Source organism: Triticum aestivum, chromosome 2D (assembly GCF_018294505.1).
Source record: "Triticum aestivum cultivar Chinese Spring chromosome 2D, IWGSC CS RefSeq v2.1, whole genome shotgun sequence".
NCBI lineage: Eukaryota > Viridiplantae > Streptophyta > Magnoliopsida > Poales > Poaceae > Triticum > Triticum aestivum.
Genome location: NC_057799.1, coordinates 8,646,856 through 8,718,944, shown reverse-complemented (window position 1 = coordinate 8,718,944; position 72,089 = coordinate 8,646,856). Strand labels below are relative to the sequence as shown.

The 72,089-nt window shown below is 42.2% G+C and overlaps 3 protein-coding genes across 24 annotated transcripts; 1 reads left to right on the top strand and 2 right to left on the bottom strand.

Moving 5' to 3' along the window:
* The first annotated feature begins 35,295 nt into the window (after positions 1 to 35,295).
* Positions 35,296 to 42,504, top strand: LOC123051016 (meiosis-specific protein PAIR3). The gene is made up of 11 exons (XM_044473750.1): positions 35,296 to 35,607; positions 36,480 to 36,557; positions 36,672 to 38,483; positions 38,602 to 38,749; positions 39,671 to 39,811; positions 39,887 to 39,950; positions 40,027 to 40,176; positions 40,313 to 40,371; positions 41,139 to 41,273; positions 41,807 to 41,898; positions 41,982 to 42,504. The coding sequence occupies exons 2-11, from the start codon at positions 36,525 to 36,527 to the stop codon at positions 42,048 to 42,050; spliced, it is 2,703 nt and encodes a 900-aa protein (XP_044329685.1). The 5' UTR covers positions 35,296 to 35,607; positions 36,480 to 36,524; the 3' UTR covers positions 42,051 to 42,504.
* Positions 42,505 to 50,101: 7,597 nt separating this feature from the next.
* On the bottom strand, positions 50,102 to 51,271 carry LOC123048196 (uncharacterized). Its single transcript, XM_044471347.1, has one exon. It carries the CDS (start codon positions 51,157 to 51,159, stop codon positions 50,368 to 50,370), a length of 792 nt encoding a protein of 263 aa, XP_044327282.1. The 5' UTR covers positions 51,160 to 51,271; the 3' UTR covers positions 50,102 to 50,367.
* Positions 51,272 to 55,271: 4,000 nt separating this feature from the next.
* LOC123051015 (uncharacterized) lies at positions 55,272 to 60,697 on the bottom strand. 22 transcript variants are annotated; one of them, XR_006423896.1, is made up of 7 exons: positions 60,450 to 60,696; positions 59,538 to 59,660; positions 59,075 to 59,125; positions 57,695 to 58,932; positions 56,819 to 56,885; positions 56,080 to 56,482; positions 55,622 to 55,924 (listed from the first exon to the last, which is right to left on the bottom strand). XR_006423896.1 is itself a non-coding variant. In XM_044473747.1 (6 exons), the coding sequence occupies exons 2-6, from the start codon at positions 59,658 to 59,660 to the stop codon at positions 55,597 to 55,599; spliced, it is 273 nt and encodes a 90-aa protein (XP_044329682.1). In that variant the 5' UTR covers positions 60,450 to 60,697; the 3' UTR covers positions 55,272 to 55,596. The 22 variants fall into 22 exon arrangements, 3 of the variants coding, with proteins under 3 accessions (XP_044329682.1, XP_044329681.1, XP_044329683.1); XM_044473747.1 differs by lacking the exons at positions 56,080 to 56,482; positions 59,075 to 59,125 and adding an exon at positions 55,272 to 55,602 and having other exon boundaries at positions 55,848 to 55,924; positions 57,695 to 57,742; positions 59,586 to 59,660; positions 60,450 to 60,697; XR_006423891.1 differs by adding an exon at positions 55,372 to 55,602 and having other exon boundaries at positions 55,796 to 55,924; positions 57,695 to 59,660; positions 60,450 to 60,695.
* Between the last annotated feature and the right edge of the window lie 11,392 nt (positions 60,698 to 72,089).

The window sequence follows — 72,089 nt, the reverse complement described above, 5'->3', positions numbered from 1 at the left end:
CGGACCAGGACAGTTGCATTTCTAACGAAAAGAACCAACTTATCTTAATGGGAAATTTTAGCAGGACATGTAAAGAAGTGCCATTGATTCATATTACTGGAGGCATTACATTGAAAACAACATTGGTTTAACGTGTCCTTACTTTTAACAGTGCGACTGCTACATTTTACCAGTGGCATTACATAAGAGTGGCTCGGGGCAACAAACATCAGAACAGGATATCTGGGTTGGTCCCATTTTTGTTCGGTATAGCCACCTTATACTGTGTGAGGCTAGCAAATCTAGTGCTGGACTTACTCTGTTGACTTGTCCCCCAGTCCCCACTTTCTTTCCTTTTTCAACCAATAGATCGGGTTTATATTGAGTTTGTACTGCGTTTCCCTTTATTTCCCTATTAGACCTAGAGACCAGTTGGATAGCCAATCTCTGCTACTTTTTCGCCCCCATTATTTCCTCTTTCGACCAAGTCCTAGATTCAGGTAACAAATCCTCCCCCACCCCACCCCCTTTCTTCCTTGTTTGAACCAAGTAGTACTAGATTCGAGTGCATGAACTAGTTTTACCTCTTAAACATAAAAAAATTAGGTGGTTTTCGAACAGCCGATCGATCCTATCTACGAGGGGGCCTGAGAAATAGTAAAAGATACAAATGCAGCGACGTCAGGAGCTCGGGAAGTAAAGCAAGGCCGGTTTCGAAGGAAGTTATACCTGATGGTCGCCGGGATGTCGCTAGGTGGGCGGCGGGAGGCCGGATCTGCCCACACTACGGCAGCGAGGAAGAAGGGGTCGGAGGCCCTCCCTCGCCAGCGGTGCTTGGGAGAGAACGGCAAGGCAGGCTGATCGGGACGCGCCCAGCAGTGGGTAAGAGCCGTCGCGAAGGACGACCGCGTGAACGTTGCACCTTCTCACCTTCCCCGACGGAGAGGATCCGGCTGGATCTGTGATCAGCGGTGAGCAGAGAGAGAGAGAGAGAGTGTGGCCACCGCTGTCGTGTTTAGATCTGGAGAGGCCGAGACAGTGTGAAGAGAGCAACACTAGCAAGCAAGCGCGGAGGCTCCTGCCTATATAGTGGAGTAGTACTAGTTTTCTTTTGTCTACCGGAGCCGGCTTGACCTCGTCAATGACTGTCGAGAAGTCTTCATGCACGTGGCCCGGAGGCGCAGTTGTCGTCATTTTGATCTGAAGCACTGGATTATAACATATAACACGAAAAAATGCCACATGACAAGAAATCATAACCTCACTGCCCAAAGGAGACAACATGAATCTCGACGGAAAAACTAGACGAGGAACAAAGCTCAAATTAAAGATAAACTCGTAGAAAAGGGGTCCGTCGATAGATGTCCTAATTAACATAGCCGGCTTGACCTAGATGGCAGCCGAGTAGTCACTGTTCGTGCATGTGCCCCCAATGACTAGCCCAACTCAGTTGTCGCTGTTTAACCCTCGCAGTGATCCGAAGCACATGACACCTAATTTTGCGAGATGACAAGAAACCTTTTTTTAGATTTCTCACCACAACTACAGCCATGTACAACACAGCCTGCACGATATGTACACGATAGCCAATCCAGGCATGTCTGCTGGAGTCTGGTCACATGCATGGACGAACTGATCTTCCGTGTCTTGCAGGGATCGTCCAGGCACCAACGTAGTACAACACTTCTCTAGTACTATCGCTCGTCTCCCTCTTCTATTAAGTCACCCGACTTGCGGGGCCGGGGAGTGTGCCTATGGTCAGTTCTCAATTGTCGTCCCACATGTGTGTGCAAACGCAATATGACGCGCGTTCCATTCGGAGAGCAGCGTGCCAGACCGACCGACCGTCTGGGGTGCGACGCGAACGCGACGGGCGTGCTGTATACTCCGTACATGTGTACCGCCGTTTTCTAGACGCTTTGCTCCATGGCGCGGGCGCAATCCATGGATACAAAATTAGTATACTGTATACTATTTAAAAGTCGAGGGCGGGGCTTTTCCTGCGCGGTAGGCGGCGGGGCAGTTCCGCCTAGTCGGTTCGACAGAGACGCGAGAAGACGAGGGAGTAGGCTGCTGCAAACGTAGGGCTGTGTGATTTGACAGCGAGTTACTGCTGGACAGGTGGGGCCCCGTGATTTGACTTGCCATTATCATTTTAACTGCGGCGCTACGACCGGCGTGAGTCTCCCGATTCCTGACCACCTCCATACAGGTGCCTCTCCCAATGCTCCACCATGTAGTAGAGGCTGGCTCTTGCATGAGAGCCCACTTCTCCACTTTTTCCTTGCCTCTCTTTCCTCCACATATGCAAAAATGCCATGTAAAGCGCACTATTGTACTTACTTTTACTTGCTCCTACAGGTGCTTAAGCTTGCCACATAGGCATAAAGTCTGATGTGGCAAGTTAATCAAGAAGAGAGAGACTAGTTTGGTGACCCAAGGAAGAAACGGTGCTAAGCGCGTGTACCTAGGTGAAAAGACAATTTTGAGTCTATAGCTAATTAAATGAAGCAAACTTAGCAACACCATTTCATTGGAAGAGGTCACTCCTTGGCAAATGCAATAAATACTAGTACTCCCTGTGTCCCATAATATAAGAACGTTTTTGGCACTACACTAGTGTCAAAAACGTTCTTATATTATGGGACGGAGGGAGTACGAAGAAAGAGATAGAGAGGAGTAAAAAAATACACTTATAGCCAACCTTGTTGTAGTATGAGTGACTAAGTGATGACTATGTATGACATGCCAACATCAGATAGCCTAACGCACCGTGTTAAATCTCCAAGGGCGCGACCGCGCGAGCGACGCGACGGTCGTGGTAGGCGCGACCATGATACGGGCTGCTGGCAGCCCTTGGATCTGAGATCAAACGGTCGCATGCTAAGTTGCTGAAAATTTGCAGAATAACCCTCCAGGATAGGATATTCACCCATAGGTCTAGAATCACGCCATGCAACCGTTCGATCTCAGATCCAAGGGCTCTCGGAAGCCCGTATCATGGGAGAATGGAAAGCCACTACCCTGCCGTTCGCACGCTGGCAGTTCGCTCCTACTCGTCCCCGCACGTCCTTCAATACTATGGCGGTTCGCTCCTAGTCGTCCCGTCCATTCACATTACGGCAGTTCCACTAATCCTAACCCTCCTCCCAAATCCATGGCGTCCCAAATCTCCACGATCGGCGGTGAGTACAAGGTTAGAACCATCACCGGCGATGAGTTCGACGTCATCTACACCCGTTCTTCCGCGACGGTGAAAGGATGCCTTTCTCGCTTCAGACGCATGTTCGAAGACTCAGATGATGAGTGGGTCGCTGGGCTAGATGTTGAGTACACCACAGTCCTAGGACGAGAGAAGGATCTAAAGGACGAAGAGAGGAAGAAGCCCGCCGTGATCCAGGTTTGCGTGCATGACTTATGCTTGGTCTACCACATATGCCATGCCGACGTTGAGTGCCAGGATTTTAAGGACTTCCTCGAGAGCAACCTAGTCAAATTCGTTACTGTAGACTTTGGTAACGACAAAGAAGTCCTGCGTCGGATAGGCCTCGTTGTAGGCAACACCTTCGACCTCCAGAAGAATCGGCTGGTGTCCTCTCGTCAGCCTTCAATGCTGACCCTGGCAGGAGCCATGGTTCATCCTTCGTACGGTAAACTGGAGAAACCTCCATGCACGTTTCATCGTCATGCATGGCAGCGGAATGTACTAGATATAGACCACATCCACTACGCTGCAATGGATGGCTACCTTTGCTTCAATATCTACAAGGGTTGGATGAAGAGCAACAGCCAAGTGTGCGGTTCAAGCAAAGAAGTATCGGCCAAGAGGAAGAGGGACAAGGATGAAGTCGAGGACGTGGACGAGGACTCCGAGTAAGGTGGCAGTGTCGTTGCTCATGGTGGTTCTAATGCAGTGTCTGCCGGAATAGTTGCAAAGTTTAATTTCAGGTGTGCTTAATTTAATTTGAGGGGTGTGTTGTGCTGAGCCCCCAGCAGAACTATGTTATGTTTCTTCTCGTTACTTTAACTCTTCAGTACGTACATACTAGTATTTCTTACATTTCATCTTTTAGTTGGTATAGTACTACCACTCGTTTCTTCACATTATATACGTACAATATATATGGCCAACATCATATAGCCAGCAGTTTAGTTGTCAAAGAATTTCAGGGTGCTTAGTTTTGTCAAAGAATTTCAGGATGCTTAGAGGGTGCTTGGATCCAAGGGACTTATTTAGTCTGACTAAAAATAGTCTCTTTAAGAGGCTAAAGTTCCAAGCACCCCTGACTAAAGAGGGGCTAAAACTAGTCTTGAGACTAAAATTTTTTAGTTAGGGGTACCCCTACTAAAATGTGGATTAGTCCTCTCTCTACGCATTTAACTCCTCTCCTTTAACACAGGCGAGTTCTGGATTGGAGGGTTTGGAGGATAATAAATGCTCATTAACTTGATTTTAGCCTTTTTAGTATTTGGATCCAAGCATGGGTGAGGCTAGCATGTTTTAGTCCCAATACTTTTAGTCATGGGACTAAAACGTATCCAAGCACCCTCTTAGTTTTATTTGAGGGGTGAGTTGTGCTGGACACCATTATTGTGACTAGCCTTTTTAATAGTACTATATGCATAATTTGGCGACGAGCGCTCTCTATATGTACCACCTTTTTTTTAATTTCAAGTTTTGCTCCATGGCGCAATCCATCGATACTACTGCTGTACAAAAGTATACATTTTTTAAAAGGCTAGAGGGCGGGGCAGTCTAGCTTGGTCGGTTTCACGAGAGGCGAGGGCCTTTGTGATTTGACGGCTCATTACTGCTGGAAGGCGGGGCCTTGTGATTTGACTGCTCGTATAAATGCGCCGACGACCTGATCGAGGAGGAGCAAAGAACCGTGCGGTATACTCAAGTTTTCCACTGGAGTAGTACTGCGACGGAGGAGCACGAAACACGGCAGCCCAGTGCCATATGGCGATAAAAAATGATCTAATTTGCTAGTCATCTCATTGTTAGCATTGTTCTATTCATTCCCTCAAAAAAAACCATTGTTCTATTCATGCCTCACAGAGAACGTGACACGTGCGGCGAAACACCCGAAGCAAAAGATGAAACACGGGAGCAAAAGAAGAAGGAAGATTATCACCCCAAATGATCTAATTCGCCGCGGAGTCGTAACTACTTCTTCATCGCCTCCACGACCTCCATCTCCTTGCGCGTCTCCTTCGCCATCTTCTTCATTCTGTCCATGACGCGGGATTTCTCGACGCGAGCCTTCATCATCTGTTCCACGGCCGCATTACGTACCTTGACAGTAGCCGGGTGCTCGATGCGGAGCTTCGCCAACTCCTCCTTCTGTTCCATGACGAGGGCCTGCAGCATCTTCATCGAGGAACTACGTACTATTCTCATGCAGCTTCTTCCAGCCGGCGTTCTTCTCCTTCAACAGGTCGATCTCGTGGCAGAGCTTCACCTTGTCCTCTTGAAGTCGCAGGATTTCGCCGGTCGCCTTCTTCTCTGAGGCAATGCTCTTCTTCAGCAGCAGCACCAAGCCGGCGGTCAACTCCCCCTGCTGATTGAGCTCAGCGGGCATGTCGTCGAGGCTCTCCTTCAGCAACTCCATCAAGCCTTGGATGAACTCCTTCTGCTTATTGAGATGATCGGGCATGCCGTCGAGGGATAACGACTCTAGCTCCACCGGCTCGGCATGTTTGCCTCCGCGGCTAGGGCGCTCCTCGGAGCCATCGCCTGCCCGTGAGAGATCTTTCGAGGTCTCTGCGTGGCGGCGAGCCCTCTCTTTTTTTTCCGCAGCCTTGGTTGCCGCTCCCTTGTTACGAGTAGTTCTCGACCTAGAGCTCTGCTCACCGGCCATGGCAACGACGGACAAAGAAGAAGCACTTATGAGGAGGAAAGGTAGAGTAATTTTCGGTTAGGTAGTTCCCCTTTTTATAACCTAAGTACTAGCACTAGTACTAATACCTGCATAGTGGGAACACATTCAGTTTGGTACGTACTAGTAGGTGTGAGCAGGCTTTCGAATGTGATGGGAACAAGGTAAAGATTAATTGATGGTTTTGGTCTCGAGGCCCGAAACGGCTCCCGATGAGTTTAGCGGAACATAAATTTCAAGTACTACACTGCTCAAATGCGTAAATATTATGTTACTGTCAAAAATTGGCACAAAATACGAAGGAGACCAATGGAAGTACTACTAGCAACCCACGATTTAACTACTCGCATGCGCGCAGTGAAGTAATAATGTCTTTCTTCCGCCCTCACGTCCACTCAATTTGCATGCGCTGTATTAATTGACCATCAATGAAGTGAACGACTTTACACGCGTCAAATTATCACATGGGATGGATCTTGGTACAAAATTGCGACCGCCCGTGTACCCACGTGTGCGTGCGAGGGAATGAGTGCGTGCGTGGCGTGCGTGCACATCTTCGCTTTGTGCATGTACCGCCAGTATGGCTCAGGGAGGACGAGTACATTCTTCTGGAACCAGCAGCACGTCACTGTGATCAATCTACGCAAGGAGGTCGCGACAACGCCTCCACATGTGCCACGTGGCTTCATGAACTGTAAGAGAGACACTGTGTAGCGTGCCATTGGTATTCTAATTTACGTGTTTTGCACATACTCGAAGTACTAGTAAGGTACACGTGCATTGCACGCATCAGATTTTGCAACCAAATTATGAATAAATACCACACTATAGCATCTAAGCTCTGAGTCATATATGCCCGATGTAGCCCTTCGTTTAATTCTTATAGTTCATCTCATTCAAAATCAATTAGTTTTTATAAAAAAGCTAAGAACGCGGGAATAGGAAAAACATGGGATTATAGTGGAATGTCGTCTTGAATCCTACAGGATTGTACGAGCGTTTGATTGTGCATAGAAAAAAGCAGAATTCTTTCAAAGAGGTTTGAGTGGATGGGATGTTTCCTATGAAATCTAGTGCAAATGAATCATATGGAAAAATTCCTATGGTTTACAATCCTACAAATCAAACAACCAAGATAGGAAAAATTCCTAATGATTAGAATCCTCCAAAATTCCTTTGAGAATCCTTTGAATCAAAGAAGCCCTTAATCTATTTTATGATTCATGGAATTGTGCGTTGTAAAGCATAAAGTAAAAACAAATAATGGCAATTCAACTAGAAAAAAGTTTGGGCAGTTATGATACGGAAGATTCTAGAACAAAAGGGAACCACTGTTGTTTTGAGGTTTGTGCATTATGCTTAAGTTCAACCATGGAGTCTGCTAGATTGTACATGTGGCAAAATCCGGTGGGGGGCTAGAAGATGGTGCGAGGGGCCGAGTGGAGGGAGACTATGAAGGAATGCACAAGTGCGAGATCGATATTTAGAGAGAGGGGGCGAACACGTGCGCTATTGCGCGCAGTGGCGGAGCCATGAAAAATAAATGAGCTAGGGGGCCAAGCATTGCTAATCCTTTACGAGGAGGGTCAATTCATGAACTTAAACCATTTTTAGCAGCAATTGTCTAATGATCACATTCATATTAGCCTCAATATATAGTGATGTTAGGGGGGAGGGGGGCAGGGCCCTTACTGCCCCTGTCTTCGCCATTGTGCACGCGTCTGAGAGATGAAGCGGAAGGCATGGATGATGAGAGGGGGACGTTGGATATATAATTAATGTGGGTGTATTAGCTATATATGTTAATCCTATATAGAGAGGTATAGATTGATCGATGTGGACGTGGGAAAGAGGGTGAGACCTCACTGGATATATCGATTGATCGGTTTGTGTGGAAAACTATGAAAGACCTAGCTATATACACACATACATATAAGAACATCGATCGTTGCGCATGCACGCGTGAGAGATAAAGAATGCCCGATATGATGGAGAGGGGGATGTGTGTGGGTGTGTGCCTTCATGGGAGACCGACCTGAAGAAAAAGATTGCATGCGTGCGATGGATAATGCCGACTGGTAGTGTGTGTGCATGCATGCACGAGAGAAAGTTAGTGGTACAATTATAAAGAGAAGACTAGTGTGTGGGTGTAAAAGAATAGGTGAGGTCATAATCAATGTAAAGTTGAATTCAAATATTTGAATAAGAGATCCTGATGTTTGAAACCCATGCATTCATGAATATAACGGAGATCTGCGCGGTGTGGTTTAGAAACGAGCATGTTGTAATGTATACACATTGAACAAGGTCAGACTGATTTGAATTTGAGATGCCGATGGCAGACATCATTTGGCCACGTCGCATCCGTGCATGGACACACTATTTTAATTGGAGATGATGGGCGGCTTTCGCATCACATATCTATATCTATACCCCTATATATATTATATTTTATATTTTTTTACATTGTGTGCGGGTAACTTAACTTTGAAAGATGGTCGTTGGATGAGGCGAATCCGATGGTCCAAAGATGGCAAATTTGAGCACTACTGGCCGTTGGATATCATCTAGATTCCACCAGATTTCGCCACATGTATAATCTAGAAGACTCCATGGTTGAACTTAAGCATAATGCACAAACATCAAAACACAATCACTTCTTATTTGTTCTAGAATCTTCTGTATCATAATTGCCCAAATGTTTTTCTACATGATTTGCCATTATTTGTTTTTTACTTTATGTCTTACGACGCACAATTCCATGAATCTTAAAATAGATTAGCTTTCTTATAAAAACTAGATGATTTTGAATGAAATGAACTATAAGAATTAAACGAACATCTGCATCATGCATATATGACTCAAAGCTTGCATGCTATAATGTGGTATTTATTCATAATTTGGTTGCCAAATCTCATGCGTGCAATGCACGTGTACCTTACTCTAGTCTAAATGGTGTTTGTGTGTGTGTTGTGCGTGTTGAGGTGCAAATTGTCTTTTTTTTGGGTACACCTTAAGCTTGTTCTTCCGAAATTTCAAGCCGCGCCTTGTTATGCCAAAAATTCAAGCTAGCGTCTCTGTCTATCGTGCTGCGAAACTCCCGCCTCTTCAACCCGCGCCTTGTTAGCCCGAAATATTTAAGATATATCTTTGTCTCGTTGTGCTCCGACAACTCCCGCCTCTTCAACCCGCGCCTTGTTAGCTCGAAATATTTAAGATATATCTCTGTCTCGTTGTGCTCCGACAACTCCCTCCATCTCAACCCGCGCCTTGCTATTCCGAAATTACAACGCGCGCGAAAACTCCCACCTCCTGTGAAATCCCGACACACAAAATTCCTGTGGTACCCCTGAACCAAAAGAACCGCCTCAAATCGGTGGGGGTACTTTCGTAACTTACCCCACATTTCGGACAAGAGCGTCTCTAAGCCATGGTTCCCCATTGCTATCCCATTCGTACACCGAGGCCGCGAAAACCCGCGACGAAACCCCACACCCTGCTCCGTCCGCCACCCAGCCGGAGCCTCTTCCCCGTCGACGTCGTCCACAGCAACACCTCGACGTCCCTCATCCACCGTACCGGATGAGGATCCGTCGTCGATCTCATCGTCCCGCCGGTTCAGCCACCCCGTCCTCCACCTCCAAGGAGCTGCCCCGACGTTCCCCTCGTCTTTCGCGCCACCTCCATTCCCACACCGCCGTCTTCACCTGCACCACCGGAAGAGCATCATCATCACCGTTTCCTCGGATGAAGCTGCGGCCTAATCGGCGCCACCAAAGAGGTTGTACACTAATCGCCGCATTTTCTTCTTGATTCGATCTCACGGTGCTGCCGGCGCTCGGTCCCGAGCCGACACGGCGCGGCTCCATCCATGGCGGCGTCGTCGGCCACTTCCTCCACGTCGTCGCTCCCTCGGCGGCGACGTCCACATCAGTAGGAGCTGCTGCTGCTTTAGCTCTCGCTCGCGCTGCTGCTCTGCTCTTGCTCTCGGTCCCCTGCCTGGTCTGCTCTTGCTATTGCTCTTGCTCGCGCTGCTGCTCTCGCTCTTGCTCTTGCTTGCGATGCTGCTCCGATTTAGCTACACTTCAGTCGACTGAATCGACTTTTGGGTCAGTCGATTTTCAGGGGGGGGGCTCGCCGGGGTGAAGGAAGAACCAAACGCAGCAGGGAGGGGGCTCGCCGGAGAGGTACCCCACTATCTATCTTAGGGTTCAGGATGGGGGCGGTGGTCGCCGGCGGTGGTGGGGCGTTGGCGGGGCGGTGGCGTGGGGATCGCCGGAGAAAAATCTCGGCACGGGGGGCCTAGAGGGATGGCCGGGGCGGCGGCAGACCGGCAGTGGGGAGTGTTTGCGGGGCGGGCGGGGTGGCGCACCGCCAGTCGCGGGCGGCGGGGGGCTGCTGTTTGCCCGGTGGTGGCTGGCGGCTCAGGGGGGTGGAGGTTGAAGATGAACCGCAGGCCCTTGATTTCGTATCCAACGACTGCAAAATCGACTGACCAGAGATGAAAAAGTCAGTCGACCGACGAGTAGCCTCACCTTGCTAGTGCGTTCAGTTTCGACAGCAAAATTCAGTTTCGACAGCAAAATTCAGTTTCGACAGTTAAATTCAGTTTCGATAGTTAAGTTCAGAGATGAGCGGCTGATGTATTTTACATCTAGCACTTTGTGGTTATGTATTTTATGTCATGTATTGGAGATGCTATTAGAATTCCACTCAGGTTAACGTTGTTTGTTGTCTCTCTTGTCCTGCTTCAGCCTCGGCGTCGTACAACTCACCGGAGCTGCTCCAACGACGAAACCCTCCATCACAGGGGAGCAGTACCTCGGGCTCCATCTCCAGACGCCTAAGATCTTCTTCCCCTCCTCCGACAGCCAAGTCAACCGGAGCATCCTCACCGGCCAACCCAATCACGCTGAGATCGACATGGCTTCGCCAAAGAGGTTGTACACTTGTTGCATCTCTTTTTTACTCTACATGTTATATATATTGTCCACTGAGCACTCGTAGTAACGGGAAATACGATTATTTTATCCTACTATATGACAAGCAGTGAGGTACCAGGCAACTTAGCTATCCGTGATGGACTCTCTTGAACGCCATCATTATTTATCTCTACGCGTTTGAGCTGTGCATTTGTCGATGGGCCTGGGAGTTGAGCTAGTATGGCAGTGGCCTGGGTCCAAAGTAATAGAAGTAGCACAAAAACATTTTTTTAGTGTAGGATTTTCCTTGCTCAAGCCTGCCTACTAGAATCGCCAGTGCTTGAAAGGAAAAGTGAATGAAAGACATCGGAATTGGAAAGTTTCCTATGGTACTACTTTTCATGAATTTGGTGCAAAGGAATGGAGCAAAGGAAAACTGTAGGATTTGTTCCTTTAGTGTCTCCTTGGAAGAAAAACCGTAGGAATTCTAATTTCCACTTCTCCTCCTTTTCATATTCCTATTCATCAAGCACAAGACTAAGAGATAGTAGCATAATAGAATTATAACCGTACATTTTCTTGTGGTTTGACTTAATCTCACCATGCTTTTTTGCATCCTGTGATCTTCCAATTGTTGTGAATCAAACACCCAGATTGGCAGAAATCCTGTGTTTTTAAATTCTCTGTTTTGCACGTGCATTCCTATCCTATTCCTGTCTATTTCCTATCCCTGCATTGTTAGAATCCTCAAATTCAAACAAGCCCTTACTCAATTACTTCTGTTACAGATATGTGTCAAAGAAAACCTTGTGTGGTTTGTCCTGCTCCTGCGGCGCTGTGTTCCACCCCAGCTCAGCTGCTCCAACGACGGAAGGGTTCACCACAGCAGGGATCCGCTCTCCAGACTGTCTTTCGCCGCCTCAAATCTTCTTCCCCGCCGCCGGCAGCCACGGCAACTGCATTACCATCACCAACTGAGCAGATGACCTTGAGGACTACACGGGTCCGCAAGAGAGGTCGCACTCTTCCGTGTCTGCTTACGTTATACGTCGCTTAATATGATGACATGCTACATTATCGTCGTGTTCACCTATTAGACTCCGAGTCAGGTCCAAACTAATGCTGAAACTTGAGTTTTTAAATGGTTGTGGGGTACATATTGGGGCAGCAATCCGTACTATCTATCTACTATCTGGTTAATCTCCGGTGTCTACTATGAGTTTCATGTTGGGTGCAACCAAACATTAAAGGAGCCATTATCTGTATTTTTTAACTAAAGCTATTATCTGCCTGCTATCATTGGTTTTGGGTCTATCCACAGTTTGCTACCATCACTCTGGATTTGTGCATGCACTCCTTACATAATCTCACTATGTTTTATTCCTATGCATGCCATTTATTGTACACAATGGAATTGATCATGTAGAGCAAAAGAGACGAGCCTTGCGTGGCAATAAAATTTCATGCAGACGTCGTTCCATGGTGGGCGCAAAGGCAGCCCCCCTCCACCCATTTCGGATCGTAATCAAGAGGAAGATAACTGTTCTGAGGGGGATTCAGAAGGAGAAGACCACTCCTATTTACCCCATGAGGTCTTCGCTCTAACTTGGCATGCTGATGTTGGTAATATCATGCATATGGTGCCTTGCATTGCTTACTGTATACATTAAAGATGTCATCTGCTTAGTTTAGACATGCTTTGTGTCAATGCCATCTGTTTAGTTTCTTTATCGTATATGTGAATCATGCAATGCCATCTTGTCTAGCCAGGCATCATATATGTGAATTTTGCAATGCCACCCTGGTTAGCCAGTCATCTTTTATGTGAATTATATCATGCCATCATTTTTTTATTACGTGTTAAATTTGTCAACAATTTTAGTACATTCAATTACTCTTCCTGTGCATCAGCCATTCGGCACGGTCATGGAAAAATCCGGAGTGGAAACAAGGTCTTCAGAGCAGACAATGCTATCTGACGAAGCGCATGTCTTGCTGGTTACCGATAGCTCCTCAGAGGAGGATTCAGAGACAGATGACCAGTCATATCCCCCCCCCCCCGAGGTGCATGCCCTAACTTGGCAGGGTTATGTTGCTCATATCGTGCGTATGGTATCTTGCATTGCTATGTCATTTGCTTAGTTTAGACATGCTTTGTGTGAATGCCACCTGTTTAGTGTCTAATTACCATATATGTGAATTATGCAATGCCATCTTGTTGCAAGACATTATATATGTGAATTATGCAATGTTATCTTGTTGCAAGGCATTATGTATGTGAATTATGCAATGCCATGCTGTTTAGGCAAGCGTCATATATGTGAATTATATCATGCCGTCCTTTTTTTGTATTTCTCATTGCTTTTGTCGACAATGTTTGTATATTCAACTGCTCTTCCTGTGCATCAGCCATTTGAATTGGTGATGGAGAAATCTGGAGTGAAAACAAGGTCTTCAGAGCAGACAATGCTACCTGCTGAAGCAGATATCTTGCTGGTTACAGATAGCTCTTCAGAGGAGGATTCAGAGGCAGATGACCAGTCCTATTATCCCCCTGAGGTGTATGCTCAAACTTGGCAGGGTTATATTACTCATATAATGCATATGTTGTATTGCAATGCTTAGTTTTTACATCATATGCACAATATTGAATGCCATCTCCTTAGTTGACACATCATATATGCGATTGCCCTCTGCTCACTTCCTTAGTATATAAATCATATATTTGAATTATGTCATGCCATGATGTTTACATAGACAGCATGTATCTGAATTATGGCATGCCAACCCATTTTCTAAAGACATAATATAGTTATATCATCTCATCCTGTTTACATAGTCATCATATTTTAAATTATGTCATTCTATCCGTGAATTATATCATGCCATCATGTTTACATAGTCATCATATTTTGAAGTATGTCATTCTATCCTGTTTAGTTAGCCATCATACATGTGAAATTATGTCATGCTATCCTGTTTAATTAGCCATCATATATGTGAAATTATGTCCTGCTATTCTGTTTGCTTAGACAACATAAATGTGAATTATTTCATGCCCTGTTTTCTTCCCTACTATCCATTGCACCTGTCTATCTTACAATGTCTGTACATTCAATTACTTTTCTTGTTTATCGGCCATTTCAATTGGAGGGAGTGATGGCAGTATCTGTGGGAGTAAAAACACGGTCTTCAGAAAAGATCGTGCTACCTGTCGATGCAGATAGAACCACGGTTGTACTTGCCCAAGAACCAGCCCCACCACACATAACCCACACTCATGCAGATTGTACCCCTACCCAGTTGGACAGAGAACCAGCTACACCCCTTCTAACCCCAATCCCAGCAGATAGACACCCAGTTCCCGTTGACACAGCACCGTCTCCACCACAGAGCACCCAAACACGAGCAGTTAGTAAGGCAACTGCAGTGCCCAAATCACGAGGACCACCACTCCGAACCCGAAGTCAACGCTTAAAGCAGAAGAAGAATTGTTCTCAGGTCAGGTTCCGTAGCTATGGTTCATACTACTTTGCTCTTGCATCACTGTATTTACTGATACCAACTAATTTCAAATTTGAAGGATGCAATTGAAACTCCAATGGCGCAACAGGTATGTTTTAAACCTGTTTCTTCAACGTGTTTGGCTGTTTGCTGTTGTAACTTGCTCTATGTTGATTTCAGCTTCAATTGAATAAAAAATTATGTTCTCATGCCATGCACATTACAAGTGTTGTTATTGCTGTGTAGTTTCCCACACTTATATTCTGTCTATGCTGCTTTGTCTTAAATAGATATGATTCGAACTGTATCTATCTTGATTTGGCAACATAAACTAGAATGATATAGACCATACAGTGACCATACTATATAGATATATGTTCGTTTCATGCTGTTATCCTGTCCACCTTACTACTGAACTGGTTTACCAAAATGAGTTTCATATACTACATTGTAAACCTGAGATGTGTTTGTTTGTTTCTATTTTAGAACGCGGATAAAATATTGGAGAAGAGTACCCTGTTATGCAATGGTAAAGGAAGTAATGCAGATAAGGTTCAAGATAGTGAGACATCCCTGTTGGTCTCCAAGAAAGCTGATAAAAACTATATTGAAGACACTGAGACAACCCCAAAGTCCTGTCTTGATGTAGTGTTCGAGTTACTGGCTACCACTGCTGGCACCAGCTCTTCGAACTCGTTGCCTGAATCAGTTCGGCTTCTTGAGTCTCAACTTGAAGTTGAAATACATCAATCAGATGTTATCCGACAGGAAGCCGAAGGACTGAGGAAGTCCCTGCATAATTCAGATGCATACTTTCTGGTGCAACAGCAAGCGTTGGAGGACTTAAGCACCAAACAAGAGAAATTTAATAAGCTTGCTAAGCATCTTGCCAGCATTATGGGTACCCAGGATATTGTTTCTTGAGCTCTTCTGAAGTGGTTTCAGTTCTGGACTTGTTTTGCTGTGGCGTTTATATGCTGCTGTGTTCCCTATATTTGCACTGGTGGCGAACTTTGATGCCCAGTGGATGTAATATGTGTAATAGCCGTGATAGCCTAGTGTAAGTTGCTTGCTTATTTATTTCCTTGTTGTCTTGTTTATTTGTTTGCTTATAGTCAGTGCAGTTCTTTTTCTGCGGTTTGCTAGTGGGTGCAATAACCTATTTTTTAAAACTAGGCCACAATAACCATGGGCTAATATTTACTGTAGTGACACTGGGCCTCCTACGGGCCGTAGAAACAGTGGGCCTTCTACAGGCTGTATAAACAGTGGGCCTTCTACGGGCCGTAGAAACAGTGGGCCTTCTACGGGCCGTAGAAACAATGGGCCTTCTATGGGCCGTATCATCAATGGGCCTTATACGAGCAGTATGATCGATTGGCCAAACATGGGCCAAACAGACCGCATTCTGGCCATAAACGGGCTAGAGTTGGAATCGTCCCTTCATGGGCCGACCATAACGGGCCATCGTTAATTGGCCGTATTTGATGACGCTATGAAAACGGCCCAACGTATTAACGGACCACAAACGGGCCGACTGTAACGACGGGCTGAATTTGGCCCACAAGCAGAAAATGACAGTAACGGGCCGTAAGTAAACGAATGCTGGAAAATAGCCCAAGAATAAATGGGCTCTGAGAAGGCCGAAAGATAACATGGGCTGGAAACGGCCCAACGGAATAACGGGCCGTTAATGGGTATAAAGTGATACACTGTTCATTACGGGCCAGTTTCACCACGGGCCGTTAATGGGTGTAAAGTAATACACTGTTCATTACGGGCCAGTTTCAGCACGGGCCGTTAATAGGCCAAGAGTTACATAGGGCCTCATATGGGCCGAAAGACGTCATGGGCCATACATGGGCCAAAAGTGAAAACGGGCTGGAATCATATTGGATGGCCCAGATGACGCTTCTGGGCCTAATTCGAATAGGGCGTAATGGGCCTTGGGTTAGAGGGCTGTAAATGGGCTATAAGCGAACAGGCCGTTAACAGGCTTTCCATGGGCTGGCGCGCCGGCCCGCCAGCTTTTGACCAAGTCAAACGGGCCGGCCTTTTCACAGGAATGGGCCACTGTTGGGCCGTGCCACGTCTCGACGTATCATAGGCGCCTTTTGTCCAATGAGTGGATGACATCTGTCCCAGCGATGAGCCGACACGTGTTTCCTCCAGCCAATGATGATTTTACACGTGGAAAATCCCCATTGGTCGGGGCTGTTAACGGGTTATCGGATCCAAAATCTGACCCGATAGCTTAACGGCGTTCCGTTACGGTGGATGCCACGTGTCGGTCACCCTTGACGAAAACACTTCTGTGACGCGCGATTTATCGTCATGGAAGTGGACACTTCCGTGATGATAATTTTGGTAATGTCATGGAACACTTCTACGACAGCACAGGTATGACTATCTTGATTCTGTCATAAATTTGTCATGGATGTACATGCATGACAAAAAACGCGACCTACTGTGACAAACACGTATCATCACGGAAGTGTATTTTTTTTGTAGTGATGGCTTCCTCTCTCTCTTTTGATTCTCAATACAATGGTCTCTTGGAGATCCATATGATGTAACTCTTATTGCGGTGTGTTTGTTGGGATTGGATGAACTTTGAGTTTATGATCAAATCTACCTTTTTATCCATGAAAGTTGTTTGAGTCTTCTTGATCTCTTATATGCATGATTGCTTATAGCCTCGTATTTCTTCTCCGATATTTGGGTTCGTTTGGCCAACTTGATCTATTTATCTTGCAATGGGAAGAGGTGCTTTGTGATGGGTTCGATCTTACGGTGCTTGATCCCAGTGACAGAAGGGGAACTGACACGTATGCATCGTTGCCATTAAGGATAACAAGATGGGGTCTATTTCTACATAAATAGATCTTGTCTACATCATGTCATCGTTCTTATTGCATTACTCCGTTTCTCCATGAACTTAATACACTAGATGCATGCTAGATAGCGGTTGATGTGTGCAGTAATAGTAGTAGATGCAGGCAGGGGTCAGTCTACTAATCTTGGACGTGATGCCTATATAATGATCATTGCCTGGATATCGTCATGATTATTTAAAGTTCTATCAATTTCCCAACAGTAATTCGTTTACCCACCGTTTGCTATTTTCTCGAGAGAAGCCACTAGTGAAATCTACGGCCCCCGGGTCTCTTCTTATTATATTTGCCTTCGCGATCTATTTTCCTTTACTTTTTGTTTTTAGATCTATTAAACCAAAAATACAAAAATACCTTGCTGCACTTTATTTTATTTGGCGTTCGATCTATCAAATTATTACAAATCTCTCATGTCCGTTTGCCAATTTCTGGCGCCATTACCCGAAAGGGATTGACAACCCCATTAATACGTCGGGTTGCGACTATTTGTTATTTGTGTGTAGGTGTTGTTTACGTAGTGTTGCTTGGTTCTCCTACTGGTTCGATAACCTTGGTCTCATCACTGAGGGAAATACCTACCATCGCTGTACTGCATCATCCCTTCCTCTTTGGGGAAATACCGACGTAGTTCTAGCAAACATCACATTCTAGTCAAACAAATTACTTAATCCAAAGATAGTTTTTCCGTTTGGACTTCGTTTGACATTGATTTTCTAAAAATTAAAAAGCATACAGAAAACATGAACTATCACTGGGCACTAGGTCGATAGGTTAGTCCCAAAAATAATATAAAATTGCATATAAAACATCCAAGATTGATACTATAATAGCATGGAACAATAAAAAAATTATAGATACATTGGAGATGTATCAACCACCATTGTTAACCATACAAGATGTCATTCCAGAAGAAGTCTCGGAGAGAAGGCTGCTCAAGAAACGGAATGGATCCTTACTACAAGTGCTCACTCATTGGTCTAGTTTACCCGCGGAATGTGCTACTTAGGAAAGCCAAGAGATAGTACGGCTACTGTCAGCACTGCTACCCTGGAAGGGGTTCAGAGCTGACAGACCTTTAGATTTTTTTTTTTGAGAAACACCTGTAATTTATATCCATACTCATAATAATTACAGGTATGCTGACTTGGATTAAAGATCCAAGAAAAATAAAAGTAACTCCTATGACTAAGGATTACAGTGAAATCTCTTGGAAACACCTTCTTCGTGGTATCAATCTTTGCTACAAGAAATACTCCAAAGACTTCGGTACAAAGGCTGCAGTTGGAGTGGAGTCGCCCATCCGATGGTGTGACCATTTTGTCTTAGGTCCATATCAAGTGCTCAATGATGTGGACCAACCTCCTTGTGTTAGGTCCATATCAAGTGCTCAATGTCCAAGAACTTCGTTTTGTTCATCTAGGGCTAATTAATGGTACTACCTTTTTCATTTGGATTACTGATACGTCTCCAACATATCTATACTTTTTTATTGTTTCATGCTATTATATTATCAATCTTGGATGTTTTATATGCATTTATATGCTATTTTATATCATCTTTGTATTTCATATCATTTTTTGGGACGAATCCTATTAAACCAGTGCCCAGTCTTGGTTCCTATTTTTTTGTTTGTTTTTGGCTTTTCAGAAAAATAGTACCAAACGAAGTCCAAACGCGATGAAAGTTTACGACGATTTTTTCTGGACAAGAAGGCACCCTAGAAGGTTCGGGAGGAGGCCAGAAGAGCCACACGAGAGCCACGAGCTCACATGACGTGCCCCTGAGCTCGTGGGACCCACGCAACTCCGTTTGACCTAAATCCAGCTTTTTTTTAATAATACATTTTTTTAATTAATTTTCATAAATATTACGCTGGATAAAAAAATTTCAAAAATAATACACCGTCGGCCCGCTGCAGGCCGACTGGGCCTAGTCGGCCCACAGCAGGCCGATTGGACTCCAGTCGGCCTACAGCTGGCCGACCACTGTGGGTTGATTGGGTCCTGTCGGCCAGCTGTAGGCCGACTGGAGCTAATTGGCTCGCTGTGGGCTAATTGTTTTTGCAAAAAAAGTAGACATAAAAAATATATGTTCAAAAATATATGAATTACGTAATTAAGAAATGTTGAACGTGTATAAAAAAATGTTCCTGATGTATACAAAAAATGTACAATATATATGCAAAAAAGTTGACATAAAAAATATGTTTTAAAAAGTGTTAAGCATGTATTTAAAGTTGTTAAATGTGTGTATAAAAATTGTTCCTTATTTATGCAAAAAATATAGAATGTGTATGAAAAAAAGTTGACACAAAAAAATATGTTTGAAAAGTTGACATTTTTTCAAATACATGATTAAAAATTGTTAAATGTGTGTATAAAAAATATTTCTTATCTATTCAAAAAATATAGAATGTGTATGAAAAAAAGTTGACACCAAAAAAATATCTTTGAAAAAAATGTTCCAGTTCCATACAAAAAGAGCAACCAATCATACTTAGGTCCGTGTTAAGCATGTATTTAAAAATTGTTAAATGTGTGTATAAAAATTGTTAAAAATTGTTAAATGTGTGTATAAAAATTGTTAAGATATTTTTTTGGTGTCAACTTTTTTTCATACACATTCTATATTTTTTGAATAGATAAGAAATATTTTTTATACACACATTTAACAATTTTTAATCATGTATTTGAAAAAATGTCAACTTTTCAAACATATTTTTTTGTGTCAACTTTTTTTCATACACATTCTATATTTTTTGCATAAATAAGGAACAATTTTTATACACACATTTAACAACTTTAAATACATGCTTAACACTTTTTAAAACATATTTTTTATGTCAACTTTTTTGCATATATATTGTACATTTTTTGTATACATTAGGAACATTTTTTATACACGTTTAACATTTTTTAATTACATAATTAACATTTTTTAAACATATTTTTTATGCCTACTTTTTTTGCAAAATTAATTAGCCCACAGCAAGCTAATTAGCTCCAGTCGGCCCACAGTGGGCCGACAGGACCCAATCGGCCCACAGTGGGCCGACAGGGGCCAGTCGGCCAGCTATAGGCCGACTGGAGTCCAATCGGCCTGCTGTGGGCCGACTAGGCCCAGTCGGCCTGCAGCGGGCCGACGGTGTATTATTTTAAAAAAAAATTACCCAGCGTAATATTTATGAAAATTAATTAAAAAATGTATTATTTAAAAAAAATTAGCCTAAATCCACCTCTACAAATTCACATATCTTCCCAAACCAACAGAGAGCAACCCAAAACACTTTTTCCGCCGCAAGTTTTGGTTCTTCCGTGATCCCATCTTGAGGTTTTTTTCGGTACTCTACCAGAGGTGGAATCGATCACTGAGGGCTTCTACATCATCCTTTCGATGATGCATGAGTAGTTCACCACAACGCCACCCCTTGAGGTCCCTCGTAGCACTCACCCCGGCCCCCGGCAGCAAGGCCCCACGACCGACATCTACTTGAGCCTGCAACTACTGAAGTTGCTCAAAGGCTGCAAACAAGGAACACAACGGGACAATCAAACACACAATCATTGTCAGCAACAACCAGCTCCAGGTTAGACAACTCACACCAGACATCTGTCGTTGACCTCTGTAAGCGGGCAAACCACCCTTTCTCCACCACGGCCTGCCATTCCAATTCCTGGACCCGCAGATCTAGCTGTTCAGCGCGGCTCACGAAGATCTTTAACAAGCCTCAAGTACATTGATAACCAATCCAGTTAAGGCTCGGGGGCTATTGGAAGGGGCAAGACTATCTCACCTTTCTTCCGGCCTCCAACGCTCGGCGGAGATCGGAGATGCAGGATTGCACAAACCGACCGGAGGGACAACTTAGTTGAAGAGTAGCTTCCAAACGACGCATCATTGGGAATCTTCCTAAAATGGCCCTAAGTGGCGCGATCGATGGATCGGGGGTACTGTTCTTCCCGTCAAGAGAAGCATCCCCTCGTGACCCTGAAGCATGGGGCGGCCACTCTCCTAAAGGGAGCAAGATCGCGGGCGACTGAGGTTCCCGACGGCTTGCAATCCTCTTTTTGTCCGCAACCTTGGGTTTCTGCGACGAGATAATAGTGGACCCGCCTTCGGAAGACCTATAAGAAGTAACGGGGCCTTGCCGAAGGCCCCAGAAAGGTTAGAAGATGGCGCTGGGCCACCAGATCTACCGTCCCTGTCGAGCATGATGAGGTAAGAGCACGACGTCGAGTGTGCGGCCTTTGCCATCGGGGAGTCGTCCAACGATCCGCTGGGCCTTTTCTCTTTTCTCCTCTCCTCCGACGCCGTGACGTCTACATGCACAGCTCCCGGAAGGACTTCGGAGCCCGTGTCACACGGAGCCCCGATCGCGGCGGGCCAGTAGCTGGCATCTGAGATATGCCCGTGCTGAACAACATACAATACTACATCAGGACCTCTCGGTTGGGGAGGGTTGGACACAAGGCCATCGAAAGCATGCAAAATAAGCATGGTTATAAAACATCTATGGAGCGAATGCATCATTAATCCGTACGACGCCTTACCTGCGATCGGGGGTTCTGCAGGCTGAAGGGCTCATAGGTGACCCCATGTGTATATCACCAAGAGGTAGGCCGGTCACGAAGCTCATACGAGCCTCAACTTCGCTTTCAGGGAGTTCCCTCCGAAGGAGGCGATTTTGGTCATCCAGGCCTCGATACTCAAACATGAGGGACACCCTAGAAATAAGGGGAGGAATGCTCCTCTCCATCCATGTCTTCACGAGCTGGTTGCCGGCCAAACCCCTTTCACACATCTTGAAAACCGCCTGGATCAGGTAGCCGGTCTTGGGTTCAAAGACCGTCTTTGAGCTCCACCCTGGGGTTGGGTGGCATGGAATGTTGGAGAAGACTGGCAGCCCAACCTCACGATGCCCCCGGGCAATGTCGGTAGCATAGAACCATCTGCGTTCCCACGACTCTGGACCATCGATAGGTGGGACCTCAAAGAAACCCGCGTTCGGGCGAGGTCAAAGCTCTTTGCTGGCACAGGAGGGGACCTTGCCCGTCTTCAGGCGACGGATTACCTCAAAGAAATATCTGAAGAGGTCGAAGTGGGGCAGAATTCCTAGGAAGCACTGGCAGAAAATTATAAAACAAGACGAATGTAGTACCTTGCTTGGAGTCAGATGATGCAGCTGAAGCCCATAGTGGGTAAAGGACACCTCGAGTGAATGCGCTCGAATTGAATCAGAGCCCACGGAAGAGGAACACCACATGAACCACCAGGTTCTAGAGCAATGGGCGCGGTACCTCCTCATCCTTATCAGGCGCTAACCACGACATTGAAGATTTTTTTCGGCAGCCACCCCAATTCCACCAACCGCTCCAAATCGCTCCTGGTAATCGAAGATTTTTTCTAGTCGCCGGTCCACTATGGTGCGGTGCTGGGGCGATCGGATGAAGAACTGGCTGGGTGATCCTCTCGGAGACGACTAGAGGAGACGGTGACCTTTCGCGTCAACAACTCTAGACGCGAGGCGACAACGACGGAAAGCGAGCATGAATGATGGGGGTCGCTTGATGACCCACAAGTATAAGGGATCTATCGTAGTCCTTTCGATAAGTAAGAGTGTCGAACCCAACGAGGAGCAGAAGGAAATGATAAGCGGTTTTCAGCAAGGTATTCTCTGCAAGCACTGAAATTATAGGTAACAGATAGTTTTGTGATAGGATAATTTGTAACGAGCAACAAGTAACAAAAGTAAATAAAGTGCAGCAAGGTGGCCCAATCATTTTTGTAGCAAAGGATAAGCCTGGACAAACTCTTATATAGAGAAAAGCGCTCCCGAGGACACATGGGAATTATCGTCAAGCTAGTTTTCATCACGTTCATATGATTCGCGTTCGGTACTTTGATAATTTGATATGTGGGTGGACCGGTGCTTGGGTGCTGTCCTTACTTGGACAAGCATCCCACTTATGATTAACCCCTATTGCAAGCATCCGCAACTACAAACGAAGTATTAAGGTAAACCTAACCATAGCATGAAACATGTGGATCCAAATCAGCCCCTTACGAAGCAACGCATAAACTAGGGTTTAAGCTTCTGTCACTCTAGCAACCCATCATCTACTTATTACTTCACAATGCCTTCCTCTAGGCCCAAATAATGGTGAAGTGTCATGTAGCCGACGTTCACATAACACCACTAGAGGAGAGACAACATACATCTCATCAAAATATCGAACGAATACCAAATTCACATGACTACTAATAGCAAGACTTCTCCCATGTCCTCAGGAACAAACGTAACTACTCACAAAGCATATTCATGTTCATAATCAGAGGAGTATTAATATGCATATAGGATCTAAACATATGATCTTCCACCAAATAAACCAACTAGCATCAACTACAAGGAGTAATCAACACTACTAGGAACCTACAGGTACCAATCCCAGACTTAGAGACAAGAATTGGATACAAGAGATGAACTAGGGTTTGAGAGGAGATGGTGCTGGTGAAGATGTTGATGGAGATTGCCCTCTCCTGATGAGAGGAACATTGGTGATGACGATGGCGATGATTTCCCCCTCCCGGAGGGAAGTGTCCCCAGCAGAACAGCTCTGCCGGAGTCCTAGATTGGTTCCGCCAAGGTTTTGCCTCGTGGCGGCGGAGTCTCGTCCCGAAAGCTTGCTTATGATTTTTCTTCGGACGAAAGACTTCATATAGCAGAAGATGGGCACCGGAGGGCCAACAGAGGTCCCACGAGGCAGGGGGCGCGCCCCTACCCTCGTGGCCAGGGTGTGGGCCCCTTCTGGTATTTCTTCCGCTCAGTATTTTTTATTATTTCCAAAAATAACTTTCGTGGAGTTTCAGGACTTTTGGAGTTGTGCAGAATAGGTCTCTAATATTTGCTCCTTTTCCAGCCCAGAATTCCAGCTGCCGGCATTCTCCCTCCTTATGTAAACCTTGTAAAATAAGAGAGAATAGGCATAAGTATTGTGACATAATGTGAATAACAGCCCATAATGCAATAAATATTGATATAAAAGCATGATGCAAAATGGACGTATCAACTCCCCCAAGCTTAGACCTCGCTTGTCCTCAAGCGGAAGCCGATAACGATAAATATGTCCACATGTTTAGAAGTAGAGGTGTCGGTAAAATAAAATACGGACATGAGGGCATCATGATCATTCTCATAACAGCAACATATATGGATATTGTCATATGATCTCTTATGCTCAAGTAATAATCTATTCACAATGCAAAGTATGAATCAGAAACTTTATTGAGAACCAACAAACTATAATCTCAGTCATTGAAGCAATTGCAATTTATCATAACATCAGAAAGAGTATATGTCAGAGCTTTTCAGCAAGTCCACATACTCAACTATCATTTAGTCTTTCACGATTGCTAACACTCACGCAATACTTGTGGTTACGGAGTTTTAATCGGACACAGAGAAAGATAGGGGCTTATAGTTTCGCCTCCCAACCTTTTACCTCAAGGGTAATGTCAACAATAATAACTCATGCTAACTTACATCCAATTAGATATATATATATATATATATATATATATATATATATATATATATATATATATATATATATATATCAGGATCTTTCCAACATACTGTGCTTGCCAAAGGATAAAATGTAAAAAAGGAAAGGTGAAGATCACCATGACTCTTGCATAAGGTAGAAGATAAACATAAAACATAGGCCCTTCGCAGAGGGAAGCAGAGGTTGCGATGCGCTTTCAAGGTTGGATGCACAAAATCTTAATGCGAAAGAACGTCACTTTATATTGCCACTTGTGATATGAACCGTTATTATGCAGTCCGTCGCTTTTATTTCTTCCACATCACAAGATCGTATAAAGCTTATTTCCTCCACACCAATCAATCATACATATTTAGAGAGCAATTTTTATTGCTTGCACCGATGACAACTTACTTGAAGGATCTTACTCAATCCATAGGTAGATATGGTGGACTCTCATGGCAAAACTGGTTTTAGGAGTATTTGGAAGCACAAGTAGTATCTCTACTTGGTGCAAAGAATTTGGCTAGCATGAGGGGGAAAGGCAAGCTCAACATGTTGGATGATCCATGACAATATACTTTATCTCAAATATAAGAAAACATAACCCATTACGTTGTCTTCCTTGTCCAACATCAACTCTTTAGCATGTCATATTTTAATGAGTGCTCACAATCATAAAAGATGTCCAAGATAGTATATTTATATGTGAATCCTCTCTTTCCTTATTACTTCCTATTAATTGCAACGATGACCAAAGCTATGTTTGTCAACTCTCAACAACTTTTAATCATCATACTCTTTCTATGTGAAGTCATTACTCTCTGTAAGATCAATATGATCTCTTTGTTTCTTTTTATTCTTTTCTCTTTTCTTTTATTCACTCAAGATCAAAGCAAGACAATCAAGCCCTTGACTCAACACTAATCTTTATTATATATAGCTCACGGACTCGATTACAGAGAAGGATCATAAAGCAAAACTCAAACTAGATCATACCAAAACTTTATTCTACTAGATCAAGATACTACTAATGGGATCGAACTAAGAAAACGGTAAAGATAGGAGAGTGATGGTGATACGATACCGGGGCACCTCCCCCAAGCTTGGAAGTTGCCAAGGGGAGTGCCCATACCCATGTGGTTATGTATCCTTCCTCGGAAGTGGTGGTGATGGGGTTGTTGATGAAGTAGGCTTGTCGTCCATCTTCCAAGGCATGGGCTCACCATCATAGAAGGATGATCGAGTCTCCGGGATCCTCAAATCTGCAGCCAAACTCATTCTCTTGAATCTATATTCATACTCACAGTTTTGGTTTTGCAGGTCATAGATTTGGGCTTGGAGGTGCTCGATTTTCTCGTGGAGCCTGAAGATGGTCTCCCCAATGTCCTTGGCATCCAGCTTGTGGTTGTTGGTGAATTCCGCGATCATCATGTGATTGGAATCAAGTCCACGCTCCACCATCTCCTGGCACTTGAAAACTTGTTGCTCCATTGCCTCGAGCCTTGTCTCCACGCTTCCGGTCTTCCTCGGTCCCTCAACATCGCGGATGTGTAGCACCCCCTCATGCATCTCAATGGTTTGAGGGTGTTGCAGCACCTCCGCGAGGTAGGGATTGATGACCTTCTCGAAGAACTTGTCCTTGGGGGCACTTGGAGACGTCATGATGATCTAGATCTGTCAGAAAAACAGCTTGAAACAAGAACAGAGGATATTTGCGTGATACAGAAGTCAAACCCTTCGGGAGATTATATAATGAATTTTTACCGACCAAAATACGTATTGTGCAAGAAAACGCAGTCCGGAGAGCACACGAGGTGCCCACGAGGTAGGGGCGCGCCCAGTAGGGTAGGGCGCGCCCTCCACCCTCATGGAGGCCTCGTGTCCTTCCCGGACTGCTTCTTATAGAATTCCTATGAAATATGGAGGGTAAGAACCAATCCTATGTAGCAATAGGAATCCATTCCTACGAACCAAAGGGCTATAAAGGAAAATTTCCTTTGAAATATGGAGGGTAAGAACCAATCCTATGTAGCAATAGGAATCCATTCCTACGAACCAAAGGGCTATAAAGGAAAATTTCCTACAAGAATCCTATCCTATAGAATTCCTATGAAATTCCTCCAAAACAAAGGAGGCCTCAGACGTTCTGTTTGCTGGTCCAATATTTTTCTCTAAAAAATATGAAGAAAGAGAGTAAAGTCATATTGTGTCGTATCTGGGATACTATGGCTCTTGAGCTATTTCGATCCGAGGCAAAAATAAAATAAAGTAAAATCACTGGACGACGCCTCCCACTGCATGCAGCCGGTGTCCCAAAGTCGTTGTCGATGTCCGCACCCCACCCTGGCACCAAGGCATGCTAGACCACCGCAGCCGCGGATCCTAGGCATGCCAAATAATGGTAGCACCACCACACTAGATCCTAGTGGCAATATGGATGCAAAGTCGAACGTTCCCATGCCTCGCGTGCTCCCAGAACACTGCTCAACCTTGGTCTCCTCCGTTGCCCACTCAGATGCTGCACAAGTTTACTTTTGATATTCTAGACAAATTGAGAACTGAGAAACACCGCTGTGACTCTCGCTGCTAGTACAATAGCAAAAGACGAGTGATGCTACTTTGGCATGAAACCAACTCTTTGACTCCTTATCTGATTGATCAAATCCAGCCTCCCATGTGGCTTTGCGGGTGTGATATACCTTCATGCGTCATCATACGGATATCTAGAATTGAACACTTCAGTTTTTGGGAAGCTAGAGTCTCGACAGTGGATTCATTTTTGGAGAAGTCCATATACAAAGTTTAGCTAGGAAGTGTGGGTTTGCATATCGTTTCCATGGGAGTGTGTGGGTGGATTACCACTGAGGGATTTCACCGAGGAGTAATGTTATGGTGGTCTATCTCCAAGGAGTTGAAAGAGAAGGGAGATATTAATTTTTGCAGTTCTAGGAATGGAAGACTGGATCTCGGATGTTGAGGAAGTGAAACTACTCGAGGATGTCAAGAAGAAGATGGAAGATGGTGTGGTGGAGGCACCAGATTGGCTACCAGATGGTTGGATCATGGAGGTTAGACGTGGTGACGATGGTGCCCTCTATCAGGTATGTTATATACAAACAAACATGATATTAAATATATTTAACATGTGTTCGTGCTCTATATTTTTTAGTTTTTTTATTGTTTTAATTATTGGAAATATCTGATATTTCTCCTTGCTTTTGTTTATTTCCAGTATTTCATTTCTCCAGTGTCAGGGGCAAAATTCACGATGAAGTCCAAGGTCCTGGACTACCTTTTCTCTGAGATGGATGAGCACTACATAGAAGCCAATTATTCTGTTGCTGATAGCATGCTTTCTGTATGTTTTGTTAATATAATGTAGTCATTATGTATATATATATATGTGTGTGTGTATACATATAACATTCCATATCCCTGATCCATCTGTTGATATGTCATGATATGCAGAAGTCACATGAATGGCTTCCAAAGGGGTGGTTGGTCGAGATCAGAGCTGGCGGCGAGAATATGGACAAGATGTACAAGGTAGCCTTTTCACCTTTTTCCTTGCAAGTACTCTCTCTATTCATAATGAATGACTTCCAAGAAAATGTCAATCTAATCTAAGTTTTCTTTCATGAAAATATTTTTCATAATTACTAATTTGTTCCCATGAGTATCCAAGCCTTTAACTGGATATGTTATCATGTCATATGCGAAGTTATTAAATTATGCTCATCTTCGATGGTATAGATGTGATTATTTAATTGGAATACAAAAGTGCCACCAAAATCTATTAGTTTCACTTTGGTAGTTTCCTAGCTCAAACAATGCTTATTTGTATTTGTCTATTGGAGAGGAGATGAAGAATCGTCACCAAAGGTTCACATCTTTCCTCATGCGTTATAACATAAAATGCACATCATTTCTTTATCACACCAGAATTATAAATTGTATGTCCATCTTTTTACCAATACTAAGTTTTCCAAAAAAATGCTCATAATAAAACTATTGTCTATCTAGTATAACAAAGTGAGGACGGTAATAAAATCAGGAAAGAAATCATTTGTTGTCTAAAATTGCTAATTCACTGGAAATTAAAAGTGACATGCAAAAAATGTTAATATTGGTAGTGTCCAACGATGTATTGTCGAATGGCCCCCCAAAAAGCTTCATTTATATGTACATAATTTAAAAATGATCACCAACCGTTGATATATAGTAACTTATGTTATTTTTGAATCTTTTAGGAATTCCAAATATTCTTTTATGCTCACAACCATTATAATTTTCATGAATAACCCTCAGTTTGGTCAAGATTAGACATGAACATGTTTGCCAGATACATTCCTAGGATTAGTTGATTTGCTTTGAGAACTAATTTTGCAATATATTTTCGGTCTCTCTCGCTCCCCCTGTGTGTAAGGTAACTTTGCACACATGTGTAAGCTATACAAAAAAACAAACAATCAACGATTAGAGTTAGCTACCTTCATTAGCCCCATAAAAATAATTATTAAGGATCTCAAGCATATAATTTACTCATGTCAAGTTGCCAACAAATAACTTTAATTTGATTGTAAATTCTTGCACGATTATTAATTTACAGTTTTATGTTTCTGCGGCAATGGGAGTACGATTGTTTTCTAAAGAAGATGTACTACTCTATGTTAAGGAAGGGAAGATCTCCAGTTGTGATATTAATGGACAATGCGACACAAACTCTCGAGATAATGTGTATTTCTTGCTATCACTAAATAAATAATTTTTTATGTACACCAAGGTTTGACTTTCCAAAGCTAATATGTTTCCTTGTTTTATAGATCCTTGCAGAAGTGGAGTTCAACCCATCTGAGCTGCCACATGGCTGGGTGAAGGAATTGGAATACAGAAAAACATTGGAACGAACAAGGAAAGACCAGGTAAATAAAAATGAAAACCAAAATCACTCCATTGTTTTTCGATCAAATATTTTCATAGTCCTAATCATTATTAATTATACAGTACTACACGGACCCTATTAGCCATTGTGCATTCAGGACATTGAAGTCTGCACTTCACTACGTTCAAACGGGAAAACTTACAAAACGATCATTTGTTCAAAGGACAAGTGTAGATGAATTGTACAATTTTGAGAAGTCTGTTGATCTGGTAACTAAGCATTTCAAGATTATGTATTATGAGTAATTTTCGTACATCATTTCATTTTCTCAAAATTAATGTGTCATTCTAAGAACTTCACTTGTCTTAGAAGAACATACATTGGTATTCCCATTAGCATTTATACTCTTTAAAATTTAATTTATATCTTTTTATAAACTGCCATTCTAATTGTTCAAAATTCTCCACTTTATGTGAAAATAATAAGGTATCCTAAAATTTGCAAGTGGAATATTTTTTGACTTAGTTTCCATATAATTTGATTTTGTGTTATTCTTGAAATAATTAGACCAGTTAAACTAGCTTAAGTAGGATTGTAGGTTCTTTACTTGATTCGTGTTATTGAAGGAGGGTCATAGTGATAATGCTACATAATTCTTGCGGATTCCACCCTTCTACCTCTCATTATGTAGGAAATTATGTGATCACTCTAATTTCACATTTTCATTTATTCGTGAAAGATTAATGTGCGATTAGTGTAGTTTTCATATGCTACGCATGTGCTATATCGAGATGATCGTCCTTGCATTTTTTTCTTTGTTTTGCAATCCTATATTTCAAAGTTGCCATCACATCATATAAATGCGTGCATTCCCGACTAATTCTGCAATTATCTATCAACCTATTAGGCAATAAGGTGTAGCATAGGTTTTGGTTCATAACCACACCAAAAATGGAACATTTTGGTTTTGTTGTATCTTTGGGTATACCTTACTGTTTTCTGTTAAACAAAATATCATCGGCTGCAATATAATAGTGTTTTTATTGTTTCCAAGTGTGCGCAACTTAATGTTCCTCTATTTTTTGAGTACACACTGAACTAATTTTTTTTTTGTTATGTACATGAGAAACACATTTTTTGAAAAACAAAGGCATGACTTTGGTCTACCTGTATGTTAGACCATACATGGAAATGATGAATTTTCGGTTTCTTTCACTAGCGTGTCAATTGTTTTAGGCAACTTTGTAGAGCTTACTAACTTGTTATAAGACCCATCATAACATGCCAACTTGATATCTTAATGTGGTGGCTGAAAATAGCCCAGCTCTTAAAACATATGCTTTTTATGTAGTCTGTGTTATGATATTGTGTATATCATATATAATTTGTTGAAAATGTGTCCAACTATTTGAATTGTTAGCTTTATCAACAAATGGATTGCATTAACATTATTAAACTTCCAAAATTCTAATATGTAAGTAAATTATGTTTATGGATATTTGGTATTTATTTTTAATTGTTTCTTTTTGCAGCATGAGAGTTTCCGCAAAAGGCTTATGAAAAATGTGATGACTAATACATCTCAAGCAAGTCCGTCGATACCTAGAAGATTAAAAATTGGGAAAAATATAAATCTCAATGAGCGAAATTTTAGTGTTTGTAAGTTCATTCTCTCATCATTGCTATGGTATTTATATATACATGCATGTGTTTCACATTTTTTTCCTTTAGGTTCTGCCATCCAATCTAGCCAAGTTATATATAAATACTTTACACTGTTATTGAGGAGAAATAGAAATAGCATGTGCTAGTATGAAATATGTTAGTGCACAAGTAGATAAATGACGAAAACAAATACTCATTCATACTACTACATAATCTTGTGGGTACTTAGTTTTTGTTGTGTGCTTATTTGCACTCCTCTGTTTTGTGTGAGATTGCTTTACCTGAGCGTGTTTACATTTGTTTGCTCTTTTTCTATCTTAGAATGTCCATTAGTTAGAAAGCTACAAGTAAACTACAATCTTTTTCAAGTTGCTTAATGACTTTATACGCAATTTTCCCAAGCTTTGGAAAGCGTTCAAGATACTTTGATTTATATAACTGAATAAATGTATGATATACATAGTTTATATTTATGTGAGATTTAGAAAATGAACACTAACAACTGAATCAAACATGGATCTTTCAATTGATTTGTCAGTTTTGCACATCAACGTTCAAGTATATTTGCAAGCAATTTTGTAATTAGTTTTGAGTAATTAAAAATTATGTTGGTTTTCTTGAAAACCATATTGGTGCATATGTAAAACTTTAAAGAACATATTAAGATATATGAAATATTTCTCCTCCGCCCCTAATACCAATTGCTTGTACTCTTTTCCGAAAAGCTTAAAACATAATGAAAATAGTTAGGATTTCTTTGCAAAATTATAGAATGCACAAGGCTATAATACATGGAGCTAGTCTAAGGATCATATTTGTATTTCTTTCATAATAACTTCTGGTTTATTTGTTACAGATGGGGACAACAACACCTCTACAAACTTAGATTCACCAGATGAGAACCAAAAAATCAAGAAGAAAAGCATGAAGGCTAATGGGAAAGAAGCATACTCCTCCAAAACTATAAGGCGTCCAACAGGGAGGCCATCTGAAGTAGCGACGCAAACTGATGGAGACATATATGTGGAATAAGAATAGACGGTGAAAACAAAAAATGACTAGGTTTCAGAGGGAAAACAAACATGGGACTAGGCAATGAATAAATGGTTGGCACATTAAACCAGGATCTAAACTATATAAAGCACCAATGGAAGTTACAAGACATATTTGGCCATTATTTGGTATTTCTTTTGTTTTATTTATTAGTATGAAGTTTAGTCGGTCTTTAGAATAAACGGGGGATATGATCCCCTAGACTTAATTGGGTTGAATGATTGTCGAATACCTCAATAAATTATGTTAATATGTTCCTTTTGTGCATGAGGTTTGGATCAGAGGAAATTTGAGGCAAATGTATATGTACGGTCGTACTCAAAGAAGGTTAGACATCTTTGATCCTTTTACCTGTTATTATTACAGCTTTATGTACACAAGTTGTGGCAGATCACATGCAAAAGAAAGTTGTTGTGCTAATGATAAAGTATGTACATACAAAATGGGAACCTACATGCCCTTGGAAGATAATAGAACCACAATGAGAGATATTTGTAGGTACGGTACACGTTATGCGTGTTGCATATGCCGGTTTGCAGCTTGCAGTAAACAGAAATCACAAAAACTTATCGTTAGAGAGACACTGGACGATAGAGAAACTGTCTCTCACAACATTCTAACAGAGCAGTGTGCATAGGAATGCATCAGATGCATTGGCACGAAACATGTATGTAGGGTTCTTAATGTAGCAATTCAAGAGTTGAGACTCTGTGCAAAAGTTTGAAGAAGAAAGCTTTTATGTGGTATCCAATATCTCAAATAGCTTTCGAGAAATTGAAACAAGCCAGGGCAACAACTCCAGTAATGGCCCTCCCTGACTTTAGCAAACATTTTTTGTATTGAAACAAATGCCTATGATACTAGCATTGGAGTAGTGCTCAGCCAAGAAGGAAATCCATCTAATTAGAAAGTGAGCATTTCTGAAAAGGAGGTTATGGCCATTACTGTGGTAGTGGATAGGCCTTAGAGGCCTTTTGTTATAAAAACATGTCATAAAGCCTTTATTAGCTGGACAGACAAGAATTAATTATTGATTTAAAAAGAGGCCATGCGAAAATTAGTGGGCTTGTAGTTCACTTTTCAGTATAAAGAAGATTCTAAAAATAAGGCAACACATGCCCTTTCTAGAGTGGGACATGTGTTTGCTTTACCAACAGTTTCTTCAACTCAACCAGTTTGGATAGAAGAAATTATAAACTTGCAATGAACCCTGATGAAGAGTCTGAATATTCTTTGGAAAATGGCCTTTTGAAAAATCTAGGTTGGATTTTGGTAGATGTAAATCCCGGCCTTCAGGCAAAAATCGTTGAAGCATTAAATTCATCTCAAGTGGGGGGGGAGGCATTTTCTGAAAGCCAAGAAACTTACAAAAGTGGGGGGAGGCATTTTTAGTGGGCAGGGATTAAAACTACAATTAATTTTTTTAATAACTTTGTTCAACAGTGTTAGATTTTTCAACAACCAAAACATGAGCATTGTAAGTATCCTGGATTGTTGTATCCTCAACATATTCCCAAGGACATGGGAAGCCATTTCTATAGATTTTATCAAAGGGTTGCCTGAGTCTGCTGACTATTTTTCTATACTTGTTGTGGTGGACAAATATATACCAGGTAGAGTCCCTTTATACCCTTGAAATACCCCTTCAGTGTTGCACATATATCACATTCCTTTTTTATCGACCATTGTCAAGTTACATGGTATTGCATACAATTACCTCAGATAGAGACAAAATATTTACTAGCAATTTTGGAAGAAATTATTCAAAATGTGGGTCACCAAGCTTTACATGTTTACTGCTTATCATCGTCAAATGGATGGTTAGACTGATAGAGTTAACCAATGTTTGCAAATGTATTTGAGGCGTGATGTACATGGCACTCCCAAACAGTGGGCTCACTGGTTACTCTAAGTAGAATTCTGGTACAATACAACCTTTCTTTCTTCACTGGAGTGTACTCCTTTGAAGCCATCTATGGGCATGAGTCCATTATGGGAACTGCCACAACCCCTCCATAATGCACATGCCGAGTTGGGTAATTGTCTCCAAGAGAGTTTGTTGAAATTTGATGTTGATAAGAATAGAACATTCAGAGAGTTTGTTGTGGGAGATTCACTATATCTAAAACTTCAATTCTATGGAGAGACTTGTGTGGTCAACAAACCTTTTTCCAAATCTCTCCATGAAGCTCTTTAGACCCTTTACCATTCTGGAAAGAATTGGTCTAGCTCCTTATCGACTGGCGTTACCAGCTAAAAGCCTGGTTCACCCCGTGTGCCATGTTTCTCAATGTAACACTCATGTTTCAAACCACAGTCTAGTATTCACTAATGTGACTGAACCACCATTGTTAGACATACACAATGTCATTCCAGAAGAAGTTTTGGAGAGAAGGCTGATCAAGAAACACAATGGATCCTTATTACAAGCGCTCACTCATTGGGCTAGTTTACGTGCAGAATCTGCTACCTGGGAAAACCAAGAGACAGTCTGACGGCTGTCATCACTGCAACCCTGGAAGAGGTTCAGAGCTGACAGACCTTTTTTTTTGAGAAACATGTGTAATTTTATTCATATACTCATAACAATTACAGATACGCAGACTTGGATTTAAGATCCAAGAAAATGCAAAGTAACTCCTACGACTAAGGATTACAACGAAATCCTTTGGAAACACCTTCTTCGTGGTATCAACCTCTCCTACAAGAAATACTCTAGAGGCTTTGGTACAGAGGCTGCAATTGAAGTGGAGCAACGATGTTGTCGCTCTTTGAGTCGCCCATCCGAAAAGAAAAGATGAGAAGAGGCAGTGAGAGTCTGTGTATGGATTCAGATACGAATGGGCCAGTGTGTGTTGTGTTGCGTGGGCCTTGGGCCTTGTAAGTAAGTGTGGGGCTCACCCGTCGGGCCCATGGGCCAGAAGTGTGTGGGATACAAGTCGAACCACTCCACTGATGCGGGCTATCCAAGAAATGAAATCAGTCGTCCCCTGCCTTCGTCTCCCCTCTCCTTCCCTTCGACTGCGACCTCGATTTTGAATTCTCTCTTCCGTCCTCAATTCTCCACGAAACCCTAGCCTCCGCCGACCTCCGCCACCGCCACCACCACCACCGGCCGGCCATACGCCGCGGCGACTACCCTCCAAGAAGCTGCCCGTCCAGGCCCAGATCGAGCCCCCGCCTCCCCGCCGAGCGCCGCACCGCCGCCGCGGGAGCCAGGGAGCGCCGTCCCCGGTCGCCGCGCGCGGCCGGCCGTCGCCGCCAGGGACTCTCAGTCCTGAGGTACCGATTTCGAATCCCCCGGCGGGCTGGGTTGGGTTGGCCCGGTTCGTGCGCCTTGGTCTCCCGCACGCAAGGTTTCGTTAGGGTTTACTCATGGGCTGGGATCAGGCGCCCGCAGCCGTGGATTTCCTGATCTGTATGCTGTAATTTCACCTCGATCGCGTCGCACGCTTGCTTGTTGTTGCGAATTTGTTTTGCTCGCGTCGTCTGATTTGGCCGTGGTTTGCTTGGTTCCATTCAGTTGGTCGCCGTCGGTCAAGCACCTGAGACCTGATCTTCCATGGATCTCTTTGTTGGAATGCTTCCGTACAGGCGATTGGGTTAGGTCAGCTGCCGCAAGTCTTGCAAATGTGTCACTAGTATTGCTTTGTCCCAGCATTTTCCCGAGTTAAGTTATCTGACGACCTAAGCTGTATGCATTGCTTGTGGAAGATGATCTCTGAATGCTGAGACCACGTTTGGCCCAATGTATATGATACAGTTGCATTGCACCTGTTACTTCTAATCTGCCATTAATTCAAATATGCTTACAAGGGGCTAGTCATACCTAGCATTTCTCAGACTAGGCTAAGTCTGATCTGGTTGGTATGCTCTTGCTCTCAGCTAGCAGCCTGTTCCAGTTGACTCATTTTAATTACTACTGCATAGCATTTCAGACCTTGGCATAAGTTACACTTGACAAGAGTATCTTGCACAAATTCTGTCTTCTGTGTTACTGTTCATTTCTAAATCTGGTCCCAGTCTCAGGCATGGTTTATAGTCTCATATATATTGTATTTATACATCTCTGTGGAGCTTAATTTGATCCTAAATAAAAGATGCTTTAACATTGGTGGAACCTTACCTAATGCTCTTGTTCTCCTGTTTACCAGCTTCAGCTCTAGTTAATTTGGTCTATTGTTATCCCAGAAGCTGCAATGACGGAGATCAAGCTGCCGAATATCCAGAAAGTGAGTAGCAACTTCCTTCCTGTGCTAAATTGTAGGATGTGCTTCCTGTTTCAGGTTTAGCTGTTCCCTCACACTAGTGCTATTTTAACAACTCATGCTTTATGATGTTTCTAGGCTACATCAAGTGATCACTGGAGTTTGGCCAGCAACCAGTATCCATCTGGTAAATTTCCTAAGGTATCAATTGGCATACTTCATACAAGGTCAAGTTCTGCTGCTGCTGCTGCTGCCCCTGCATTCGAGAGGAACCTGTCTCAGAGAACTGATGGAAGATCTAGACCCCCGAAGGCGGATAATGCTTCACTCCGGGTCTCACAAGAAGCTGCAAACCATGGTGGATCTGCTACAGAGGCACCTGAAGCCGCCCATGTTAGGGTTTCTCTGTCACAACTTGATGACCATGCACGTGAGCAAACCGGAACCTTTTCCTTTGGAACAAGAAAAGAACAAGGCAGCCAGCTTGACCAACTGCAGAAGACATCCTTCGTCAATTCACAAGGAAAGCGCCAAGTGGAATCTGCAGATAAGACCAAGTCCAACAGCGAAGTGCTCAGGATGAAGCTGCGGGGGATCCTTGGTACATCACAAACCAAGCAGGCTGTTGCTTCACCAAACCCTGAAGACATTGAGACACCTGACCAACCTAAAAGTCTAGCAACCAATGGACCATCTTCAGGGATCAAGAAGGTTTACACGTCACGTTTTCCTGATATTATCAAGACACCTGATCTGCTCAACTGTCAAACAGCTACCTATGCAAAGAGCAAACCATCCTCTGATCCAATTGAGTCAGATTCTGATACTCCACAAGTAGTTGAAGTGAGGCCTGTTACTCGCACCTTGGGTCGCAAGAAAGCACCAGCAGCCTCCAAGAAGCAGGATAAGAACCAGAGTGCAAAGAAACCATTGTCTACTTCACGTTCTGCACCCAAACAGAAAACACTGGACAATGTCTTTGTTTTTGATGAGAAATGCACACCCAAAACCGTGGGGAAATCTGCAAATGGTAACTCTCGCTGCTTGAGAAATCTTAGAAGCTCAAATAGGAAGGCTAAAGTAGAGCTTAAGAAGGTCCATTGTTCTGACAAGATTTCTGACAAGATCACACAGGATGCTAGGGAAGGACAGCTATCTTCTAGAAATGCAGCATCAGAGAATAAGGGAGAGAAAACCACCTCCTTTTCTTCATTGTCCCGAACTGGAAAAACTGCTGAGAGCCATTCTAGAAGCCCTACAACGGAGAAACGGCTGAATGGAATGGCTAAAGTTGGGCTTCAGAAGATGCAGTTGTCAGAGAAGTTGCTGCCCACGACACTGAATGAGGGTGAAGATAAGGTCTCTTCGCAGAATATTTCATCAAAAAGCAAGGAAAATTATTCTTCATTGCTGCACCGGAAGGAGAATTCTAATTTGAGCAAAGCTTCAGACAGAAGCCCTCAGGCACATAAACCAGCGGGGAATACTTTTAACTTGCCACCATCTGGCGCTGCTAGTCCATCACCTGAACCGAAAATGTATCCATGGGGCAACGAGGCAAGTCCCCAGATAAATGGTAAACCATCTGGCGCTGCTAGTCCATCACCTGAACCGAAAATGTACCCATGGGACAATGAGGCAAGTCCCCAGATAAATGGCAAACCATCTGGCGCTGCTAGTCCATCACCTGAAGCGAAAAAGTACCCATGGGAGAACGAGGCAAGCCCCCAGATAAATGGTAAACTGGGAGAGAAGTTTGCCAGTCCATTGGCAGACAGATTCAGAGACATGGGAGATGACTTTGCAAGTCCTACTTTTGCAACTAATGTAAATGGCTACCACACTAGAAGTAAAGTGCTACATGATGACACATACAGCCCCAAGTATCCAAAAAGTGTGAACAGGTCAAGATCAAGTTCCTTTGCTTCTGATCCAGGGTCTGAGCCATTGGTAGGCTTTCCACATCTATGAATCATTTCACAGCCATAGTAAATTTGTTTTGTCTATACTCATGTAACAGAGTAACTCCTATCTGTTTGTCACTCATTCATATACTGCTGATATCCAGGACGGGATGGATAAAACCTATGAGTTACCTAAAAGTGAATCTCCTAATTCTTCAGAAGAAAGAGAGAACAAAAAGCAACCATATCTTTCACCCATTTTGCCAACTGAAGATGAAATGGCTCAAACTTCTATTCCAAGTTTTGGGAAAGGTCAGAATATCAACTTTGCAACTTTCAATACACATTGATACTTTATACAAGCAAAACAATAGCTTCCTAGAGTATGTTTTGTTCCTTTCATATTTATTGCCACATTTGTAGAACTGAAGGTGACAGTGTTAGTTTACAGAGTACTACCCATTTTGTTCTGCATGAGGACAGTACTCATGTAGAACACATTCTTCTCTATGTATTTACATATATAGATCGATTGTTTCTCTATGCGTCCATTACCAGTTAAACACTATTGGCAGAGCTTCTGCCCTTTTCCTGAAAAAATATTTAAACATTGGGGGTCAGAGCATCCAGTAGCAAAGTAAAAAAAAGAGTTAGGCATTAATTGTGCATTTTGCCACTGCCTTGCGCTTTTCTAACCATAGTGTACGCTTAAGCGCAATTATGCGCTAAGCGTTTTGCTATCGCATAGAGCCTAGGCGCGCCTTTTTTTAACTATGTCCAATAGTCCTACTATTGCATCAGCTCTATTTCCACAGAATTTTCATAGCAATCATTGATCAATCACTATCAGTGCCAGACCCTCCAATAATCCTACTGTGGCTTTAAGGTTAGGGCTCTCCAAAGTACTGCCATGATTGCTGGTATGCTAAGATGATACACTCACTCTTAACTATTGTATGTAGTGCTTGCTCATGAGAAGCCATTCCAATGGAATAGAAGCAACATGTGGCATATTCTGTCATGTGCATGCATGCTACTTTAAATGCGTTTCATTACTGTGTTTTGATAAGTGCTTTAAGTTTAGGAATTTGACCACTCTAGTTCTGGAAAATTAAAAACGTGATCCAAGCTTTTCCCTCGTGCCGTTGGAGATGTATAAATTACATTGTCACATATGCAAAGATTGTTTACCTGTGATGTGTTACTTATTTGTAACTGCTTCTCCATGTGCAGGATATAGAACTCGCAGATGGCTTTCAGATGTAGACAGTCCTGATAAATCTCCTCCAGAAAATCTGGATAGGAAATCACATCTAAAAGAGGGTAAAAGAAGCAAACGGCGCTTACCTTCGCCTGTTCCTTTTGCCACTTCTGGTAAAGTTGATTACCTTCTTGCGTTGATTTAACAGTTGCAGTTTAGAGCTAATATGTCATTACTAATTCATTCAGGAACACAAGAAACTATAATGTCAGACAAAGAACCCGTGCAATGCCCAGATGACTACCTAAACAGGTCCGTTTTAGGTTGTATAAGAAATACAAATCTGATATTGTTGGTTGGTCCAATTTCATTTCTTGATTGTGAGCAGGGCTTTTGATGAGTTACTGCTGGTGCTGGGAAGGTTTCAAACCAAGATCAAGTCTGAAACAAGAAATAGAAGTTCTGAGATACTGGCAGGTACTGGAGAGATAATTCGCCAGCACCTCGAGGGAGTTGAGGTGCAGATGCAGGATGATGTGTAAGATCTTTACTGGTGTTACAAAGAAACTACATCTTATCTGCATACGCACACCTAATTGTATATATAGGCTTGTTAGAAGTATCATATATATTGAGGTGAAGCTATTTTTTGACGCATTCAACTGTACTTTCAGGGATAAGCTGGTCAATGCAGGAAAATCTAAAAGGAAGCGACTAAACTCAACATTTGAAGGTACAGTCTATATTGTGTCACTGCAGAAATTAATATTGTGAATCATGAGTTTTATGACAATGAGACCCATTTGTCAGAAACTGTTCAGAAAGCAGTATCTATATAGATGTGATGTACTGGTGTTTTGATACATTGTGCCACTCGTACTTCACCTATTTGGATTATTCAGCTCAGGCAACGTACTATTTCAATAAGAAGTAGAGTAATCATATAGGCATATAAAGTTAGTCATGATTGGATTCCTTTATGTTATGTAGGTCCAGCATATCCTAAACTTCAAGAAAACACAATAAGATGAATGCTTGCATATAAAAGACCCCTCCCTTAAGAAAGAACTAACCTTAAATAGGTTGATTTTGTTCTTGAATCACTTCCATTGTCTGAATACTGAATCATAAAATCAGTGCGATGAAAGATTAATTTGAGAAAAATTTAATGCACCACTTCTTTGAATCTGCCTGCAATTATCCAATCTGGTTTGGTTATTTCTTATTTACTATCTTCTGCTCTTTGGACTTTATACTGTGTATGCATATAGGGTTAGAGCCTGTTTGGTTGGAATGCTGACCATGCCACACCACAAGTTAGTTAGGTATATGACCAGGTTAGTTGCCTGTTTGGTTAGTAGAAGGCACACTTGTGGCAACATTCCTCTGTAAATACTTATACTTTACCTTGTCTTCTTGCATGTCCTGTGTTGTTTCTCTTGGAATAAATGTTAGTTACTCAAATGATATAACCTTGTCCTCTATGTCTTGTGGTTTCAGAGCAACAAGAACAGTTACGGGTTCTTCATGAGAAGTTTAAGGAGGAGGTTAACCAGCAGTTGCTTGGTTGCAAGAACTCTCTCGAGGAATTTGAAGCCTATCATGCAGAACTTAAGGCAGTAGCTGAGAAGCAAAGTAAGTTTTAACTTAAGACATTACACTTGCGGAATGCAAATGAAATACTTACTCGCCGCACTATTTATTACAAACTGATGCTCTGCATGGACTCCCAAAAATGTGGAATCATGTTAACCTTTGTCAAAACGGAGCCTTATGAAGTATCACCATTGGAGCACTTTGATTATAGATTGCAAGCTTTATGTCATATAACTGATCCAGGCACATAAGATTCCAACATTGTTTCATGCATGAAGTTTGTTGCTGAATAATGTGGTTAAATCGCATGTTCTTTTTAATTGAGAAGAATGATTGCCCAATCTCCATTGGCACATGATTAGAAGAAAGTCATCAGTGAAGTTTTTTATAATTTTGTTAAGTAATTATAGTTTTTGGCTCACTGTTATCATTGTTAAGAAGCAAATGGAATGAATCATCATACAGCGGCCACTAGAAGAAATCTGTTTAAATGCTTTGTTTCTGTCTCTAACCGCTTGGCCTTACCTTAATTACCACTGAACCATGGTGTACTTGTATGGTTGCATCAACAGAAGCATCACACAAGAAGCTCCTCCAACATGCCGAGAGCAGAGTTGGTTCTCAGCTCAACGATGCCGAAATCAAAATCGCGAAGGTTCAGAAGGTAAGGCAAACACTGTTCCCCAGGGAGGGATGCCGTATGTATCGATCAGACGCTAACCTTTTCAAATGAAAATGGTTTCGCAGAGAGCCCGGAAGAAGATGAATGGCCTGAAACATGTGCTCAAGGAGCTCATCACCGACACCGCAGATTGATCAATCTCACCTGCTCTACAGAAGTACTCCCTCTGTAAAGAAATATAAGAGTGTTTAGTGATCTAAACGCTCTTATATTTCTTTACGGAGGGAGTTGATAGCTAAGGCGAAACCTGTAGGGTATATATAGAAGGATGGTGCCAGAACGCATATCTGGTTCCTTTGCTTACAGTTTACAGTTTGAAGAACTATGCCAAGCAGTAGGAGGCTATCCGTAGTTACAATGCATACCGTTTCACCGTCTCTACCGTTTTGCGTCAGTGAATCGCTAACTTAACCGTGCCGCGTTTCTTTAAATGAATAATGTCCTGGTATTGTTTCTTGTTTCCAGACTGAGTAATGTAATGATCAAGTACAGAGTCGCAAATGCTTAAGTTAGATTTGCTGCCATGTGAATGTGATGGTTTAAATCAAGTGTACTCGTCTGGTGACATATTTGATTTCTTTCTGCCAATGCTCTTTTTCTTCGAGCTTTTGTGCATGAGATTTGGATTGGAGGAAATTAGAGGCAACTGTTTACCTGTTATTATTCCAGCTGTATGTACCCAAGTTGTGGCACAGTAGATGCAAAAGCAAGCTGCTACGCCGATGATAAAGTATGTCGTACATGCAAAACAGGAACCTACCATGCCCTTCGCAGATAACAGAACTGCAATGAGAGATTTTCTCTTTTTTTTTTGGAATAGTTTGGATGCGATGAGAGATATTGGTAGGTATGGCACACGTTATGCGTGTTGCATGTTCCGGTTTGCAGCTTGCAGGAAGCAGAAATCACAAAACTTGCCGCCAGACACGGGTTGATAGAGAAACCGTCTCTCGCAGCATTCTGACCGAGCATTGTGCATAGGAATGCATCAGATGCATTGGCACGGAACATGTATGCGCTTCAAGAGTGGACACTCCATGCAAAAAGAATTAAAAAAACAGTTCAACGGTTTTGAAAAAAGTTCACAAACTCCAATAAAGTTCATCAAATTTGGAAAACTTCACAAATCTGAAAAAAATCATCGATTTTGAAAGAAAAGTTCACAAATTTGATAAAATTTACATCATTTTTAAAAAAAGTTCACAAAGTTGAAAAAGATCATCAATTGTTTTTTAAAGGTTGCCAAATTTCAGAAAAATGGTTTGTCGATTTAAATAAATTAACGAATTTGGAAAACATTTCATCAACTTTGAAGAAAATGTTTGCGGATATGGAAAAAGTTCATCAATTTTTTAAAAAAGTTCACAAATTTTACTAAAGTTTGCACATTTATGAAAACATAAAATTAAAAAGAACAAGAAAAAAATTAAAAAGAAAAATAAATCAAATTCCGCAAACTGAAAAAGGAATAATACAAAAAAAAAGTACGTGTGCACATGCGTTGCGATGTCCTAGTGGTTGATGCGCTTCTCTCCGAACAAACATATCTCGGGTTTGATCGTGTCAGCCGTGCGCACTGTTTTTGACCTTTAACAGAAAAGTAAAAAAAAATATGGGCCAGCCCAACTGGAAGGGGGATGTGGGCCATATATGAAATGGCCCTCAAGCGGCGCTTAAGGCGCTGTATAGGCAATGCCCCAAAACAGAGCACCAAAACGAACTAGAGCTAGTATTAGCCAAAACTACTGAGGCCTACCACCACTTAATATCATTCCTCCTAGAGAAAGTCCGAAGGCCCAGTTTGCTAAAAGGAAAACCGATTCAGCTTTTTTCCTTCCCGGAGACGCATTGACCAGGTCTCTAGTGCTTGAATGGTGATTGGGAAAAGGATGCTCTCTGCTCCGTGCTCGCCCGAGCCCCGGGGAGACCGTCCCCCCCCCCCCCCCCCCCCCCCCCCCCCCCCCCCACACTCAGGGTCGACCTTAGTAGCAATTAAGTCTGCTGATCTTGACACTTGGAGGCTACAAACAATCATGTCCTTGAGTTAAAAGACAAGCCCCTTGGTGAAAATATGTCCCTTACCGAAAGGATGTGTCTTTGTGGAAAGATACGCCCTTTAAGAAATAGATGCATCTTCATGAAAAAGGCATGCGGTCCCTTTTTTGGAAAAACTTTTGATCTATTCATCAACTGTCATGACAGTACAAAGAAGACCAGAAGTAAAAAAAATTACATCCATGTCCAGAGACCATCTAGCAACAACTATTGTCACTGGAGCGAGCCGAAGACCCACCACCATCATTACCCCTCCTAAAGGCATGTCATCACTTGGTGAACATATATCTCTTTGTAGAAAGACCGACCCTTTGGTGAAAGGATGTCTATTCATGAAAATACGTATCAATAAATATTGAAAAGAGTCATAATAATTGTATACTGACACGTTACAAAAACCAGTTGGCAACTTCGTAAAAAATGAGACCAATGAAATCGACTTAACCATTTCAAAAAAATGAATGTACAATTTTGTTTGCATTTTAATTCATTTATACACTTCAACAAAAATTTACTTTGCAACTCCTTAAAAATATAATTTCATGTATAAGCGTGTGTAATAAATTCACTGAAAACATCTAATCATACCACAACAAAGCATGAGTTTTACACTAGTTCTACACTATAAGTTGAGGGTCTTTTACATTTTAGTCACCTTTCTAATAAGCATATGTGCATCAACATGTTTAATCGTTCCTATCTCACTTCAATTCACATAAACCTCTAGAGTACATCTTAATTCCAGGAATTTACACTAAAATGTGCTCATTTTGAAACATGCAACGTCGAATTACTTACGTGCAATTTTAGGTGCATAAGATTTATGAAAACTGAGAGTGAGGAAAAAACACTGCATCTGGATCACATAAAACATAAAAAAAGAATTTTTTTTTTTAGAAAAAACTTCGTTAGTATTAATAAAACCTATATATGTGTGCAAGAAAGCTATCTATAATGTAAATTCATGTCTGCGAATTGAACCTAGGTGGTGTAAATTGTGTATTCTCACTCCTTCAGTAAAGGAACTTGACTTAGTCCTGATATATATAGCTTGTAACCTTTTGGTATGTTAACCTTTGGTGCTCAGCTGTAGTGCACAACTCTTTTTTTTCTCTCAAAATGCCAGCTGGACCTCCTTTTTGGTATGTTAAACCAGCGGACGGATACATGACCGTGTTGGATGACAAAATTCATCTAGATCGCGCGGTCTGAACGGTTGTGTGCGGTTTGAGGGTCCGCGTTGAAGATTCCCTTAAGCGTGCGCGACCTCGACGGTGACGGGGGACAGCAGGGAGTCATCCATGGCGGCGAAGGACGGTCAGGGAAGATGCACCGGAGCGGGAGGTGGCGGGGCAATGGTGGCGGAGGGTGGGGGGAGCAGGAACGGCCGCACGGAAATGTCCCACCCGCAAAATCTCGCTGCGGATAGGGGCCGAGTTCGGGTCGTCCTCCCACCCTGTGAATCTAGAGGTCGGGGGAGATCTTTTGCCACGCCCCGCAAAAAAATTTACGGGTCGGCTGCGAATGTGGTGTCTGATCGGGCAGGTTTTCCTGCGCCGACCCGTATTTTGGCGGTTATTTTGTGGATCGGGGCGGGATGTGGGGTCTGCTAGAGATGCTCTAAGCCTTTGGTGCTCAGTTGCACTGCATAACTTTTTTCTCTCTCTCTCAAGATGCCAGCTTTGTGCCATGTTTCACACTTCTATTTTTCATTCAGCAAACATGACTTGTCTGTGCATCTTCCAATTTCCTCCAACCATATCATACCGTCGAACCATGCATGCATGCCCTTTCTTGATTTGCTCCCTATTTTACACCAACGAATTTTCCATGGTTTAATTTTGTCTGTCTAGAAAGTAATACTACGTGCACACGGAAGAGTTCAGATGTGAGCGAAACTAGCTTGTTGCTCCGATGACGAATGTGCATTTAGTTCTACAACAACGTTTGAAAATACATATATAAGGCAACTTCAGAACAATATTATGTAGTATAAATTTAAGCTGTCACAAGGATATGGGGTAACTATAATCATGTCGGCAACTTGAGTCGGTAGAAACGTGGTACCTTTCTGTGGGTAGAAGCATGTCAACAACCTTTCCTGAGAAAACTACCTGAATATAAAACTTTTGAATAAATGTTTTCTTCACAATGCTACAAAACTAATGTGAAAAAACGAGAACCATCTCAACTCTGTAAACTCAAGCATACTACATTCTCTCACACAAATGTACACTCTAGAACCATCTAAAAAGTCATAACTAAATAAATAATGAGAGAATCAGATAAATATTATTATTATATATGATGATATCCAGCCCACTCATCCACGTAGCATGCATACCCGTGCAGTCTCGCAGCACTTGAGTGGCAGGGTCCTGCTTTCTCCAAGGCCAAACAAATTTAAAAACACAGACACAAAAAATTCAAGATAAAGCAGGGCAGTGCAGAGCAAGGACAGCACGTACGCTGTGATTGCAGCCTTGAGACAGAAACAAGTGCCTAGTGAGCAAAAACTATGTAGCCTATGATTGAAAAGATTTTATATCTCTGCTCCCTCCTCCCTTCTTCTCCTTTTCGGAAAGGAGAGAGCATAGCTCTCATGGCTACCTATGCAGCTAGAGTATCACTAGTCAATTCCTCACCATGCTGCTCCCCCCTTATTTGATACACGATGTGATTGGCACACCAGTGACTCATGAGCAATTTTGATACACATATCCTGGATGTGACTCGCACTATAGTGATTTTCATGAGAAACTGGCGAGCAAAAATAAAAATAAATCTAAAGGTGCATGAATGGATCTAGCTAGGGTGGTACTACACATGTTTCTAGATGCACCACATTGTTTGGCAGTGTAGCAATAGCAGTGGCATTATCCTCCTCTCTTGTTGCTATGGACCAGTCCAAAAGAGGCTAAGGGGAGGCAGCACGCATGGCCATGGAGAGGCTGATTTTTTGAGTGTGCAAGGTCGATAAGCCATAGCAAGCATGTGGGAGTGTGTTGCTACTCACATGGCACCTATGACACCATTTGGAGGTTAGCATGCATAGTGCCAAATTTTTCTCTTTTACATGTGGTTTTACATTCAAAGGTGGGTGTAAGCTTGATCCGAGCACTACAAATTTATAGTGGACCTTGTGGTCCTGAGAGATATGGGATTGTAGGATGTGCATCAACCACTTTGCCAGTATAAAAGTGTACCATTATAATTGCATAGACATAAAAAATACGATGATCACATCACCGCTAGTGTAGTGATACATGTCGATGAGTGCATCGATGCACACTCCATTGGCGATCCATTTGGCAAATGCGGCTTGTGGGAAACAACTATGTGATGGTTCAATGTTAACTACCCATCAATCACTCCACATACGCGTTGGATTGGCATGCCATGACGAGCGGGAATCTCACATACAATTCTTGATATTTTTCCTAGAGTTTTCGATTGCATTTTAGACTATGGTTTTATAGCAAGCCTACATTAACCCACCACCGCACCGACCTAGTACATGGCTTATTTTGCACATCATTGTGCCTTACACGCGTATAACCTTTGTTGGAATACATATATTCTTTTGCCAGTAGTTTCAAAGGTACTTTCCCATAGATAACCACATATTCATACACCATCTTAAGGAAATCACGTGGAGAAATCATCAGAATGAGATCAAGTGATCAACCATGCATCCCTCCCATGAAACATGGATGGCCTCCCCTTTTCCTTTCCATAAGAAAAAACTAATGCATGCATGTTATGAAAAAGTTGTAATGCACACACAAGTTTATCACCCACACATATTCAAAGATATCTTGGAGCAACGAGCCAACAAGCAAGCATGCGTGCACCATGTGCTGCACATTGGGTGGCCCTTGAGCTGGGGCTAGCCACAGGGAAAAAAGTCCAAAATGTTAAAGAGAGGAGAGGATATACTCTAGATGTATGGATGAAGTAGTCTAGAGGCTAGGCTATACACACTTTTCTCTACCTCCTTTTCCTGGCCTCGGACGTACGTACGTATGGATGATCCGATGCTGCCGCCATGCATACTCCACGCTCGCTCAAGCCCATGTGATAGACGGCGAGTGCACTCTAGCTAGAGATCTTTGTTTTTTTTTTCTTCTCACGTATTTTTCTTTCAGATTACATTTTCCTTAAATTTCGTTTGAGTGCTCACACCATGATATTTTTCCGCAACTCACGTATTTTGTATGTGAATACATTAAAAGGAAGTATTGCGGTATTCTTTCCAGGAGTATATGTATACGTAGAGAACCATTGTACCTGTGTATAACGTATACGAGGCATCCTCCGTTTGAACGCACGCTGTTGCGTGCCTGCTGCGTGACTGTGGAGCACTCGAGCTGTTTCGTCAGAGAAAGGGAAAATAAACGGCTGTGATCAACCGAGTGCAAGAACAGACGGCCCTACCCTGTGCCAGAGATGTGCAGGGCCCACTGCCTGTCAAAACAGAAGCATGGCCCACCGGCCAATTTGCACTGACACAAAGCAAGCAGCAAGGCCTGTTTGAAGTTTGAACTATGTTTGTGTGGAATCCATGTTGGTCCCATATGCTCCTAGCAAAGTTCAGAACCTGGTCTAGTAAAAGTGCCATGGTACTGCTACTCCCTAAAGGAAAAAAAGAAAAGTTCTATGCTACAATCACTGCATAGTATTTTCGTGCTACTATACATGGATGCAACAGCTAGGTGCTATCCTACATCCATACACACGGGATGTAGTTGGCTGTGTGCGTCTGTTGCTAGTTGCTACCCGTCTTCCAGGAGCATAATATTTTTTTCGTGTTGATGTTTCAAAATATACATATTACTAAATGTATCCCTAAAGGTTAATGGACTAAGACATGTCACCAAATGGGAGCTATTTCGTCGGTAAATAGACTTTTTTCACAGCAACGCCTTCGATCGATGTATCCCTGAAGGCGTTGATGTGGAAGAAGTCAATTTACTTGTAGGCAATGGCGGAGACAGGCCCAGGCAGCCCGGGCGGCTGCCTGGGGCGTGATGCTTGTTTGCTTCATTGACAGTAGCGAGTATTGTACGTATAATGCTACAGTAAGCTACAATGAACGAAGGCTGCCTGGGTCGGCCTGGGGCTTGCCTAATTCCTGGCGCCGCCGCTGCTTGTAGGTGTTTATTTCATACCCCGTAACAGTTTTGTAGTGGTTGTATTTATTACATACTCTGTTTAATACACCCTCCGTCGTAAAATAAATATCACAACTCTAGTACAACTTTGTACTAAAGTTAATATAAAGTTGAGAAACTTATTTTGGGACGGAGGGAGTAACAAATAAGAATGATTGTGTGCATCACAGTGATGCAGAGGGCCGAGGGTTTCAACCTTTTTTTTGAAATAAGCAAAATGTATAATATGTTTTAACGTTAATGGACTAAGACATATTAATTATCATGGTGCCATTTTTTATGTCACTTATTGTCTAGTATTGTAGATAAAATAACGGTCTCTATTTATCTCACCCACTATTGCACACACTTGTTCGGAATATTTTGGATTTATGCTGTCGAATTCTAGAACAATTGCTAAAGACCACTTCTTGAGGGTGTTTATACGAGGGGCATTCTTTAGATTTTTGGTATTTGGTTCAAATTTAATTTAAAGCCAATAACAAAGCTAAAAATGAACTATTCTCTAACTTGATAAAGGGCGCTTACATGAGACATTCCCACAAAAAAGCCTACGAAAGGGCCTCCGTAAAGAGCACGGGTTTGCTAATTCTCAACGTCAAATTGACATCATGTACAATGGAATCCATGCACGATTTATTTTTTGTAAGCTATGAAAACAAAAATATGGATATATTTTTGGATATCTATTGAACAATTCATAAAATCAGATGAGACTTGGTTAATTCCCTCGTCGCCCTTGGCTTATTTTGGACTTCACCCGTTCCATAATTCTTTTCGTGATTTTAGTTCAAATGCACTGTAGCCATGCTCATCACCTTGAACGAAGGACGTGAGTGCTTGAGAGATCGCTTTCCATGCAGAGATCACCTTCCAGCGTTATTGCGACCCAGCGCATTCTTGTGCAGTGGTCACTCAAAGAGTACACAGATACATACTGAAATACACACATCCTCTCACTGACAAAGTGATGGCATCTTTGCCCACTTTTAATTAATTATTACACACAGATTAACCAGGCAGCAACAATTATTTGATACTAAACCACACACAATCACCAGCTAATTATACTAATTAATCATTATATAATTATATATACTAGCTAAGTAGCTATACTAGTCCCAGACCGCGGACGTGATTATAATTAGTAGTAGCAGTAGACCGTAGTACAAGCGGCAGTGAGTGACAGATCCATGAGTGGTCTGCATGACACGTGCCGCCGCTACATGCAGAAGGAGGAGGAGCTCATGTGGAAGCAGGGGAGCGCGTGCTGCGGCTGAGCTGCCGCCGGCGGGGCGTTCCCGCCGCTGCAGTTGCTCTCCGGCGACGACGACGCGGACGCGGACGCGGACGAGAGGGAGTAGTTGCCGTCGGGGCGGCCGGGGTTGAAGGGCGGTATGACGTCGGCCGAGGCGGGCGGGGGCGGGTGGCGCCAGCGCGGGAGCGGGCCGGCCAGGAGCAGGGTCTGCAGGAGCGGGCCCGCCGACACCACCGCCTCCACCAGCCGCCCCTTCTCCGGCAGCCGCCGCGCCAGCGCCATCTCCACCTCGGCCTCCTCCTCCGACGTGGCGGCCTCGTCCATGGCCACGGCCATGGCGCCCGCTCCTCCTCCTCCCAGCCCCAGGACGCCGTGGAGCGGCGGGTCGGGCACGCTCTGCGGCGGCGGCTGGGCGGCGGTGTGGTGGTGGAGCAGGAGGAGGAGGGAGTGGCAGTGGCGCCGGAGCTCGTCGCGCTCGGCGGCCGCGCACGCCACGAGCCGCGCCGCCTCGTGCTCCACGCGCCGGAGCTCCTCCCGGTGCGCGCCCCGCGCCGCGTCCAGCTCGGCCAGCGCGCGCAGCAGCGCGTCCCGCAGCTCCGACGCCGTCGAGAAGCACTCCAGCTGCTGCTGGTGGTGGTGGTTGCCGTCGTCGAAGGGGACGAGGGGCGGGTCCCACGGGCCGTAGGCAAGCGCGGGGTGGGCCGGCTGGAGGTGGCCGTGGAGCAAGGGGTGGCAGCCGGCGCCGTGGTCCTCCATGGAGGAGCGTTTGGGTTTTTGGGTTTTGAAATGTGTGCTACTAGCGAGGATGATGGGATGATGATGGTGAGGATGATATGTGCATGGGTGTGGGTGCGTGCGTGGGATCTTGGCTTGGGGATGGGGATATATATACACACGATCTCTTTCAGCTTTCTTTATCATTTTTTTAAAATAATAAAATAGAAAAACAGTGTTGTCATAAGATTGTTGGTGGATAATGTAATTAGAGAAGGTGTGGTGGAGGTATGAATATTAATAATTGCAAATGCATATATTAGCAGGTTGTATATGTTTATTTTGGAAGGGTGGTATATGCTTTTTGCAGAAACAACAATTAGCTATTTTATTGACAAAAATGATTGAAGTAGGCCCAACCAAGAAAGCACATACAAGAAACACAAAAATATAACAGATTTGCTGGATATCAGTCGACTGGAATTGTCTTTCCTGCCAGTCAGCTGTGCTTTTTTATTCCATTTGATTTATTTTTTACTGCAGTCGATTTTTTAAAGAAATGAACCATTTATTCTTTTCCTATGCAGTGCACTTTTAATCTACGGTAGATGCACATTACAAATTTGTGCAACCGTTGTTTTTGTTTTATTGCATATGTTCTTATCTTGCTTTTTTTTCCGATGACTCTTGCATTTCTTTTTTGGCTGACAGAAATTTGTGCTGTTAATGTGTTGATGATTCATTTGTGTCACTGAACTTAATTTGATTTGTGTCTTTCCTCTGGTGTGTAAAACATTCTACTTGTTTGGTTTGTCTAAAACTTTTTGTTAATTGGTTTGTATGAAATATCCAGATGACTAATTTTTTTTAAGGACCCTGATAAGTGCCACATATGTGGCATGAACGCATGGCAACTCTGAACTTTTTTATGACAAATTTAATGATACAAGAATAACAACTTTAGTTGTCAAGCATGGTAATTGTCAGTTTTTTGGGTTTATTTTCTATTTTAGGATGACAACTTTAGTTGTAAAAAACGTCAAGACCAGATTACTTCGTGCCACACGTGTTGCACTTATCATTTGGCTTCTTTAATCTTGCCTCCGCAGCGTAAAAATATTCCAGTTGACTAGTATGTAAAAGATATCAAGTCGACTTGTGAGCAGTCAGACCCAATATAAAAACACGCTAGAGCGTGGAGTAGGGATTAGAGGAGGAAAGAAACCCACAAAAGTGCACAGGCACATCGTTTCCCTGAAACAAGGGCGACATGCTGGCTCACAACCACCCAACACAACTCCAAATTAAACAAAAAGCTAGAAAGAGTCTTCTCCTTTTTGCCTTGGGAACCGATAGTATCCACGAATCCTTATGTGCTAAAGGTGCATGATGCATTCCTCGCAAAAACAAAAAAGTGCAAGATGCATGACTGGTAAAATAATTAAGCACACGACAAAATTCGTACGTTCGGGGGACATGAAGATTCTGCTCCCGATCTCAAATGCACCACCGTGAAGAATTAAATCAAAGAAAATAATAAAATAGTTCATTTTTTAACAATCATTATTGAATGTTCTATATTCATGCAAGTCGTGTTAAAAAAAATGCAAGTCTACGTGAAGAAGAAAACATTGCTTATGCCCTGAGTGAAATGAACAAAATCGATGCTTCAAAAAGACTATTTTTTGAAGCATTTTGAAGTGCTGTTTTTATTTTATTTTTTCAGACCTCCACAGATACAATTTCATTACCAAAATTTGTACACATGAAGAATACTAAGCAATGTTTGTTGTAAAAAAAAGTCAGATTTTGTTTTTCAAAAAAGAAGATTTTTTTTCTTTTTATTTTACTGTTTATAGAGGAGCATTTGAGCTCGGGATTAGAAGGGTGCTCTCGTAGGTTTTGGTTTGTATTATGGTGGATTATTGTATTTTTTGCGGTTTTCAATAATCAATTGCTTTAAAATATAAATTGTTTGATTTTAATTACTCACTTGAGTCACACTTTCCATAACTTATTTCTGGAACAGCTTTTTAAATATAAGATTAATGTACAAAACAAATCACAAAATATATATCCACCATTAACCGAGAAATGGGACGCGGACCTCGGCTGAAAAGTGACCAAAGTTCCTTTTTCGGCACACATACATATGTGCAATTTACTCACAAGGGAATATGGCTTTTAGTTAATATGGTTAATTCAACAAGCTCCTTTTGTGTATCTTTGTTAGCTTGCTTTGATTTCACCCCTTTCCCTTTTGTGCATGGATCCTATGTTTTCCACAACAAGGGAATCCAAGATGGGAACTGCTACCATGCATGACATGCATGCCATCATATTCTAGTTCCAGTAGCCAATAATGCATCTTGGCCCTAGGTTCTTCTGCCTTGTGTCCCTATCTGTAATCATCATCACCGGGCAAGTCATCTTTCACCCTTTGCCCAACTTTATCCGAAAGGTGTTGCAGCTAAAAAAATAGTTCTTCACCTGTTTGGGATCTAGCTAGCCATGGGCTTGCACTGCACTGCAAGTGGCGCAAATGTGAACTGTGAAAGCCTGTTGGAACCAGGAGGAAGCTAGCTAGCTGCCTCTGAGCATGTTTGCACTGATGATTACACCCCAGAGATATCATTTTCACATGAGCTCTGTGGGAAAAGGATAGGCCAAACTAAAGTTGCATGCGTGCATGCCAACCTGCATAGTACATGCCACTAGAAATATTATACATGTCATGACTCATGACTAGGAGAATGTACTGTCCGTGTGTGCATGCATGCATGTATGGCTGTGAGTTGGTAGCAAGCAGGGGTACCTCTCAGGTGGAACTTCAGAGGACTACTTGACATATGCATGGTGACATCAAAGTCTCCGTGTCTAACATGGAGAGGGGCAAATCATATAGCTTCTAGAGCTTCAACCCTTGGAAAAAGTGTGGTGGTTTAGTTGACAATTCCGGGATTATAGTGTACTTTTTTTGTTATGCTGATCTCATTTATGGGATGTGCTTCCTAGCAGGGAAATTTAGACAATCTCTGTAGGATCACGATTGTCTTATGAGAACCGGATGGAAGTCGTTTGCTCGTCGACCAGGCTCTAACGACTGTGCCATCGACATGTATGATCGACCTGTGAGATTATCTCTTCGGTGGATTTCCAGTCACGATATGTTTTTTCATCGCAAAGAATGGTGGATTTTCGATGACAATATGATATGATGCAGCGTGGGGCCGGATCACACAATATTCATGCAAGAATCCAAGACTTGGTTAGGCAGAGCTGACAAGGTGTGTACCACTGTCATCCAACATTTCTCCATTTGAACGCACAACAGCCCTGTTCAAGTTCAACGCATTTCCTTCTACCTATGCTACATATACGACTCTAATTAGCATCTCATGTGGTTGCGCTCCCATTAGGAAGTCATGATAAAAACAAGGCAAGGGGTTACAAAACAGTGAGGTTACTACACCCTCTGTTCTCTTTTATTTGCCACCGTAGAATGCGTACAATCAACCTTTTTGACCAGTAAATCACGCAAAGTTATCAAGATATTTTTGCATCAAAGCCACGAAAGGATTCTGTGGTGCATTTCGGGTACAATTATTACGTCTTCTTCCTAAAACAGTATTGGAAAAAAATGCAATGGTCAAAAGTTGTGAAGCGAAAGACGCAAATTTGCGAAGAAGGTAGAGATCTGATTTTCAATTACCCCCTACTCGTGTGATTATTAGCATTAATCTACACCAGCATGCAGACTGATTCATTAACTAGTTCAATTAGTGGTCTATGAGCATAACTAATCAATTTGATAACGAAAACTGAGCTCCCTGTTTGCCATGTCTTGTCATCAACAACGGAAGTCAAGAGAATCATGATATCTAAGCTATTGCTTCTGTATAAGGCTATAGACCATGCACGTACGCATGCATATATCCCCCAGTTCGCCAGTAGCTTATAAGATTTCTATGCGTTCATATGTGTACCAGCGGTATAGTAGCTAGAGCCACTGACCTTCTGGATTAATGCGCGTCGAATAGTTTGAGCCAGATATGGAATCATTAGCCAGATATGGTTACGAAATGCAAATTTCTTCAATAGGTCGCACAGTCCACAAAATATCCTCGGTAATAAACGCGTGATCAACAGCCACCCGAAGCCGCGGGTTAGTGGTGCACCCTGTTCACACGTTTGCGTGTCAACTGTCGAGTGAGACAAGAGTAAGAAGGTTTAGCACTTTATTCAGTATCAAGCCATCAACGTTCAGATTCGCAAAAAAAAAAAAAAAAAAGCCATCAACGTTCGGGTTTACAGCTCTTGTCTGAAAATGAGCAGAAAAGCCACCCTTTTTGGGCCTCATTGGCAAAGAACTTACCTTGGGCCGCGCGGCCCTCTCTGAGGTCATCATGTTGGGTTTTGGGCTACAACGACGACGCACTTTTGGTCCATTTCAGAATGTCTCGGGCTTCTGTGATTGCTCTAGTCCTGCTGATTACAGGCACAGAACGATTCCATCTTTAGCATTGTGGGGATCAAAATCAGCTCAGAAGACCGCACAAAGTAAGTTCTTAAGAGTCTGATTTAAAACTGAACTAGCACAAAAGAAGCCACACACAGACTGATCAGGTTCTGAAGTTACCAAAGGAGCAAATGTACAAGAAAAACAGGCTACATGTACCCTTGAAAGATTACTGAAGAAGTATGGAGTTGTGATTCTCGTCGTCACTGACCAAGATAAAAAGGGCCTGTATCGTATTCCTTTGCAGATGATTTACCCGCCTCTTCTCCAGTCTCCTCTGAAGTTCATCTGGAACAAATTCCATGGACCATGGTCAAAAGTTGCACATCTGTAAGTAAAGTGTCATTCCCCCGTATGTAAAATGTAAGCAGTCCAACAAAAGAAAAATGTAAAGATGATCAAATATACATTTTGCCATGGGATAATAATCAATCTGGACCGACCGTGAATATTACAAATACTGGTGGGTCAGTCTTTTTCTCATCCTGCTTGGACAGTTGTCTATTTTGCCAGGAGTCTCTTCAAGACTTGGCAGAGGCCAGCCTAGTCAAATTTGTCCACAGACCAACTGGCAGCAAACCTCATCTCCTTCCTGATGAACAAGTACCGCTCGTCCATCCATGCACAATCAGAGGAGCAGAAGGTGGTGGAGAGGTTGCAGCTTCTCCTGATGAGAGTTGGCACCGTCATCCAGGAGGCGGGTACCCGATACCTAACCAACTATGGGATGATGATGCAGCTCAAGATCCTCTCAGAGGACATGTACCGAGGTCACATCTGCTCGATACCTCAAGGTACCGAGTCCTCCAAGACAGTGCAGGCTTCGACGAGGTTAGCCCTCCAAAACTGGCATACAGATGTGCAAATTTCAGTGTCTCGTGCATCTGTAATTGCTCTAACAAGCCTAAAAAAATAATGTGCAAATGCTACCAGTTAGTTTTGAACGGATATTCTAGTGATTACAAGGGTAAAGCAACTCCCAGTTTTGAAAGGAAACAAAACCAGTTTTGCACCATACTATCAGAACCATGAAGAATCCACAACCATGAAGGATGTTTAAGATGCAACAGTTTTCGATTACAGACTGAAGCATGGAGCAAATGTACAAATAAACAGGTTGCGTGTCTCCTGAAAGATTACTGAAGCATGGAGCTATCAGCTATGATTCTCATCATCACTGACCAAGATAAAAGGGCGCATATCGTCCCTTGCCGATGAGTTGCGGTGCTGCTTCTCCACCAAAGTTCATCTAGAAAGCCCAAAACAACTTTCACTGTCAACCTTTGCCAGAGTAGAGTGCGCATATATTGGATGCCATGTAAAAGGTAAAAGGATTAAAGGAGTTCCAAGGCAAGAAGACAAATGCAAATATAAGTAAATGTACATGCATTTTGCTATGGAACAATAGTAAATTTGAATCTACTTACTATGAATATTAGATTTACTAGTCAATATTTTCATACTGCTCGGACAGTTGGCATGTCTTTATCAAATGTTTGGTCATTTAGACAAGTATCCGTGTGTCACCCATCCAGAGTCACAGTCAAAGTCATCCATGGAGACTTTTCTATTTTGCCAAGAGTCCTGCTGTTGTATTAATGCCACCTGACTAGTTCGAGGCAAATACGGGGATCATCAGAAAGTCCACCATGGTTCTCAAATATGATCATAACCATGGTCTCTGAAACTTCTACTGTGGTAAAATTGTGATAAACAACCACACGAAGCCACGAGTTAGTGGCATGCCCTGTTTGATCGCACACTTGTGCATTAAGTGAGACAGAGCACGAGTGCCATCATTAAGTACAAGGTGGAGCTCAACTCTTGTTTTGACATCCCATGGAGCTCAATATTTTTTCAACATTTATCTAGCGGCATGTAAATATAGTGGCGCAGGTGTATTTTCTTTTCTGGAATTGTTCGTCTGCTCCGAAAATAGGCACAAAGGACACTGATGATACCAGAGGAGCAAATGTAGAACAAACTAGTTACATGTGCTCCGAAACCAAGCTATAGAGTTGTGATTCTCATCATTCACAGAGATAAAAGGGTGCGTACAATTTCCTTGTCAATGAGCTGTGGCGCTGCTTCTTCACTGAAGTTCATCTACGAAAACTCAAACAGTTTCCATGGTCAAACGTTGCAATAGTACACTACACATGTGGGATGCCATTGCCGCATATGTAAAATGGAAAAAGGAATCCAATGGTAGACAAATCCAAATAAATTAAATATACATTTTGCAATGGAATAATAATCAATTTGGACCTACCGTGAATATTAGAAATACTGGTAAAAGAATGATGCTGCTTTGGCAGTTCGGTTGTCCTTGTCACATGTTTGGACATTTAGACAAGTATCCGTGTGTCACCCGTCCACAGTCACAGTCCAAGTCATCCATGGAGACTTTTCTATTTTGCCAAGAATCTCCACAAGACTTGGCAGAGGCCAAATTTAATTTGTCCAGAGACCAACCAGCAGCTTACCTCATCAATCCCAGCCATGGAGACTGCCATATCTGCAGTTGCAGGTGAACTCGTGAGCCAGTTCATCTCCTTCCTGATGAACAAGTACAACTCCTTCAGCCATGCCTGGTCAGAGGAGGAGAAGGCGGTGGAGAGGTTGCAGCACCTCCTGATGAGAGCTGGCACCATCGTTGAGGAGGCAGACGCGCGATATATAACCAACTCCGGGATGATGATGCAGCTTAAGACGCTCTCAGAGGCCATGTACCGAGGATACCGTGTGCTGGACAACTCAAGGTACCATGCCCTCCAAGACAGTGCCGGCTTCGATGAGGTTAGAATCAACGACTCATCTAGGAACAACTTATATATAGCCAAGCGCTCACGAATAACAAATGATATGGCCACGTGCCTCGAGTCACATGGTGCCTTGGAAAGGTTAGAAATTGCTGTTGCTAACATGGCAGAATTTGCTGTGCTTCTGGGTGGATTTGAGCGTATGTCTCGTAGGCCATATGATGTTTATCTTTACACCGACAACTTCATGTTTGCCCGACACGCTGAAAAGCAAAAGCTCTTGAGCTTCTTGTTGCAGCGTAAAGGCCCTCCTGGAGATCATACTCTGGCAGTTCTTCCGATCATAGGTGATGCCACAACGGGGAAGAAATCTTTGGTTGCTCATATGTGCGGCGACGAAAGGGTTCGCTCGAGCTTCTCCTCTGTACTGCACTTGAATGGAGACAACCTTTTGAGAATACTTGACCATGGAAGGACCATGGAAGGGATGATCTTGATAGTTATTGAGTTTGCTTCTGATGTAAGTGACGATGACTGGAAAAGGTTTCACTCATTTGTCATAACAATGGGCAGAGGAAGGAAGATCATCATCATAAGTAAACTTAAAAGATTAGCCCGGTTTGGATCAGTGAAACCAATTTTCCTAAGCCTTCTGTCTGACGACGAGTTGAGGTACCTTTTCAAGAAGCTGGCATTCGGAAGTGTAGACCGTGCAGAACATCCATGGCTAGTACAAATAGCAGATGAATTCGTCAAGGTGTTGCAGAATATGGAAGGTTCAATTGTCGCAACAAATTTGTACGCAGATGTGTTGAGAAAGAATCTCAATGTTCAGTTTTGGCGTTGCATATTGGACAAGGGGAGAAGATATGCTAACAGAAACCAATAGGCCATACAGCAAGGGCATCCACTGGACATAACAGACTTTGCTTTGTGTCCACTTAGCACGACACATCATACAATTGATGTTTCAATCAAGGAGGAATCGCTAAGGGTGACATTGGGGGAAATTCTAGCAGATCCTAGTGTTAGACCGAAAGGAGACTTCACTCTAATTACATGGGAATCAAGGAGACTGATTATGTTCTGAGGAAACCAACCAGAGGAGCAAATGTACAGACAAACATGCTTACATGTACCTTGAAAGATTACTGAAGCATGGAGTTGTGATTCTCATCATAACTGACCAGGATAAAAAGAGCATATAGTGTTCCATTGCCAATGATTTGCCCGCCGCTTCTCCAGTCTTCGCTGAAGTTCATCTGGAAAAACCCAAACAAATTCCATGGTCAAACGTTGCACATGCATACTGAACAAGGGGATCAGACTAGTCAACATAAACCTCTCCATATATGGCGTGCACCCAACATCACGATGCCTTGTACAATCAAGGAGGAATCACCAACTGTGTCATTAGGGGCACTTGTAGCAGACCCTGGTGTGAGACCGGAACAAGACTTCACTCTAATCGCATCGCATGGGAATCAAGGATACCCCCTCATAAATCATTTGTTCATCATGTGACAAGTCGTGGTCAGGATGATACACATGAAGGTAGCAGTGCCTTGCCGTATCTCAATTGACGTACAGCAAACTTGTACTCCCTCCGTCCCATAATATAAGAGCGTTTAACAAAACGCTCTTATATTATGGGACGGAGGGAGTACCATATTTTATCAGATCCAACAACCCCTCCTGCTTTTCTTAGATAGCGAATTCAACTAACGACATCATCTAAGGTGGCAGATCAGATACCCACTGCTGCCACTCCGCACTATCACTTAGCCCGTCTCGGTAAGCTGGTCTGCTAGCAAGCAGAAATCAGACCAAAAGAAAGGGTTCTGGGTCTGGCTAGCATTCTGATACCAACCATCAACTCTGTAGAGTCACGGTAACGCTATTGGAAATGCAGATCAGATCAGGCTGCAGTTGCAATCACAGGACGCGATTAGATCAAGATTCAATAAGTCTGCTTAGGTGCCTGGGTCCTTGAAAAAATCAGTAAAATTGGCGAGATTTGGGAGGTCGGAGAAGGTTTAGATTGAGTTTACCGGGGATTTCCAAGAACCGGCAGAGCAACGCGGCGGCGCGCTGCATCTGCGAGGTTGCCGTCAGCGAGGCTCCGCTCCGGCGCCCGTAGGCCCTAAGCGCAACCGACCGAGCTAGGCGCCTCCCCTCCCTCCCTCCGCCAGCTTTGCGTCGGCGACCACCGTGGATCCGCACGACGGCGACACCTGCGTGCTTGTGCTTGGCGGCTCGGCTGGGGATGAAGGGGGTTGGAGATGGACTAGACGCTGACAATTGGGTCCCACGGAAAAGACTAACATTTTTTTTTGCTGGAGAAAACTGAAAATGATTTGATCAATCAAAAACTTTTTGAGAACACGGTATACGCGCATACACTCATCCCTATAAAACATACACGCAGACTCTACCTCTATGAGCATCTCTGAAAGACTAGGCTGGGATATCATCTTGACATTGACGAACTCACCGCAGACGCCTCTTGGTCGACGAGAACGTCTCCTCCCACTGAACGCGCTTCGCCGGAAATCCTAAAATAAATCCAGAAATAATGCCAACACCAGGATTAGAACCCTGGTGGGATGAGGATATGACTGTCTCCCTAAGAGCAATGCCTGCGGAAGCGCCCGGGCGCGTTCGCAGTCACTGACCGGGCACCTCTAAAATAATGTAATCCACATCCGGACACCTCAATTATCATATCTTAAATCCATATAAACTCATGCAACTACGTTGATGCACACACATCGTCCGGCTACTCCATCACTACTAACTAGACATGCCATCGGACAACCAAATTTGACATGTTTGGCTACGGTGGAGTTTATCCACGACTCCCCTGGCCCTTCTCGACGTCCTTGCCGTCCTTCTCGCGGAAGTACCGGTCGAAGACGCAGTACGGATCGAGCTGGAACTGCTCATCGCCGGAGCTGTCCTCGCCGTCATTGTCTGCCTTCTCCTTCATCGGTGGCAGTCCGACCATGGCACGAACCGCCCGATTCTGCTCTCGGACGAGGGCGCGCGTGTTCCTCTGCTGCCGTTTCTTCACAATGCGGGCGTGGATGGCTTCCTCCTCTGCGGCCGCCTGTGCCGCCGCACCAGTTGCCTCCGCCGCGATACGGGGCTCGGTGGCCCTTATCCTCTCCTTCCCACGGCGGGGCGCCCGTTCCCGATGGGACTCATAGTCTGCTTGACTGGTGATGGAGAAGGAGAGGTGTTCCGGCTGCCGGGACCGCGAGGATCCCGCCCTAGAGGACCCGAGCACTCAGTGAGCCGACGCTATGGAGTCACGGCGGATAGATCTTTCCTTCGGCCGGGCGCTGTCCTCCCGGGAGCGGGGGAGTGCAATGCGGACTGCCATTGCCTCCTCCAACCTGCATGGGATGACACTCCAGTTGACGGATCCCAACTGGTTGGAGTCCGATCCGCTGCCTGCCATGACGGAGAAGGTCGGAAACCGCGGAGGTCAGCTCGGGTGGCGGAGGGGAGTGGAGGGAAGTGGCTAGGGTTTGCTCTGGCGCGTAGATGGGGACGAATATATGTGGGGTCGGTAGGACAACATGGGCCGGATTCGACGTGGCGGGCGTGCCCGGGCACGCCCGAGTGCCCCATATCCGCCCCTTATTTGGGCTGGATATGAGAGGTGCCGGCCAGCCCAGACGTTTGAGGCCCGTTTGAGGCTTCCGTCTAGGTCGAACAATCGTGACCGATCAGTGATCAGGCGGGCCGCCCGGGCGTTTGAGGAGGGTTTGGGGTACCCGACTGTAGGTGCTCTAAACATTCAACCATAGATTGGTTCACATTCCATCCAAAACTTGGATCAAGAAAACTGGGGTACATTTCAAAAAAGAAAATATGTGATATATTTCTTGGATGATACCTCTGACCCTTAAAAGCACAGTACATGCGCCTATGCTCATATAGTCATGTATGCATATATTTCCCATTTGGTATGATCATGACCCCTCTGGTTCACATTTTAATTACTACTCCTTCCGTTCCTAATTATAAGCCTTTTTAGAGATTTCAATAGAGATTATATATAGAGCAAAAATGAATAAATCTATACTCTAAAATACGCCTATATATATTCTTATGTAGTTCATATTGAAATCTCTAAATGTTCTTATATTTAGAAACGGAGCGAGTAGCTTATAATAACATTCTCTCCAGCAATAAGAAAGCTTGTAGCATTTCTCAACACGGTAATAACAAACGTATGATTAGCATCATTAGTGGTGTTCACTGTTCCGCATGTTTGCATGATAAGTGGAACCCAAACATTTACCTAGCGTTTTTCCAAATATTATCTAGTGCTATGCATTATTTCCTCCTCAAAATATAAAGTGTGCTTGACTTCGTGTGGTATTTGATGCACGACTTTAACCATTGACATGTAACAAAATAGTTGGGTTTACCATATATGAATAGTGTCCTCGTATTATCTTGTGAAATATTTTTATGTCATATGTCTTTATATTGATTTTATGCATATATTCTAATTAAAAGAATCATGATCAAAGTCCAAAACAGTAAAGGATGCATTGCTTTGAGGAGGGAGTGCATGTGACACAGGAATATTCTTGTTTCTCGTCTGGATTTTGTGCTGAAGGAAATCACATGAGCCGCCTTATTTGTGCGAGAGCTATGTCTCCATTAAGCGGGACGGAAGCTGCTCTCGCTGAAGGATATCGCTTATGCATGGGGGATCGATCATAGTTCCTCCAAGAAGAAGACAAGCACTGCTAGCCACTCCACCCACCCGGTGTTCGTGTCTAGTCGTGCGTGGCGTCCTTCACGAGGTAACTAGAGCCGGATTTCTCAGTTTTTTTTTCTTTTTTCCGTTTCTTTTGTTTCTTATCTTTTTTCTTCTCCGGTTTTTATTTTTTTCATTCTTTTTTGCATTTGTTTCTTTACTTTTATTTTTCATTTCCTTTTTTCTCTGGTTTATTTTGTTTCTTTTTCAGTTTCCATATTTTTGGTTTTCTTTGTTTCCTTTTTAGTTTTTCATTCTACATTTTTTGTATATGTTAACAACATTTTTTTCTAATACACGCTTTACATATTTTCAATAAAACTTAACAATTTTCTAATATATGGTCAATAATTTTTTTATACACATTTAAACATTTTTAAAAGTCTGATTAAAGTTTTTTATATACAAGAGTAACATTTTTTAATACATGATCAACATTGTTTTTATACATTTTTTAAATGCTTAATTAACAGTTTCAAATAAAAATATTAACATTTTTTGTATACATGTTCAACATATTTCTATACACATTTAACATTTTTCAAACTCTTGATTAACATTACTGAAACATTTGTTGATTTTTTTCAAATGAGTGATTAACATTTCTATATACATGAGCAATTTATTTCATCATTTTTAATACATTGTTAACATTTTTATACGCATTTTAACATTTCCCACATGCTTGATTAACATTTTTCAAATACTTTTTCAATATTTGTTTTTGTAATGCTTGATTAACATTTTTATATAATGCTAAAAAATTCCATCATTTTTTTAAAAACATGATCAACATTTTTCCTCTAGACGTTCAACATCTTCCAAATGCTTGATTAAAAATATTCGAATACTCGTTCAACATTTTTTAAATATGTTAAAGTATAAAGTAAAGTACAAAAATAAAGCAAAAAATGAAAACAGAAAACAGAAAAAAGAGGTTATGGCCTGCCGCGTGCGTGCACCGGCCCATTCTGCTCGCCCCTTCAGCGAGTCGGGAGGTGGACTGGCTGAAGGCGAGATATAGGGGCGCATCTTTGTTAGGCCCTTATTGCCTTATTGGCAAATAATATATTTGGGCCTCATTGGGCAGTTCTGTCCAGTTTTCGGCCACAGATAGTGCGGTTTGGGTCCATTACCGAGCGCCAGTGCTATATCTCAGCGCGGTTTTGCTCAAAAATAAAAATCTCAGCGCAGTTCCTATTTTGAAAAGGACAAAGTTTGCACGTCTAGAAACAATTCCCATATTTTCGAAATGTTTATAGATTTAATAAACTTTTCAAAAATAAATTAGTGTAATTAATGTTCACATATCTAAAGGACATAAATTTTTAAAAATTATTCACAGATGTACATGAATCCTTGAAAATGTTCATGAATTTTTAAAAATGTATATTATTTTTCAATACTAGTGGGTACATGGTTTGTAGGAAAAAACAAAGTCTGAAGCCCGAAAAAGAAAAGGAAAACTCCCGGATGGACTAGTCCGTGTTGCAAGAGGGCATACGTAATAATCTATAGAAATTTAGATGCCATCTCTATCTGTGCTGATGAACGGACATAGAGGTGCACCGACCCGACGTTATGTGGCTCTCAAGGAGAAGCTTTAGAACAAGACATGCATGGAAGTGTCCTCCAAGAACCTCAAGCACTATGAAATGGCTGGTGACCACCATTGTAACTAGAGTAATCTACTGGAATCTAAGATCTAGAGTCATTTTCGCTAACAGATGCCCCCTTGACTTCACGAGCTTTTCGTGACAAAGTTTTCTCAAAAGATTAAGATCTGGTCATAGCAGTAACTAGATTGTTTATTTTTACTATTAGCTCTACTACAGCCACCATAATTCCTTCCTTTGAGCTATTGCGTTCAACTTTCTTCATGGAAGAATATCTTACAGTGTGTTTCAAGCATGAACGCTTGGTGGATGACAAAAATATGAATTAGCACTAAATTGCATTTTTTTTGTAGCAACGTTAAATGGAAACAAAAGAAGGGCTTACTAAAAACAACAACATCGAAGCTCTAAACTTAGATTGAATTAAATTTTTTTACTTGCAAAATAAAACGCACTATTATGTTTTATCTCCAATAAGTTTTATAGGTGATCAAGATATTTTATTGATTTTTTTACCTATAGATAATTTTGTCTAGGTCGAGTCTTCACTTTGGTCCAGTTAGCCCATTTAGGGTTGTCGTTGTCCAGACCATGGACGTAGGGGGTAAAGAAGCCACACACATGTCCTCCGAGGGTGCATCCTTCAACTCTGCACTGCCCTTGGGTGGAAGATAGAGGAGTCTTTGAGCGGAAGAAAGAAATGGTGGGAGGGTTGTGGGTGGTAAGGGAGGGACACATGGACGAGCTTTTAAAATGTATTCAACATTTCTTATTTTTACATATGAACATTTTTTAATATGTGAACAATTTTCTAATTACTTACATTTGGGGAAAAAATGCATCAAACATTGTTTTTAGTTACACGAACAAGTTTAAAAATGTCTCAAACACTGTTTTTAATTACATGCATGTTATTTAAAAATGCATCAAACACTTATTTGAGGTACACTAGATAAGTGCCCGTTCGTTCCAACATGTGTAAATATTCGATGGTATTTTAGCCCATGATCACCTTCCATTATAGTGATTGTATAAATTTGTTTATCAAGTCATGCATGGGATTTACCTACCTAATTGTTTTTAATATTTTATTTGGAAAGAATTTATTGTCTTGCCAAGATATATAATATTTGGTAAGTTAATAAGTCAACAAAAACTAGAGGGAAGGGGAAATGTTGGAAGATAGATGAGGTGGACGACAGAACCTTGCGTTCTTTTTAAGTAGGATAGGAGGGATGAACAGTTTTAACAACGTTTCAAACACCTTTTCTAGTTACACGGACATTCATTCAAGAATGCATCGAACACTTTATTAAATATGTGGTTTTAGTATAAATGTGTCAAGCACCTTTTCTAATTAGATGAGCACTCTTTCAAAAATGCATGGAACACTTTTTAAAATACATGATTTTAGTAAAAATGTGGCAAACACATTTTCCAATTACATGAACATTCTTTCATAAATGCATCGAACACTTTTTTAAATATGTGGTTTTAGTAAAAATGTGTCAAGCACCTTTTCTAATTAGATGAACACTCTTTCAAAAAGATATATGGAAAATACGGGAAAAAAAACTTGGGCGCGCAACCCCGCTTATGGGCCGACACATGAGGGGCGCGCGAGAGGGGAGTGGGTGCGCGCTGGCATGTGCGCCACTTGTCGCAACTTGAGAGTTTTCTCTTTGCCTAAACAAACAAAACTTGAGAGTTCTTTCTTTTTTCGTAGATCCATTTATTCAAAATGTTTTATATCTTAAATGGTGCGTTCCAATCTCAAAACTTTGCACCATTGGATTTCTTGCGTCGAGTTCTTCAAAACTAGATCCTATATTGATAGTTTTTGACGAAATTTTTTTCCATGAAAAAACCCTGAACCGAGAGCACTTTTTTCCTTTCCGAAAGAGGCACGATTGTGCCTCTTGCGAAAGCAAATCCGTGCTTCCAAGAGAAGTAAATGTGTGCCTCTTGCGGAAGAAAAATAAATGAAAATAAGTAATTTTTTCGTTTCTGAGAGGCATGATTGTGCCTCTCGCGGAAGCAAATCCGTGCCTCTCATGGAAGGGGAAAAAATAAAACATTTTTTTTTGTTTTCGCGAGGCATGACTGTGGCTCTCGTGGAAGCAAATCCGTGCCTCTCGTGAAAGAAAATAAAAGGCATGTTTTTTCCGGTTTTGAGAGGCACGACTGTGCCTCTCATGGAAGCAAAAGAAAATGAGTTTTTTTTCATATTTTTTTGATTTTTTTTCCAAAACCTAAGAAAGACCGGGGGGGGGGGGGAGTCGAAAAAATTGGAAAAACATCTAAAAAGTCGAAACGCGTGCGAAAAAATAAAATAAAAATCAGAGGAAGCGCTCAGAGCGCGACAGTGGCAGCGGCTGCGAGCGCGTCAAGTGGCGCCCTCTCACCCCTTCCCTGGTGACCCTTGCAGGGGATCCTGAAGGAGTACCCCTATGTTAGTTGCTACCGAGAAATAGTAGCTCCCTATGGGTTCTCCTATTTGACGACCGCGCGATAGAAAGCCAACCAAGCGCCTCTTTTGGGCCGGCCCATGTGCATGGCGGGGCACCCACTTTCTTTCATTTTTCTGTTTCATCTTTCTTTTCCATTTATTTTTTAGTTACTGGACGGTACCCCGCCCGTTGTTGTGTGAATATTTGCAACATATTTCAATGATATTCATTGTATGAAACATGGATTTTTGGAGTAATAATATAAGAGCTAAAATAAAAAAATGTGTTTTGTTTGATTATTTTACATTTGTAAAATATTTGATAGATATAAATAACATATTGATTGAAAATTCTCGAAACTGATGCACATTTTTAGAAATTGATCATTTTTCTGAATTTGATGCAAAAAATTGATTTTTTAACAAAATTTAAATTTGATGAACATTTTTAGAAATTCATGAATTGTTTTTGAATTTGACAAACAAAAAAGTATCTCAAATTTGAATTTTTTTCCTGAAAATAAAATAAATAAGAAATAAGAAAACAACAAGTAAATTTAAAAATAAAACGAACATGAAAAAATGACAAAAACCCAAAAAGAAAAGGAAAACAAACCCGGTCTGGAAGGTAACGGAACATTTCCAAAACCCGAAGAGTGATCGTGCGCTCCTTGGGCCGTCCCAAAATCTACGTGGTGCGCATTTTGTCGATAACTGCCGGCGCAGTTAATTCTTCGTTCACTATGGTCATTCGTTCGTCGTTTTTTTTCCTTTTAGAACGTTAATTAAAGTTTGAAATGGAAAATATCGTATTTACTTCACAAAACTAAAAAAAGGGATTATAATATTTTTAACGCAGTGTAATTATTTTATTATCATAAGTTACAAAAAATGTTGATAGCTTTCAAAAAAATGCCTGTCACATTTATAAAATGTTCACGCATTTCATAACCTGTACATTATGTTTTTAAAGTTTATTGAATGTTCCCAAAATGTTTTTCTAGTTTTTTAGACAAAAATGTTCTTCTAATTAAAAAAATGTTTCAAGTGTATAATAAAAATGGGTGATGCATAAAAGAAAAAGTAGACATCAAAACATATATTTTAAAATAATGGATATGAATTTTATAAAAAATGTATATTTTTTATATATGTAATAAAAAAAGTAAAATGTGTACAAAAATAATAGAAATCAAAACAAATTAACTTTTTTTTAATAATGTATACCTACTAATAAAGTACGGTTTGCTTTTGCCCGTTCACAATCAGTATTTTTAAGGAACACTCACTTCCATTTCTATAATTTATCCATAATCCATCTAGAACAAATAATATTTTTTTAAATGCCCATTTCTTTTAGACCCTAACTCCAACTTTAACATGTTATATGTGAAGTTTAATTAGAAAAATGGGAAGAATATGAATATGATGTTATTTTACCTGTTAAATATTTTCAAAATGTTGTTTAGGCTGCAACCTTAATTAATAGCACACGATCCATCTTTCTTTTGTACCGACACTGACCCGGATTGCAATGAACACCTCATCAAAGCCAAATTGGAGACGAAAGAAACCATCGATAACTGTGCATGTATGCCTCAGTAAACTCTTGCATGAAAGAAAATATTTCTCATCTTATGCCTAGGGAGAGAGAGAGAGACGCCTCCGCAAGCCTATTGGGGTCTTAGTCATGGTTATTGGGTTATGACCGTGCGGTATTTTCTTCTCCCATTACAACGCACGAGCTCTTTTGCTAGTGTATAACATAGACTTTTTGAAACATATATATATTTTTTGGATGCATACCAAAAATGTGAAATGTGTACGGGAAAAGTAGATATCAAAATATAAATTTGAAAAAACTATTAATCATGTATATGGAAAATTTTGAACATGTATAAAAAATGTTTTGGATGTACACAAAAATGTACAAGGTGTACAAATATAATATAATTTAAAAATAAGATGCACCAAAATATATACTTGAAAAATGTTAATAATGTATTTAAAAATGCTAAACATGTACTAAAAAATATTCTTCACGCCGACAAAAAATGGAAGATGTGTAAGAAAAAAGTAAATATGTGCTGAAAAGAAGAAAAGGAAAAAGGAAAAACATAGAAAACTAAACTAAGAAAGGAAGAAAACTGAAGAGAGAAAGAAAAAGAAAACAAGAAAACCGTAGAAATACCAATGCAAAAAAAAGAAACAAGAAAAAAAGGATAAAGCCAAGAAAGAATAAAAAAAAGGTAAACAAAGAAAATAAAGGAGGAAAGACCTTGAAACTGCAAAAAACGAAGAAAATAAGTGAAAAAGAAAAGAAAAGAAAAAATAACAGAGCGTAGTGAACTATCGCGACATGAACCAACTACAGTGGCACGAACAAGGTGCGCTAACGGGGCGGTCCATATGCAGGCATGCTTCAGGTGAGATGGATGCTATACTCGCTTTAAGCGAAGTATAGCATTCACTCTATATCTTGAGGCGGTTCCTATATTCCGGAAAAGACAATTTTGTGCGTTTGAAAACAATATGCACATTTTTGAATATGTTTGGAAAATAAAGGCAAAGGTTTAATAAAACCTTCGTGGATTTAAAAATTGTTCACATATTTAAAAGTACAAGAATGTAAATAAATATTTTAGGATTATTTTTTCGTGATTTTTGAAAGTATTTGATGGATTTTTATATGCACACTAAGTTCTTAAAAAATGTTCACAAAAGACGATAGGTACACGATTTGTTAGAAAACCTAGAGTTAGAAGGCCGCAAAAAAAACCCCCACCCGAAATGGACCAGTCCGTCGCAAGAGTGCAGGTGTGCAATTTGTATTACTAGTAAATGTACACGTGCAACGCATGTTAATATTTAGGCAATATATTAATTTTACACGGATATTAGGTATGCTATTATTTGTACGTTAATCCTGTGATTAGCACAATATTTGGTATGATATTAATTGCACGTTAAACACATTTAACGCTCGCGTCTAGATCGTTGGATTGACTTAGTTCGATGACCGAGATCAGTTGGATCTGCCCCTTTGGTTTTTTTATATTGGTGTAGATTTAGACACTATCTCTTCCTGACTAAGCTAATATGAAAGCAATGAACATTTATTGTTCCCTTTTTCATCCATAAGCATCTCTGTATGCCTCAATTGAACTCTACACGACTGCAACCCCCGCCTCCCTACTATTGTGGACAACTGCACGACAGGAGACATAGAGGACGACGACTATGCCAGGAGGTACACCAACCCGACGTTACATGCCCCTGCAGCTCTTGCTCTTGCCTTGGCCATGTACAATGTTGAGCCAAAACGATGATGCACCATCTTGTCCCCAGTACTCGAGATCCGACCATGGTACTAGACATGGATGTTGTTCGAGGCGAAGGACAGGGATGACGACTAGAGATGGTAGGCGACACAACGAGAGATGATGGGAGGTGCAATGAATGAAGACCGATGATGGGAAGTTGACTATGGGGAGGATGGAGAGGCCAGTTGTGGCGGATAATGGAGAGGTCGACTGAGACGGAAGATGGGGAAGCTAGGCGGGGAGGCGAAGGCCAGCAACCGGGGGGGTGTGGGGAGTGGAGGTATCCTCCAACATTCACGTATCCCAACAGGTATCACTATTAGGAAACTATTTATAGGTGGGGTCACAATACTGGCGGGTGCACTCTAGCGTCTGCCTTGGTTAACCTGTCCACTTACCAGTGGAAGGCGCAAAGTCATGGCCGCCACTGTACCAGTGGCGGGCACAAAACACATGCCCGCCACTGGTACTTGAGGTGCTAGTGGGGGACACAAATATGTGCCGCCCGCCGGTAGTTTGGGCCATGGATGGAAATACCAGTGGCAGACTCTTTTCGCCGGCCCGCCACTGGTAATTTTGGCAATTTTTTTGTAATGTTAGGGTTTTACTATTTTAGGTATATGTTACGATCCAATTTTTTTCTACATTAAAGGTACATAATTGGAAGTTCTATGAAACAATTTGGCACCTATTAGGGTTAATTTAATTTTTTAGGGCATTAAATGAATTTATAGATATTTAATGCAGGTAAATGGGTTTTGAAATATAAAATTGAGGAAATCCAATCTGAAAAATGCGGAACTTCTCATAGTGCGACGATATCATCTCTGACTACAATGTACAACATCAGTTCGGGCATAGGCGAAGGTTGGACCAATCAGTTTGGCGAAGATCCAAACCGTCTTTAAGCGTGAGTGAGTCCACATGCCTTGCATCATTGTACAAGTTTTGTCGAGCTGTGGTTGCAGTGTTTGGCCCAGAGTACTTGAGGGAATCAAATGTTGCGGATACAACCCGGTTGTAGGTGATCAATGAATCGAGAGACTTTCCAGTAATACTTGATAGCATAGATTGTATGCACTGAAAGTGGAAAAATTGTCCATTTTCTTAGCAGGGGCTATATAAGGGGCATGTTAAAGCTTGCAGGGTCATACTTGAAGCTGCGACATCACAAGATCTCTAGATTTGGCACTTCTTTTTCGGCATGGCAGGCTCATACAAATACATCCACGTGATTCAACGATTTCCGGTGTTCAGAAGGCTTGTAGAAGGCAACTGCCCAGAGGTTAACTTTGAGATCAATGGCCACCCACTACAAGGGATACTACCTAACTAATGATATCTATCCTCAGTGGTCAACTCTTGTGAAGACAATCTCCAAGCCGGTAGGAGAGAAGATGGTTATGTTTGCCAAAGCACAAGAGATTGTTAGGAAGTATATGGAGCGTGCTTTTGGTGTGCTCCAATTTCGATGGACTTTTGACACCCTACTAGAATATGGAGCACAAAGAAGATGTGAGAGG

Bases quoted from the DNA above. Each gene is read 5' to 3' on its own strand.
- LOC123051016 (XM_044473750.1), top strand. From the start codon at position 36,525: ATGACGGAGATCAAGCTGCCGAATATCCAGAAA. The intron at 36,558-36,671 runs GTGAGTAGCAAC...TGATGTTTCTAG, and splicing joins AGCTGCCGAATATCCAGAAA to GCTACATCAAGTGATCACTG. The intron at 38,484-38,601 runs GTAGGCTTTCCA...GCTGATATCCAG, and splicing joins ATCCAGGGTCTGAGCCATTG to GACGGGATGGATAAAACCTA.
- LOC123048196 (XM_044471347.1), bottom strand. From the start codon at position 51,159: ATGGAGGACCACGGCGCCGGCTGCCACCCCTTGCTCCACGGCCACCTC.
- LOC123051015 (XM_044473746.1), bottom strand. From the start codon at position 59,660: ATGAACTTCAGCGAAGACTGGAGAAGCGGCGGGCAAATCATTGGCAAT. The intron at 57,743-59,585 runs GTCAGTTATGAT...GAGTTTTCGTAG, and splicing joins TATATGCTCTTTTTATCCTG to ATGAACTTCAGTGAAGAAGC. The intron at 55,925-56,818 runs GTCAGTGATGAT...AATTTGTTCCAG, and splicing joins ATATGCGCCCTTTTATCTTG to ATGAACTTCAGAGGAGACTG.